We start from the raw sequence: 72,089 nt of genomic DNA, 5'->3' as shown, positions 1-72,089 counted from the left end.
CATCTCGGTCCAAAAAAGTTAAAGGAGTTTAGCCGAGCTTAATGCCGGAAATGCCCTCTATGGAGCTAGCCGCTAGCGCCCGAGCTTTATGCCGGACTGCTTCCAAGGTGGTGCACCACCCCGACCGCGGGCTGATTTATTGTGAATATTTTTAACTGGTGCAGTTTATTCTCTACCGATGTATATCCAGTAGCCCTCAAGGTGTGTGTCAGTCTAAAACCCGAGATGCACCTGAAGGCAAGCATAAAACCGTTGTTCCTAGTAGCCCCTAAGACTCAGGTCGATGCGCGAAATCGGCCTGAGGATCAACTCCTAGCTCGGCAGCATACATAGGAATAAAAACACAGTGTAATATATTAGAGATAATAGTGATCGGCGAACGGGCCCCTAAGAGAGGGTCGTGAGAAGTCGCCGTGATATATAGCTTGATGCCAGATAGGTCCAGATGGTACTTATTGCTGTCCGAAGACGCGCTTCCCACAGTTTGATCAAACCGAACACTGAGCCCTTTGAATTTTCTGCATTGAATAGGCAATGCAGTAGCCCCCGAAACACTGGTCGGGTGGCAACACCAGAATAGGGGATCGATGTGCCCCTTTAATATTTGTAAATAATGAGTGCAAAGCCCAGTAGCCCCCGAGCCTTAATGTGGGCACGAGTGGCCGAATTAAGGATCAATATCCAGAGTAAAATCACAGATTATGTGTAATGATTCTATGTATCCAAGTACTTTACATCATTATTTTGACTCCATTGTGACCGTTTATCAGTTGAAAGTGGCCCATCATCGTCTTCTACCCCTTGGTAGATACTATGTAGGGTGTTTCCGCAATAACAAAGCAACCCTTAGCCGACGTCTCGGTGCCTGAAGGTAGTTGTGTTAGCGGAAACGAGGCAATCAGATATGCAGGGTTTAAAACTTTCACTTAGTCATAGGAGCTTTAAACTGGGGATGCTAGCTATGAGCCCCCGGTTACTGTTCGGCGACATCTGAGGTCAAGCCGTAAACACTTCTGCCGATGTTATGAATGGCCCGTCATTTAACATAGTCCTTGGATCGCTGACCAGTTTACGCTTACTGTGATAGTCAATTTTCGGCTTTCTCCACTGACGTGCTTGACCCTGCGAGCTGGAAGCACAATCACAGTGGTTCTCCCTTTGCACACCTAGCCGAACAAAGCGAAACGTAGGAGGCAAGCACAGGAGCCGGGCAACCCAACTATTGACCGAAGACACCATTCGAAATCGATGCATATATAGCAATATCCGAGAATGTTTTTGCCGAATCCCTAAAGGTGTTCGGCGTTGCACTGCGAGACTAATGCTGGAAACGCACAAATAGTTTAAAAGTGCCATAGGCTCGAAAAGCCAAAAAACTTATTCAAAAGTTTAATGTTCGAACTAGATCAAGTGTTCGGTGCCAATCCGAAAATTGGACTTGAAAAAAAAAGTGCTTCTGCCGTGCTTTAACATGACACATCCTATCTCAAGACTTCAAGTGGGTCAGCCTACGGCTTCAACCTCCTATCCCGAAGGCAGGGTACTTCTCATTAGGCCAGTTTAGCAAACTAAACTCTAGCGTTTCAAGACAAAAATTAGCCTCCTCAGCTAGTGACCACATACTTGTGTCGAAAAAAGGAATGATAAATAATAACAATAATAATAATAAAAACTTTGCAACGACTAAGAAGAAAAACACTTATTATAAAACGGCTCAAATAAACTTAAGAGCCCCCAAGTGACTTGGGTAAAAGAATGATTGCATGTACCGAAGTACTTATATCATGTCTATGTTCACCCGAACTTTAAATGCGTCTTAACCGACCGTCGGCTTCTCCCTCTTTGGTCAAGGACCGAAAAGTGTTATGTACTCCACCTATCGAGAATATCGACGGTGTTTCCAATAACCAGGCAATCAGGCCATAAGGCCGTAACAGACAAAGCGCGCTCAGGGAACTTATGCTATATTACTTCGAAGTGTAAGAAGCATCTTCGAAGAAAATAGTACCCCCACCGATACCTTTCTTCGGTGCTCATTGTTACTATGAGACTTGTGCAACAGATTTTTTGTACTCATGAGTTCCATTGTGTGTCGACCATCATTGAAAACTATAAGAGCGCTAGCTTTCGGCTTCACCCAGTCTGAGGTCCGGCTCGGATGACCCGATCGTGACAATCACAGAGGTGCTCCCTTTACTCCCTAGCCGAACAATCGGGAACATAGGGGTAAACACAGGAGCGAGGCAACCCAGCTTGCAAATCGCTTAAGTCAATATGGTGCATATTGTGGCGTAATACACGAACAAGGAACGAAGCCGTACAAGTATAATCATATGCAAGAGGAAAGGCTTCATGAAGGAAGCCCCCAAGTGAACTGGGTATTTGAATTTGTGCGTCACAAACAAAGTTTGGACAAGGAAATTTTTTACAAGCAACTTTTTTCCAAAAAGGTATAATGCTTGGTCGAACCGAACACAAGTTAAAAATTTAAAACTTGGAGCATGAAGGCAACTTAGCTGGTTAATGTGTTCGGTATTGACGACGCGGTCCGAGCTTGATGTGGGACAAGGTTCCATCCCCCAAGCCGGTCCCGAGGTGGTGGAGCAAAGAGCTCGGCACTCCGAAGTGGTGACATAGCACGGTCAATGCAAGACGAGGCCATCATCAACAGTGGGACACGTGATGTCGGCGCCAACCCCATCCAGATCAGCGGCTGGACGCCGCAGCCCTGCTCCGGGCTCGGCGGGAGCTCGGGGGCACGTAGCTGTCATCGCTCGTCTCCGAAGACCCCACGAGCTCAAGAGAGTTGCTGGACCACCAGGAGTCGTCGCTGTCGCTGGGGGAGCTACAGGCGAGGCCTGCGGCAGGCCCAGCGCCCGCCGCAGCGTCGTCCTAGTGACCTTCGTCAGGGCAGCACTCCAGGCGGCGGCTTTCCTCGTCGAAGACCTTGAAGAACAGCACGGAGGCGCCGTCGTACTCGAATTGGATCGCGAGGGCGTCCTCCGCGTGGCAGACTCGGGCAATCTCGCCCCAGCCTCGGGTCATGAAGATCTTCCTGGAGGCAACAGCTCCAATCTCCGCTCCAGTCGCTGGGGCGTCGCAGTCAGCGTGTTGCATCCAAAGCTCGCGAAGGCCCCTCGGTGGCATCTCAGCGGCGAAGAACTGCGGGAGGTGAATCCAGGGACTTGTCAAGTCGGGCAGTTGCCGAGGCAGCATGGGGAAGTGGAGACGCCCACGTCCAATCAACGGCCACGCGTTGACCAAGGCCGCAAGCTATTGGGGCCCGCGGTGCTCCGCACTTGACCTTTGGCTTCACCTCGAAGCCAAGCCCGAGCGCGCCTTGGGCCCGGGGGCTACTATCGGTGTTTTGGGAACGGGGGTCCCGAGACTTGCCTGCCCGCGGCCCATGGCGTGGCTTTGCTAGCAGGCCTGTACGACCCATCTTCATCAACAAGGCACTCAAGACCCTCGCGAGGCGGACGACGCAAGACCTCCTCAAGAGCGGCCTCACCAAGCTGGCTCGCGGGGCGGAGAGTTCAAGGCCAGGCAAACCTCGCGAGGTTCTCGTGACGTGAGCCATGACGATCGAGACCAGGCGGGCGCCAGCGCACGCATCGTCCTTGTTTCCTCTTTGGTGCTAAGGGGGCAAGCGCAGGCGTGGGGTACCGAGGCGTCAAGCAAAGGTTTCCATATCAGTGCAACAAGACCAAGACCAGCCAGACGGCAAGACGGAGGTCACCGTGGAGCTCAAGACGGCGTCACCACTAGAGCCTTTGGTAGGCAAAGACCACTTTTGTCAGGATAAGCTGTACTAGTTCTCCCCTTTCAAATTGGCTGTTGTTGGCTCCCTTCCCGCTCAATATTTGGGGAGAGGACCAGGGCCTCTATAAATAGGACTAGCCACCACCATATCGGTAGGGAGGGAGACCGGAAACGAAGCCTCAAAGTGAGATAGAGAGAGACCAGAACACACACAAGTTCGCCAAGCACAAGAACACCTCAACCTCAGGAGGCTGTTCTCCCCCTGTACTATCCATCCTTAGCCCAAGAGGCAATCTGTCACCACCACACTAGAGTAGGGTATTACACCACAACGGTGGCCCGAACCAGTATAAATCTTGTGTCCTTTGTGCTGTGAGTTCGTCGAGTTAGTCCGTAAGATCTTAGCTGAACCAGGACGCGGATCGGTTGGGGGGAGATCTTCGTGCGCACCCCAGTGCTCAAACCTTAAGGGTTTTGCCAGAACCCGTGATCCGACAGGGTCTTCAGTAAGTTGATAAAAAAAATGACTTTACATTAGCCCCCAAGTGCCATGGTGCATGCTGGCAGTGACATGGGACTTGCATATTTGATGTAATCTCAATTTGAATAATGTAGCCCCCAAGTGCCGGGTCGTAAGCCTGCAGCGACTCGGGACTATTCCCTCCATTGTAAAAATAAATCATTTCCATTAATAAAATAATAACCATTGCGCTGAAGTGACTTTGAAGACCTCCATCATAATATTGGATATTGATAACCATAATAAAAATCCAGCCATGTTGGCTATTAAATATTTGAATAATATAATCCGGTTTGGAAAACCGGTTCCTGTGATATTGAATACTGCCGGTTTAGGATACTATGCAGTAAGGGTGATAACCCAATCTTTAGAAGCCAAAACTTCCAAATGTTTATGATTGTCATATATGGCGACTTATCATCCAAAGTCAAGCCGGGTTAATCGAAACCACATATATGCTTCAGATATGAACAAAAAGGTCTCAAGACAAAACCAAAGATTGTTTTCAAAAAACTTAAGCCAAACAGAGAAAATATGAGGCTTTTGATTCGAATACGATCAGTAAACCGGACCAAAAGGGGTTAAGCTAGGATTCGAATACGATCATGAAGCCCCCTAGTGGTTTTGGCGTTGCGCCGATCAAGAGGGTACCGACAGTATGTTCTCTTTGGTCCGAGTACGACCTATGTTTGAACAGGAAGCCCCCAAATGACCTTGAGAGTTTTTTAACGACTCTGATTCGAATACGATCAAAGTCGGACCCAAAAGGGGTTAAGCTATGATTCGAATATGATCAAGAAGCCCCCTAGTGGGTTTGACATTGCGCCGATCAAGAGGGTACCGACAGCTATGTTCTCTTTGGTTCGAATACGACCTATGTTTGAACAGGAAGCCCCCAAATGACCTATTTGTGAGCTGTGCTCACCGGGAACCTATGTTTGAGTTGTGCTATGCATCCAACTCTCTTTGGTCCCTGTAATTTTTCTGAGAACTCGAACTTGTGAGAAATTAATTCTTTTCATCAATATAGCAGTAGTCTCCGGGGCTAGGTTACTTTTCCCTCCAATGACCCGGGCTTCTTGAATTCACTAAGACTGGCCAATTCCGCCGAGTCATGTCATTGTAGCCCCCGAGTCTTAAGACTACTCGAGGAGTTGGCTTGAGACTCTCCGTACTTGACCATGATTATGACCAGTAGATTGCTGGAATATTTTGAATCTCAGCGGGTTATAATTGACCCTGTCCATTGACCCGTCCAGTGTAGGCAAGGGCCATAGCTTGATGGCCTCTTTTGTAATGATAAATTTTTCTGCATAAGAAATTGCACAAACGAGAGTAATTGTTCTCAAAGAAAAATAATATGTACTAATAAAATAGACTTAGATGGATATCACCTGATTTGTCCGGACGACAGATGATCCATATGTAACGTCCGTAAACAACCTTTCAACATTGTTACTGAATTCCCTTTGATCCATATAAATCAAGAGTAGTTTTACTCGTTGACCCCCTCGAGGATCTTGCCAAATATTGCCACAGCTTCTCTTTACCCACCGGGTCAACTCCTCCTCCTCCTTTATTTTCCTTGTCCACACAAGATGAGCAGCACAGAGCATAGAGCAGAGCAGTGTGGGCAGAACCGGCGACGGGGAGGCAGCTGAGCAGGCGAATAGTAAAGCAACTTGGCGGCTCGGGACCACAGGCATGGCGACTTGGTAGTGGCAAGGCGACTTAACGGGGCATCGGGCGGCTCAGAAGGGACCTTCCGGGTCGTGTTGACCATTGGATTTTTTTGGCAGCCTGACTCTTTCTTTATTCCCCCGGGTTAAAGCTTCCCCTCATTGGGTGCGTCAGCGAGTCAGGTGATGGAGACGGCGGCTTGAAGCCACTAGGCGCGACGGCTTAGAGGCAAGGCCGAGCGGGGTACACCGGAGCCGACCGGAGAGCGACTTTGTCCGGGCATGTGGACGGCGGGTCGAGGCAAGCGCCTCAGAGACGACCAAGCGAATCATGGCGCATTCGCCAGGGTGAGAGATGCCGGGGAGCAGGTGCTCAGGAAGGCCACTGGCTCCGGCGGAGAGGCTGCTCGGCCAGTTAACATCGCAGCTCAACGACGGTGGCCGGTGGCTTGGCTAGGTGCATCCCGAGGCCGAAGAAGCTCAGAGTGGAGACGAGTCAGCGAGGCGACTTGGGCCGTGCTGTCTGGCGCGCCGGCATGTGAGGGGAGTACTCAACGGCTGGAGAGCTCGGTGACTCAGCGGAGGCCTGCCGTGAAACGGAGCAAAGCGCGCCGACCGTGGTAGAAGCGGCGGCTCGACACCTGCTCCAGCAAGGGCGGCTCACGCAAAGGCGACTTGAAGGTCGGGGCGGTGGCTCGGACAGCGGAGGCTGAGGTAGGCCGACGTGCGTGGACAGCAGCAGTTGACAGCAGTGGTGAGCCGACGCGCGGGGCACAGAAACCCGACGGTAGACCGCAGGTGAAGGAAAACCGCGGTCGCGACGGAGGGCCCGCCACGCGAGGCGGCGACTTGAGGGTCCGTGGAAGCGAAGATAGCTGGTGATGTGGCGGCTCAGACTCAAGCGCCGCGGAGGCGGCGTTTGACGAAGCGGGGTCCGGCGAAAACCGAGTTTATCTCTGAATCACGGGCTAGGTACGGCCGTACAAGGCCGACTCGAGGAAGCGTGTTGCAGCGGGAGCAGAGACGACGACTCACGGTGTCGGCGACTTAGGAACGAGGGCGGCTTGATGCAGGGGAGTAAATCAACAGCGGCCAACGTGGCTCGAGGACGGCGTGAGGCCGTGGTGGCTCCGTGCGGCCGTAGGTGAGGCGGCCCATAGGCGCCTCATGACTCGCAGCGGCGCAACATATCATGGTGGCTTGCTGTGGTGCTCGGCAGTGGCGGGTCAATGCCACAACAGCGGCTCAACCAAGCTCGAGCACGAGGCCACGGACGCGGGCTGTAGTCGCGGATGAAAAACATGGCGGCGGGTTAGCGGCCAGTGGCTCGCAGCGGCTGCCGAAACTGCTCCCTCGATACCTAATGGCGGAGCGATATGCTGGCAGCTTGGCCATGGCAGAAATCAGCAGAAGGAGATGGCGCACACTCGGATGGGTGGCGGCTTGGAGTCGAGACCGGGGTGATTTGGCAACAAGGACGACAATGACTCATGTCGGATCTGAGGCGGAGCCGCCCGGCAAGACGGGTGCGCGGCCGGCGAGTCCCAGTCTGGCTCAAATTGAAGTCTGATATGGTGTTTCGTAAGATCCCTTTTCTTGTCATGATAGCCTTGGAAAAAAGAAAACAGATCCGCCCCTTGGTGTTTTTCAATAGCCAGCGAAAGTGGCTCGTGGAGGCAAAGGCAGCTTGAGGTTATCGTGGCGCCCCATCGGTGAACTTCTGTTTGGAGTTAACCCAGAGCGAAGGTGGCTTTGACCAAAAAACCACAGTAGCGAATCCTAGTCATAATAGTGGCTTGATTTATAATCTGCCGTGTAACCCTAACTCCTCTCAAACTTTAAATCTCACCGATCTTAAATCTGGACTAATGGACTTGACGCTTATGAAAATCCTTTCACACCGGCTCTTCTTAAACCGGAAAATTGCAAACTTCTCGATCCCTGGGAGAAATCCCTCCAAGAACTCAACACCACCGTGCACCAGCTCCATGGTGGGCGCCAACTGTCGTGGAATTGTCACGACAGATGTCCTAGTGTGAGGACTTAGTCATGAGGCCAACGCATCTATGTGGTAGTTTGAGAGGGGTTGATCGGGACGAGAGACGCAACACATAAGACAAGGATTTAGACAGCTTCGGGCCCCGGGAAACATCATTCGGTAATAGCCCTACATGCTGTTTGTGGCTAGGTCTCATTATGCTCATGAGGGAGACGCCGTCAATACGGCTCTCATCTCTTTGTGTCTAGCCTTAATGATTCTTTTCTTGCCCCCTCTCTTGGGGTGCCCCGCCCCTCCTTATATAAGATGAAGGGGCGGGTTACATGTAGAGTCAAACCCGGATTAGGACTTAACCTATTTTGACGTCTTACCATAGGCTTCTCACCATGGGCTTCTTAACATCTTGGGCTTCTTAACGTAAGCCGGTTTACAATCCGGCTTACAATCTGGCTTAACTGTCTGGTTTAACTGTCTGGCTTAACTGTCTGAGTTACATGACTGTGTCTGTCGGCTTACAATGCTTGACTGTGTCTGCCGACTTACATGACTGGGTCTGACGGCTTACATGACTGTGTCTGCCGGCTTACAATGCTTAACTATGTTCGCCGGCTTAACCTGCTTAACTGTTCCCGCCGGCTTAACCTGCTTAACTGTTCCCGCCGGCTTATAGTCTGCCGGATCACCAATGAAACATCAAGTCCCAGCCGGGTTATATCTCCGGTCGGGTCACACCGCGGGGTATATCCCCGAGAGATCCAAATCAGCCCCTTACGGAATAGCGCATAAACTAGGGTTTAAGCTTCTGTCACTCTAGCAACCCATCATCTAATAACTACTCCACAATGCATTCACTTAGGCCCAAAGATGGTGAAGTGTCATGTAGTCGACGTTCACATAACACCGCTAGGTGAATCACAACGTACACATCATCAACATAACAAACGAATACCAAATTCACATGATTACTTATGACAAGATTTCTCCCATGTCCTCAAGGACAAAAGCAACTACTCACAAATCATATCCATGTTCAAGATCAGAGGGGTATTAAATAGCATAATGGATCTGAACATATAATCTTTCACCAAATAAACCAACTAGCATCAACTACAAGATGTAATCAACACTACTAGTCATCAATAGGTACCAATCTGAGGTTTTGATACAAAGATTGAACACAAGAGATGAACTAGGGTTTGAGATGAGATGGTGCTCGTGAAGATGATGATGAAGATTGATCCTCCCAAGATGAGAGGGTTGTTTGTTATGACGATGGCTTCAATTTCCCCCTCTCGGAGGGAAGTTTCCCCGGCGGAATCGCTCCACCGGAGAGCAAAAATGCTCCTACCCAAGTTCTGCCTTGAGACGGCGGCGCTCCGTCCCGAAAGTCCTCTCCTTATTTTTCTAGGGAAAATGGTCTTATATACCAGAAGATGGGCACTGGAGGCTGGCCAGGGGCCCCACTACCATCAGGGCACGCCTAGGGGGGTGGGTGCACCCTGGGCACTCGGATGGCCCCCTCTGGTACTTCTTTTCTCGAATAATTTTATTTATTCCAAAATAAATCTCCGTGAAATCTCAACTCATTTAGAGATTTGCAGAATAGGTATCTCTGACGTAGGTTTTTCAGGTCGAGAATTCCAGCTGTCGGCAATCTCCCTCTTCATGTAAATCTTGCATATTAAGAGAGAAAAGGCATTAGATTTGCTCCACAAAGTGTTATAGTGATTAAAAACACTATAAATATTAGTAGGGAAACATGATGTAAAATGGATGTATCAACTCCCCCAAGCTTAGACCTTGCTTGTCCTCAAGCGAAAGCTGATATCGATAATCATGTCGAGATGTTTAGAGAGAGAGGTGTCGATACAAACAAGAACCGAACATAGTAGCATCATGACCATTATTATAACAACAATGAACTTCATGATAAAACTTCTCATGAGCAAGTAAGAATTCATCACAACATCAAAGTACAGGGAATAAACTTCCTTGAAAACTAACAAACTATGTTCTGAGTCAACAATGCAATTGCAATTCATCATCTTTTCAGGAAGAGTCTCATGTCGGAGCTTTGTTTAGCAAGTCCACACACTCAACCATCATTTAGTCTTCTATGATTTCTAACATTCACAACATATATACAGAGCAAAAAGATTTAGCCAGGCACATAGAAAGATAGGGGTTATAATTTTGCCTCCCAACTCATATCCAACTGGATATATGTGCCTAGATCTTTCCCCACCACATGATGCTTGCAAAATAGAAAAATAAAAAAAGGAATAGAGGATAACACTATTGACTCTTGCATAAAAAGTAAATGCATAAAAGTAAAGGATAGGCCCTTCACAGAGGGAAGTAGAGCTTGTCATGCGATTTTTATTTTTGGATGCACAAGCTCTTAATGCAAAGGAATATCATGTTATATTGCCCCTTGTGATAGCAACATTTATTATGCAGTATGTCGCTTTTATTTCTTTGTCATCACAAGTTCGTGCAACACTTATTTCCCCTTACAATAAAAGATCATACATATTTAGAAGCATTTTTTATTGCCTTATGCACCGATGACATCTTACTTGAAGGATCTTATTCAATCCATAGGCAGGTATAGTGGACTCTTGTAACATGAAACTGGGTTTAAGGTTTTGGATGCACAAGTAGTATCTCTACTTGGTGCGAATTTTTGGCTAGCAAAGATATTGGGCAAGCACCACATGTTAGAGGATCTATGACAATATAACTTCTATGTGAACTAGATGATACCCCATGCGTTGCTGCGGGAATTGCTTGCACTATATCTTAGTAAGATTTTATTATATGAATATGAATATTTGGAATAATAATATAGAACTAAAATTGAAAAGCGTATAATTATAAAAATATGTGTTGAATATAAGTAGCATAATATATTAAAATGTTCGATCCTTTTGCATGCATGTTGAAAGTTGAGATGAGCATTGTTCAAGGCATGATTGCATAATGATGTAAAATATTATTGCAATAACATCGTGCACTTGCAATAACATCATGCACTTGCAATAACATCGTGCATTGTTGCAGGGATTTTTTAGAGGACAATTTTATGCAATGATAAAAAAATTAAAATAACTAAACAGTTTTTTACTGGAACCAATGTATAGAAAAAACAACCAAACGAAGTGCATCCTTTTTTTGTAGTTGGTTTTTTCATCAAGAAGAATGACCATCACATGGCTCATGCACCACCAAATATATTCAGTGGTTTACTGATGTTTGCTTGAACTACGTCGATATTTCCCCAAAGAGGAAGGGATGATGCAACACAACAATGGTAGGTATTTCCCTCAGTGATGAGACAAAGGTTATCGAACCAGTAGGAGAACCACGCAACACCACATAAACAGCTCCTACACAAAAAGAACAAATACTTGCAACCCGACGTAAGAGAGTGGCTGTCAATCCCTCACGGGTAAAAAGATGGATAAAATTGTAGTAGATTGGATAAATAGATCTCAGGGGAATGTGAGATAAAATAAATAAATAAAAATTGCGGCAAGGTATTTTTGTATTTTTGGTTTAATAGATCTGAAAATAAAAGCAAATAAAAATGGATCGCGAAGGCAAATATAATAAAGAAGAGACCCGGGGGCCGTAGATTTCACTAGTGGCTTCTCTCAAGAAAAATAGCAAACGGTGGGTGAACAAATTACGGTTGGGCAATTGATAGAACTTCAAATAATCACGACGATATCTAGGCAATGATCATTACATAGGTGTAAGTGCATCTAGTGCCACCCCTAGTTAGTTTTGGAGTATTGATGACAAACTTGATTGAGGGACTAATGTGTTTGTGAGAATTGTAGGATAACACATGTAGTAGTCCCTTATTGATTCAGTTTACCTACCAGAGACGACCCCTAAAAATGTGTGAAGACAATGAAGAGAATGGTGATCTGTGAAGATATTCACTGTGAAGACTATGACATGAGAAGACATTCACGTGAAGACTATGGAGTAAAAAGACATAGTTGTTTCGTAGTTTCATTTTCTTCTTTGTTGAGTCATAGGAACCATCGTACTGTTAAGTGGGGTCCAAGTAAACAAAGTCAGAGTGACTGATGTGATGCTCAACCAAATCCTATGTCTTCGAGCGAAGACAATGAGAGCAAATCTTATCCGGATCTGAATGAGTCAGCTTTACTTGTAGCCCAAGTCAAGCTGCCACGTGTGTTTGAAATCTGACCGTTGGACACGTGTCAGTTCCTTAGTGACCCAGGGTCATTTTGGACAAATCAGGTCGGGTTGCCTCCTAGCTATAACTAGCCCACCCCCTACACCATAAATTGGTGGCTGCTCAGAGTTAGTACATGGCTTTTGTTGTTTGAGAGCAACGCACCTCTGAAGCATTTGAGAGAGAGAGATCCTTGCGAGGACAAAGCCCTAAACACCCAGAGCCAAAGAGTGTTAGGCATCATTGAAGTCTTTCTGTCTACGTGACCTGAAGACTTGTTACACTTGAGGTTTGTGAATCCTCCAGCCGGTTAGGCGTCGCGTTCTGAGCATCCAAGAGTCATTGTGGATCGCCGGTGAACGAAGTATGTGAAGGTTTGGAAGTCTACCTTGAAGACTTACCAGAGTGATTGGGCGAGGACTGGGTGTCCTTAGCTCAAGGGGAATAAGGTGAAGATGCGGTCTTCTGAGTTAAATCTCAGCCTCCCTAACCAGACGTACAGTTGTCACAGCAACTAGAACTGGTCTACCAAAATCCTTGTCTTCACCAAGCAACTGGTTCTATCCTTCCCTTCCCTTTACTTACAGTTTGTCTTCGTGAAGTCATTGCCTGCTTGCATGATCTGAGTGTCTTCACTGCTTGAAGACTGCTTACTATTTGGCTTCATACTATCTTCCATTCTGATCCATACTACCTAGCTGCTGATAGTCTTCGTGCTTTCACTTCATTGCTTACTTGACTATGGCTTGTCTAGTGTAGTATACCTTCCGCTGCATATCAATAGGTTCATTTCTTCTTGAAAGTGCGTTATATCAACTAGAGGGGGGGGGTAATAGGCGATTTTTATGAAAGTCTTCAAAATGTGGAAGTTTCGAAGACAAAAGATAGAAATAAACCTATTACCATGCAGCGGAAGGTAGACTACACTAGGCAAACCATAGTCAAGTATTCAATGAAGTGAAAGCACAATGACTAATAGCAGCTAGGTAGTAAGGATCAGGTAGGAAGATATTATGAAGCCAAACAGAACACGCGGTCACTCAGTGAAGACAAAAGATAGTGCAATCATACAATGACTTCACAAGGACCAACAGTAAGTAAAGGGAAGGGAAGGATGAAACCAGTGACTCGTTGAAGACAATGATTTGTTGGACCAGTTCCAGTTGCTGTGACAACTGTACGTCTGGTTAGGGCGGCTAGGTATTTAAACCTGAGGACACACAGTCCTAAACACGCAGCTCAGGACACCCAGTCATCACCGTATTCCCCTTGAGCTAAGGTCACACAGACCTCGCCCAATCACTCTAGTAAGTCTTCAAGGTAGACTCCCAAACCTTCACAGACTTTGTTCACCGGCGATCCACAATGTCTCTTGGATGCTCAGAACGCGACGCCTAACCGGCTGGAGGATTCACAGTCCTCAAGTGTAATAAGTCTTCAGATCACACAGACAAGAAGACTTAAGTGATGCCTAACACTCTTTGGCTCTGGGTGGTTTGGGCTTTATCCTCGCAAGGAATTCTCTCTCAAAGGCTTTGAGGTGGGTTGCTCTCAAACGACAAAAGCTGTACTCTAACTCTGAGCAGCCAACCGTTTATGGTTGTAGGGGGTGGGCTATTTATAGCCACTAGGCAACCCGACCTGATTTGTCCGAAATGACCCTGGGTCACTAAGGAACTGACATGTGTTCCAACAGTCAGATTTCAAACACACATGGCAACTTTACTTGGGCTACAAGCAAAGCTGACTTGTCCGACTCTGGACAAGATTCGCTCTCATAGTCTTCACTCGAAGACATAGGTTTTGGTTAAGCATCACTTCAGTCATTTTGACTGGTTCTCTTGGACTCCACTTAACAGTACGGTGGTTCCTATGACTCAACAAAGAAGAAAAAGAACTACGAAAGATCTAAGTCTTCGAACTCCATAGGCTTCATGTGATGTCTTCTCTTGTCATAGTCTTCAATGTGAATATCTTCATATACCAACTTTGACATCAATGTCTTCATACATTTTTAGGGGTCATCTCTGGTAGGAAAACCGAATCAATGAGGGACTTCTACCTGTGTTATCCTGTAATTCTCACAAACACATTAGTCCCTCAACTAGGTTTGTCGTCAATACTCCAAAACCAACTAGGGGTGGCACTAGATGCACTTACAATCTCCCCCTTTTTGGTGATTGATGACAAACTAGTTGAAGTTTTCAACGGGGAATATAATATGTGAAATTGTAAGAGGATAGTGAATTGTCTTCATAAGCTGTGAGGGCTCCCCCTGAAGATGTGCATATAAGTAATTTGCTTTTGGAATGCAAATGCACATGGCAGGTTGTGCTTGTGGAGATCCTCTTCAACTTATGATGACAAACCACTATGCATGTGAAGGTATGTGAAGATAATGACATGCATAATGGAAAATGGACGTCTGCAAAATGATCTAAGTGCGGAATTTATCATCGCACATGCGGAATTTATCATCGCATCACAAAGTGGCAAATAAGTAGCAGACAACCATCGAGTTTAAGTGTTACAACTCAAAGAACCAAATGTATCAAAACGAGAGTTGTAAACATGAAGCAAAATATAAAGCAACCGCCCATATGGACCCGCTTGAAGACTATCAAACTCATACGCTTCTCCCCCTTTTGTTAGTAAGGACCAAAAAGGTTTGAAGACATAGAGCATCTACTCGTTCCCACGAAGAGTAGGTGAAGCAGTAGGGTCGTCGGTGGTGTTCGGCGGTGCAGAAGAACTTGGAGCAGTGTCAAAGCGTGCTGAAGGAGGTGGTGGTGAAGTAGCATCGTCTTCATCTTCGATCACTCTGGCATTCACAGTTGCAGCAGAGGAAGAGAACTCAGAGTCTTCAAGAGATGGAGTTCGTCGCAGCACTGCCCTTCGAGGAGGTGTGGAGTCAAACTTGAAGCGTTCAGAGAAGCCATCCTCTTGAAGATCATCTTCAGAGCACATAAGAGTCAGCCCTTTCCATGTGCGTCGAGAGGTTTCATGTGCAACAAAGGTATTCTTGGTGGCAAGATTGCGAATACGGTTGACATCCACCAAGAGACTTTGCATTTGGCGCTTCAGCCAGTCATGATGCCTATCCTGTTTCTGATGAAGAGCCACCAGAAGCTCTCGGTCATTGAGAACATGAGTGCGCTTCTTGGGTCGTTGGGCAATTGTGCTATCAGTGGCTTCAGTAAGGGCAGGATGTGGTGCACGGGTAGTTCCAGCCAAAGGATACACATGAGCGACTGCTTCAACTCCTTCAATGTTCTGAGAAAAACTTTGATGCTCCGCATTCTGAAGACTTAGAGGTTTCTTGGCAGGCTCAGGATAAATGGCTTCAATAGACATATCCACATCAGGCAGAAAGATCCGATGATTGCGAGCAGATGGCTGATATGAGATAGCGGAGTGGAGTTTAATCAGCCGCATTATCCATGGAGCGTAGAACTTCAAGCCAAAAAGATCAGAGCCTGATGCAGCAAGTTGGCGGGTGAAGAAGTCCTGTGCATTGAAGCATTTGCCATGAAGAATATAGAAGACCAAAGTCTTCATTGCACCTTCCAGCTTGACATGTGGAGAATGTCCTTTGATGGGCCAGAGAGTTCGCCTTATGATATGATAAATAGTCCTTTGGCAGATACTCAAAGTCTTCAACAAAGAACTCCTTGGGATATGCAACATCTTGGGGCAATGGCTTCATCATACTGAGCATCTGACTCATGTTTGGTTCAGGCTTCTGAAAGATGCTCTCCATAGCTTCACTGTGAAGCTGACAGCCAGGTTCGTAGAGATCGCCAGGAGTGGGCAGACCAGTGAGCTCAATGATATAAAGGCTTTGGCTTCGTGATGAACATTATCTGTCATCCACTCCAGGACCCAAGTCTTCGGATCTCTGTTGTATCCACGAATGTGAAGTGTGGCATAGAATTGGAGCAGCAACTCTTCATTCTAGTGCTCTTGGTCGGTGACAAACGGCAGCAATCCAATCTCTTTGAAGCAATCCAGAGCTTCTTCCAGATAGGGCAAACCAGCTATTGCTTCAATGTCAAGACGCTTATGTGGGAAGATGCGACCTTGATTGTATAGAATGCAGGAGTAATAGCTTCGCTGCGGATAGCTCCAGAACCAATCAGAAGATATTCTTTCCCTTGAGTAGGGGTTCCTGGAGCTATTGAAGAAGGTGTTGTCTGCTTTGAAGCCATTGACATTGAAGGATCCAGGTGCTGATGCAGGACCTGGAAACCTGGGCAATCTTGGGATTGGCTTCTGTACCCGAGGCCTGTGCTCAACATGATAGTCAAACTGAGGACTAGCAGCAGGCGCAGGAATAGAAGCAGTAGCATCAGTGGCTTCGCTGACTTCTGGTGCTTGGGTTGGTGAAGGCTCCACACTGGCTTCATCCATGACAGCGTCAGTGGCGTCGGTGGCAGCCTCAAGATTCTCAACCTCCACTTGACGAGCTGGAGGGTCGGTCATAGTCACGTTCTCCTCGAGAATAGCTTCTTGGTGGGACGGGGGAGTAGCAGCTTTTGGGGTTTCTTCTTCATCGGCTGATGCAGCCGGAATGTCTTCAGCAGTATTAGCTTCAGACTCAGAGACTGGAGGCCTTGGTCCTTTGCAAAGCCTGCGTAACGCTGGCGACGCCTGTGGAGTTGGAGTTGGCTGGGCCTCAAAGTCTTCTTCTTCTTGTGCTTGTGGGTGATCAGCCCATGATGCATCCTGAGCAATTGGCGTCAGAGGACGACCAATGCTGATGAGCTCGCTGTGCGTTAGCACGGGCGATGATACCTGTTGGTGCTCGAGCTGAGGAAGAACTGCATCATCTTCAACATGGTCATGGTGACCAATGTCTTCAGCAGCGATGGGATCAGCTATTGGAAAGTCTTCAGCTTCATGAGCCTCTGTGAAAGCAATCTCATGGACAGTTAGTTGGCACTCCTGAGGTTCAACGTCAGGGCGAACCATGGAGATGGGTTCAACAATCAAGGGCTCTGTGGGAGTAGCCCGTTCCTTCTTGGTCTTCCGCTTCTTCTTGGAGGGAGCAGTAGCAGAGGCTTCAGGATGTTTCCTCTTTCTGGCTTCGGCCTCAGCAGTCCTCGTCTTCTTCAATTCTGAAGCGGTTGACCTGGCCTTTAGCTTCGAGCCAGTCATGCTAATTGGGAAAACAATGGGATCTGCTTCCTGCCTTGGTGTGTCGGGTTCAGCCATAGCGGGCTTCTTCTTCTTCTTTGCAGCCATCCTGGGGTCGATGCTAGGACGCCCAAGGGCCTTGCGCTTCTCAGCCTCATTGTAGGCTTGCACACACTTGTCAGCCAGGCTCTTCATGCGCTCACGAGAACCTTGAGCTTCTTCACACTTCTTGAGAAAGGCTTCTTTAAGCTCGTGCAACATGATCTTGAAGTTCTTGACCTCTTGCACGCTGAGCTTGGCCATATGCTTCTTGAACCGAGCTTTCTCAAAGTCAATCTTCTGCTTCAGTTCGACGATGCGCTGAGCTAGTGCTAGCTCTGAAGCAATGGCGCCATGGAAGGCGACACTGAGACCAATGGGAAGTTGCAGGTCTTTGAAGTTGAGGTTGGGAGTTTCAAACCACTCATCAATGAAGTCGTGGATGATTGCCACGTCAAAGAGAGGCAAATTGTTGAAGATTTCTGCTTCTTCTTTGCTCTTGATCAGTTGCTCAAGAGCGTCATCTGCAAGATCTTCATCACTGGACAGATCAATGGCATCGTTGCGCAGAATAGCAGCAGCAGTCAGTTCTTGGTCGGTGTGTGGCAGAGGCATCTTGACCTTCTGGGGCTTGGAGATGCGTGAAAAATCTTCAGACTGCACACTGTCTTCAGAAGGTGCAGTGGCCAGTGGCTTCGCCCGTGAGATTTTTGGTGCAGAGGCAGGCTTTGAAGCTTTTGGCTGCTTCAGTTTCTTTGGCTTCGGCGCTGCAGGCGCTTCATCTGATTCAGCGTCATCTGCAGGCTCATTCACGACAGTCCCTTGAACCACGATATGGGTGATGAGACCTTCAAGGTTGTAGAAAGGACCGATGACATTGGGTTCTGCATCGCGTGTGCCGTCAGCCCGGGGAGCAGAAGGACCAGGGTTGAAGCCTAGTCCCAGTGACTTCTTGTTTTCCTTGGCCGATGCCTTTTCGTGCTGGAAGTTGCGCTTGAAGAGATTATCGTCACGACACCATAGCAATGATGATGGGTCGGCATCTTCAGGCTGAGGTCCATGGACCATACATGGATAGAAACCCTGAGCAATAGCTTCAGCTTTGTTCTTGGGTGGAAGGCCTCGGAAGAGAATATCACCCCAAGGACTTTTGATAGCACTCTTCTCAGCATATTCCTTGGTCACGAATCTGTATTTGTACCACTGTTCTGCCCAATATCTTCGAATCCACTGGATTCGGGTCTTGCGCTGATTATAATCCTCTTCAGGATCTGTCTTGTAAAGCTCTAAGAGGTCATCAGGCAAATCTCTTGATGTTCCCCCACGACGCCGTCTGCCTCCCTTCCTTGCAGATTTCTCTGAAGCCATGAACTTTAAACTGAAAGGCTTCAATACGTTCAAAGGCTTCAAAGGCTTTCGCTTGCTGGACAAACATGAACTGGCTTCGGAAGAATTTATATGATGCTGTAAGAATTCTGCAAATGAATGCAGACTATGAGAACCAAGGGATTCTCCCACGGACATGTACCTGTGACAACATTAAGGTGCGAGGGAAGGGGAAGAGGTCATATGCATTCTCAGAAGATTTTGAAGATAAATCGGTTTAGAAGACATTGACCTCATCGTGCGAAGACATTCATTCATAGATAAGGGGTTGGTTCTAGATTTGTACGAATCCATGGATCAGTACAAGTGAGGAATCTAACTACTTTGTGAAGTACAAGTGAATATACTAGGCATATTATGAGATGCAGTATGAAAGAGATCCAACTTGTGTGAACAGAAACTGCTTGTGGTAGGAAGTGACGAAGCTATAGGATCAAAGGGGCCGTAAAAAGGAAGTTTTATTTACCACACGAAGAACTGCTAGACGGAGTGGAAGAGGAGGCCGAGCAGTTCGATCGTCCGTGCCCTAACTTGGCGACGGAGGACACCTACGGCGACGGCGGAGAAGACGATGTCCGCGGTCGGCGTGAAGACGGTGTCGGAGAGGTTGCGGCAGCGAAGCGCTTCGTTGTCGGCGTCGTCGAGGGCTAGCGGTGGCGCTAGGGTTCGTGCGAGAGTGGAAGAAGAGATAATGACTGCGGTGAGGCGTGTATTTATAGGTACAGGGGCGGCTCAGTGTTATTACACAGGTGCCCCTGGCGATTCACATCTGAGGAACACGTGGCCATCATGCAGCATGTCGGAGGTTGTTCCACGTCCCATGCACGCCTGGATTGTCGGGTGGTCGTTCCCACTTCTTCGGGTTTCAGGTGAAGGAATGAGCATTGAAAACAGACTTAATGTTTGTCTCTGTATCTTCTGCTGACAAGGACGCAGAGAAGACATTCGACAGTTTCAATAGAATGCATATGATTTGGAGAGGTAGAGTTTGAGATAGAAAGCATAGAGAGGTTAGGGTCCGATCATATTCACTTAGTTCAAAAGATTCAACAAAAATACATAGCTATAAGTGAATGCTGTAGAGGACAGGACACTAGTATATATATATAATCAATATAGTGAAGATAATCATGAAGACATGTTGAGATTGAAGCCAAACCAAATGTGAAGACATAGCAAATGTAACACCATGAGTGAAACACTTCAAACAGAACCTTGGGTGGTGACGTTACCCACCGTATAGGAAGTATTAGACTCAGACACGGCGCATAATTATCGTGGCGCTCCGAAGTCAAATTCCACATTAATGTATTCACACTTAGAATGTATGTCTTCATTGATTGAAGATATACTTTACTTCGTGTGTTGCACATCTAAGTCATCAATATGCATAAGTGTTAGGATGTGTGCCTGATCACAGGACATTCGAGGATTCCAAGATATTTAGCTCACACCGTAACTTGCAAAATCTCTTCTCATCCAAGGGCTTGGTGAAGATATCTGCCAATTGCTCTTCAGTGTTGACGTGTATGATATCAATGTCTTCCTTCACAACATGATCTCTGAGAAAGTAATGACGAATTTCAATGTGCTTTGTCTTCGAGTGCTGAACTAGGTTGTTGGCAATCTTGATGGCGCTTTCGTTGTCGCAGTAGAGTGGCACTTGCTTCAGATGAATGCCATAGTCTTTGAGTGTTTGCTTCATCCATAGAAGCTGAGCGCAGCAAGATCCAGCAGCAATGTATTCAGATTCAGCAGTGGAGAGAGATACACAGTTCTGCTTCTTTGAAGACCAACATACAAGTGATCGTCCCAGAAAATGATATGTGCCTGATGTAGACTTGCGATCCACCTTGTCACCAGCATAATCAGCATCCGAGAATCCAACCAGATCAAACTCTCATGTGGAGCATCCTATGATCATCCCCATGTACACTATGACTTCTCCCCAAGCCCCTAGTGCCCACATGTTGAGACCTCAAGTATACACCATTGGACACAAGGTGAACTCGCTCCTTTCCGAATCTTCCCTTTCCGCATGTAAGACATGGATGCTACCTCAAGCGCGGACCTTATGCATACTCAGGTCCATCCGAGGAGACCATGGAGAGCCTAAGGACCAAGGCCAAGTGTGTGCGGGAGCAAGGGAAGGAGAGCCAGCTGCTACAGCCCGAGCGGTACTACCACCCACACCAAGCGGTACTACCGCTGAAGGCCCACAAGCGGTGCAACCGCTCGACCACCGCCCAACAACCGGCCAAGCTTCTGTGATCGAGCGGTGCAAGGCCGGTGCAGCACCGGTTTATCCCCGTAACAGCCACCTGACTGGTACAACCGCCCCAAGCACCGGTACAACTGCTGAGCACATCCGGAAGCACCTCCAGGAACCCGTACCTGAGCATCCAGCGGTACAACCGCCCCCATGACCGGTACTACCGCCCTGCCTGTGCGCAGTGGAAGGGGTTTCACCCCATGTATCCCCCAACTTACCCCTTGGACTATATATACTTGTCCCTTAGCTCCGTACTAGGGTTAGCATTGGTTTAGCTCATTTGAGAGATAGAGCATTGCTCATCCATATCGGATCTCCTCCGTGCGAGAGACCGCGGCCTCTTCGGAGAAGATCCCTTTGGATTCAAGCCCCCTTTCTAAGGGAAGATCCCCCCGTGGATTCAAGACCTCCTCACGAAGAAGACCGGCTACCCTTGTATCGTCCTTAGTTGTCCGTGGATCATGTATCTTCTCTTATGTATTCGAGGATCTAGCACATGTGTGACTATCTTGTTGGTTTGAGTGTTCCTCTTTGTGCCCCTTTGTGATTTCCCCTCATGTTTCCTCCTCGTGTTCTTCGTGTTCTTCGCGGGATTCCGCTCCTTTCGTGAAAGATCGGGCCACTAGGGTTCTACCCTACATCATCTTGGTATCAGAGCCACGTTGATCACGATTTCGGAGCCTCCCCTCGTTGTTTTCTAGCCTAATTTTGTTGTGTTCTTTCCCAATTTCGAAAATCCCCACCAAAAATAGCCCCAATTTTTTTTTGTGATTTGTTGGTTTGATGATGTTTTGTTGATTTTGATCCATGGATTTGCTTGGTTTCAAGTGGATCTAGCATCTCCCCAAGCTTCCCCACCTTCCATCCATGAAATCCATCAAATTTTGCCCCCGAGATCATCCATTTCCGCCCCAAGTTCATCCCGATCCAGATCTGAGAATTTTTTCCGACACCAGCGGTACAACTGGCCCCCGAGGCGGTACAACCGCTCCCCCATAACCTGATACTTCTGCCAGCTAAAACTGGAACCCCAGGATGCTCCAGGAGCGGTACAACCGCCCACCCAAGCGGTACAACCGCCCCTCCCAGCTTCAGCCTCGGCTGATTGACAATTTTGACCATAACTTTCACATCCGGAGTCCAATTTTCACGTTCTTTAGCTCGTTGAGTAGCTATTGACATCCCCCATCCATATACATAGGTTTCAACACCATTTGACTCCATCAAATTTTTGGAACTTTGGCATCTTTTCCTAGGGCTTCCACCACATCATCCGCTACACCACCATAACCTTCCGCAACCTAACCAATTTTGTTCCCCATCGCATTAGTGGTTGCTTGAGGAGTGATTTGAGTCTCCTAAGGTGTCTAGGCTACTTAGGGATGGTCGCTTCTTCATCAACCACCACCACCACTTCCGCATAGGCTTGACCACTATACACTCCGACCACCCAACTTAACCCAATTTTGCTTGTGTTGTGAGTTGTGTCTCCTAAGGTGTTTCGGCTACTTAGGGACCGTGCTTCCAACTCCGACACCGTGTATAGTCCACCACCTTACCCTCGACTTCCGCATTGCGTACTCCACAACCCATCATTGCCATTCCGCAATTCCATTGAGCTTCCACAATATCACCACCGCATTCCCGCTACCACCATTTGACATTTGATATTTTGAGTTCGCGGTTTTTCCGTTTCCTAAGGTGTTTCGGCTACTTAGGGACGAGTCTCCATCATCTTGGTATCGTCATCAAGATCACCGCCACTCATCATCACCGCGGATGGTAACCTCCATATCATCTTGGTATCGTGGTACCCCTCCATTGTATATTCCCTTGCCATTGCATTGATAACCCCTAGCCCATTTTGCGTCACTTGCCTATCGAGACTAGCCTTTGAGTATTGCCGGCAACGTTACTTGTGCACATTAGTGGTCTACACCTTCCATTACATACATACCATACCATATCGGTATCATCTTGGTAACATATCATCCTTTGTGCCACAAGTTTGTTCCCGCATATATACACAATAGCTATCTTGGTTTGTGCATTTCGCAAAGTGGCCATACATATCAAAAAAAAGAGAATAAGCTTTTAAGCAAAAGAGTGAACAAAGAGCTTGTAAGCAAGTGCCATAGCATCATACCACATTGTCATATAAGATCATCTTGGATCATAACACCGGGATCCATACATATATAGCATACTTGGGATAGAAGTTCATACATTTTGCATCTTATAGGTTGTGCACAAGTGTCGTATCCGTCTATTGAGCAATCGTGCTAGCGTCTCTCTTGAGTTGTGCAACATGAGCGTTTTCTGTGGATTCCATATTTTGTGCTCATCCTTGGTTGCACGACCCCATTTATCTATCCGTGTGTGTGTTTTCCTGAGCCACCCATATTGCTATTGGTCTACTTGTTACACTTGTAAATTTGTGAATCTCTTTCAACATTATTGACTCTTGCTAACATTTTACATCAAATTTTTGTGCCACTATCCTCACCGAGCTCCACCATAAGCCTTATTTGTGTAGGTGTGAGAAACCGACAAGAATTGGTACCAATTGTGCTATTTCCTTGTCCACATTGGAGTGATCATTGATCCACTTTCAACTTCGGTCAAGGTACATTTGGTATTCGTTCTTCTCTTTCTCCACTCATATTGGCTCGAATCTTGTGATGGATAGGCAAGGCATTTCATCTCCGGTATTCCGCAACAACGACGGCGTGTACAACTACATCAACAACAAGCTTTCCGCACAAAAGGAGGAGCAAGATGCAAGGATGGAGGAGATTCGGACCTTGCTGATCAACCGTTCTTCCCCTTCATCATCCTCAAGGCGGCGACGTTCAAGTCACAAGTCTTCGGAGCGCAAAAATGATGCAAGCGCAAGGCGTCCACGTCCACATCTCCATGACGACCACCATCATGTTCGTGATCCACATAGTCATGAAGGACAAGTCACCTCCAAGCAACATGTGCACGACGACAACGAACGACATCTACATCGAGCTCAAGCACAACAACGACAACATCATCATGAAGATGCTCGAGATGCGCCTACCTACAAGTCGCAACAAGCCCTACTTCACGCCAAGTCCAAACTTCATGACCACAAGAGAAGACCGCGAGACAAGCACCACCAAGACGGAGCTACGGCTACACCAACCACTTTGGCATCTTCACCAAGCGACTTCAAGGCCTGTTCGCCTTCGGATATATGGCATCTTCGCCAACAAGCACCTCAAGACTACGCTCAAGAGAAGCTCGCCAAGCTCAAGTCCGCGACTTCCACGAGATACTATGACCTCGACATCGACCACACGATTCATTTCTATGGGACTCAAGAACCCGAGGAATATCTCGAGTGGGAGCGTTTGATGGACGACTACCTCAAGCTACATCAAGTCCCTCCCAAAGATCAAGTGAAGTGCGCCACAAGGAACTTCCACGACTACGCGTCCACATGGTGGCTTCACACACCTTTGGAGAGCTACGACATGAGTTGGCCCAAGACGAAGAGAGCTTTGTGACGAGAGTTTGTGCCTCCAACCTACACGGAACAACTTCAACGCCAATTGGAGAACACCATCCAAGGATACAAGTCCATCGACGAGTACTTCAAGGAGATAAAGATTGCCTTGCGACGAGCCGGCATGGACGACCCCATTTCGATGAAGTTTCACTTCATGAAGGGATTGCACAACGACATCTCCAAGACGATCTTCCTCGAGAACTACAAGTCCCTCGACGACAACTACATTGGTGCTCTCAAGGCGGAACAAGAACTCATGAGGGCCAAAGTTTCTCTACCCCAAGCTCACTTCACGACGACCAAGCTCCATGAGAACGAGCATGAGGCTAGTACCACCACGATGTCCAAGCCCGACGAGCTCCAAGATGATACTCCCAAGTTCGACTCCATCCCTCTTTGTGGCATTGACGATGCCGAGTCCTCCATGACTCTTTTTCAAGACGGCGCAACGACGAGTACGACTACGGAGACCCTCAAGGACCAAGCTTTGAAGGTGAGCGACAAGGTGGCGAGCAAGGATGATGCTTCCATCTTAGGAGGCGAGAGTGATGATGTGCCATCTTCGGCCTTCATACACGGTGACGACAACGAGATGGTTGAACATGGGATTTTCCCTTCGACCACGGTGACGTATGATGACTTGAGTGACTTGTGCCACCATATTGAGAGTGAGAGTGACTTCACCACTAGCCCCATATATGTGTTGCCACGATTCCCATGTGAGGAGAGCCACAACCCCCACCACTTGAGTGAGATGAGTGACTCCACCATATGTGAGTTTGAGTGCACCTATTCGGAGGGAGTGAGTGAACCACCACATAGAGAGAGTGAGTTAGTTGATAGGTCATGTGAGGCCACTTTCAACACTAACGACTTGACCTCTACCTCTATTGTGTCTTCTCATTTGGTGCTAGGTCCCATCTATGATGACGCGCCGATTCACGACGACTACGTCCTACCTTTGGACAAGACGATGACCATGGTGGAATATGATGCACCCCCCACATGGTTCCATCAAGATGAAGATGACCACCATTTGGTCTTTCCCACCTCACCTACACCATTTGAGTGGAATGAAAACGGTAACATATGTGACGGTGGTGCTCCAGTCCCTCTAGTGGACATTCTTGACATTGATTGCTTTCATGATGTTGATCCCCCTATTGACATGCTTCATGCTAGTATGATTTCCCCATCCGATGATTTACCCATTTATGATGAGTATGATGATTGCCATGTGGAGTCTCTTAGTTGTGATGCCATGTTACATAGGATTTCGTGTGCCAATTCTCTCGGTCACATCATGTTTGCCAATCCGCTTGATTTGTCATATGCTATGCATGAGATCAATCACATGTCATATTTGCAATCTCTTCATAGTGACTATGCATATGCCATTAACATAAACCCAATTTGCACATATGGCATAGATGACAAGCCCATGGTTATCGGCATTTGTTTTTCTTGTGATGATATTGATATGCTCCCTTTGCATCCTTTATCTCATATGCCATACCATGATCACCTAGCTTCGGATATGCATTGTTTTGGATGTTGTCCATTTTCTCCATATGGTGTTTCCGATATTGCTCATGAGGAGACCCCCATAGTTTCCTCATACATTTTAGGAGATTTTGATAACTCCCATCCATTGCATGATCCTTATACTTGTATGCTCAATTTGCATCCCCATCGTGTTATACACAATAACTATTCTTTCATGATGGATGACATGTTCTTATACCATGCATCAAATTTCTTTGAGCGATGCTTATCTTGTGCTAACTCTCACGCGCACATACACATCATGATGGATGATGTGTACATTTACCACACACACAATTTCTTTGGTTTGTGTTTCTTTTGTGTAGGTACCCATGAATACTTGTCAACCTCGCAATCCCACGAGTTGACAAAACAAGCTCTAGAGAGCAACGATGACTTGGGATCCCATGGATTGTCTTTCCCATCGCTCTCTTCACGCAAAGACTTCGCGCAATTCTTCTACATGACCCTCACTTGGCTATGGGTTATTGTCCACTACATACTCTATGCCCATCTTGCCATGTTCACCTTGCATGATATGCTCATTACTATGCTTTTGCCATACATTTGTGACCCATGCTTTGCATTACACATGATGATTGATTCTCATACTTGTATGTGTATTTGCAAGCTTGGTGGAGATATTGCTTGCTATTGCTATGTTTGCTTTGTACCCCATGCCTATGATGATAATTTCATCTTGCTTTGTGTTCGTGCTTGCGATATGTCATGTGCATTGCCTATGCCTATTATTTGCTCTCATGACATGATTGCCATGATTTACTCTAGTATGTTGCATCTTCGCACTACTAGCTTTCACGACTTGATTACTATGCTTGACTTGATTGCCTCACACATGATGAACAATTGCTCTTTCTATTGTGTTGAGTGCCACACTATATTCACTACACCCCATGCACATTATGCTTGGATTGTCTTGCACTTGACCCATGTGTTTAGACACTTCATTTTATTTGGTGTTGTGAATGATTCCTATGCCTACCATAGACCTTTCATTGAGCACTTTGTGAATGCTTACTATGAATTTGAGGTAGATGCTTCTTCTCTTGTCACACATATTTGCATCACTACCTCACATTCACATGCTTGTCCCCATGATTTCTTTGCTTGTTCTAGATTGATATGCTTACATGCCACGTCACAATCCTTTATCACACCATATGCTTTGCATGATGACTACACTTGTCTGGTGAATCACCTCTTGAATGCTTGGTTTTGCACTAACGCTAACCACATTTATTTTTCCAAGTGTTTGTTGTCCTTGCTCATTTTGAAGGAATCACTAGACGGTGCGACGTTGGAGAGTGCCCACTCCAAGCTTGAAGATGATGACTACTTGGTGAACATCCGCTTCTACACGACGAAGCCATCTCTTTCCCATGGTGATTTGGTTTTCGATCCGAGGTCGGATCTTTCCCAAGGGAGAGGGGATGATGTGGAGCATCCTATGATCATCCCCATGTACACTATGACTTCTCCCCAAGCCCCTAGTGCCCACATGTTGAGACCTCAAGTATACACCATTGGACACAAGGTGAACTCGCTCCTTTCCGAATCTTCCCTTTCCGCATGTAAGACATGGATGCTACCTCAAGCGTGGACCTTATGCATACTCAGGTCCACCCGAGGAGACCATGGAGAGCATAAGGACCAAGGCCAAGTGTGCGCGGGAGCAAGGGAAGGAGAGCCAGCTGCTACAGCCCGAGCGGTACTACCGCCCACACCAAGCGGTACTACCGCTGAAGGCCCACAAGCGGTGCAACCGCTCGACCACCGCCCAACAACCGGCCAAGCTTCTGTGATCGAGCGGTGCAAGGCCGGTGCAGCACCGGTTTATCCCCGTAACAGCCACCTGACCGGTACAACCGCCCCAAGCACCGGTACAACCGCTGAGCACATCCGGAAGCACCTCCAGGAACCCGTACCTGAGCATCCAGCGGTACAACCACCCCCATGACCAGTAGTACCGCCCTGCCTGTGCGCAATGAAAGGGGTTTCACCCCATGTATCCCCCAACTTACCCCTTGGACTATATATACTTGTCCCTTAGCTCCGTACTAGGGTTAGCATTGGTTTAGCTCATTTGAGAGATAGAGCATTGCTCATCCATATCGGATCTCCTCCGTGCGAGAGGCCGCGGCCTCTTCGGAGGAGATCCCTTTGGATTCAAGCCCCCTTTCTAAGGGAAGATCCCCCCCGTGGATTCAAGACCTCCTCACGGAGAAGACTGGCTACCCTTGTATCATCCTTAGTTGTCTGTGGATCATGTATCTTCTCTTATGTATTCGAGGATCTAGCACATGTGTGACTATCTTGTTGGTTTGAGTGTTCCTCTTTGTGCCCCTTTGTGATTTCCCCTCGTGTTTCCTCCTCGTGTTCTTCGTGTTCTTCACGGGATTTCGCTCCTTTCGTGAAAGATCGGGCCACTAGGGTTCTACCCTACATCAAACTCTGAGCCCTTTGGATACCATAATCCTAGAGTTGGGGTGTGAGCCAAATATCGAAGAATTCGCTTCACAGCTAAGTGATGCGACTCCTTTGGTGCCGCTTGGAATCGAGCACACATGCAAACACTAAGCATGATATCTGGCCTAGATGCACATAGATAAAGTAAAGAACCAATCATGGAGCGGTATACCTTTTGATCGAACTCTTTAGCATTGTCGTCGGGATCCATATGATGTTTGGCTGGCATTGGCGAAGCCATTGAAATCTTGCATACAGAACTTCTTCAGGCAATCTTTGAGATACTTCTCTTGAGATATGAAGATGCCGTTGCGTTGCTGTCGTATTTGAAGACCGAGGAAGAGAGTGGGGTCGAGGGAACCAGGTATGAAGCCTTTGCTCTTCAGGAAGTCTTTGAGTGTGTCATACCAAGCCCGAGGGGCTCGTTTGAGGCCATACAGTGCCTTGTTGAGCTTGTATACCATGTCAGGATGTTTTGGATCTTCAAAGCCAGGCGGTTATGCAACATACACTTCTTCTTCAATCTTGCCATTGAGAAAAGCGCTCTTCATATCCATTTGATATAGAAGTATGTTATGATGATTTGCATAGGCCAGCAGTATGCGTATGGCTTCAAGTCGAGCCACGGGAGCAAATGTTTCATCAAAGTCAATCCCTTCCACTTGAGTATATCCTTGAGCAACGAGACAAACTTTATTTCTGACAACTTGACCATGCTCATCTTGCTTGTTGCGGTATATCCATTTGGTGCCTATTATATTGTGCTTCCGAGGGCCAGGACGCTTAACCAGTTCCCATACATTATTCAGCTCAAACTGTTGAAGCTCTTCTTGCATAGCTTGAATCCATTCAGGTTCCATGAAGGCTTCGTCAACTTTCTTGGGTTCTATTATTGAGACGAATGCGAAGTGCCCACAGAAATTTGCTAGCTGAGTTGCCCTTGAACGAGTGAGCGGACCAGGTGCATTGATGCTATCAATTATTCTCTCAATCTGAACTTCATTGGCAACACGAGGATGTACAGGGCGAAGATTTTGCTCTTGCTGATCATTGTCATTGTTAGAAGGATTGTCTTCAGGCTGAGCATTGTCTTCAGGTTGATCAGGTGCGGATATGATAAGTTCCTCTTCATGTTGAGCTTCAGAGGGTATGATTTCTCCAGTTCCCATTAGTTTGATTGATTCACTGGATGGAACTTCATCTAGCACATTTGGCAGGTGCTCTCTTTGTGAACCGTTAGTCTCATCGAACCGCACATCCACTGTTTCAACCACTTTATAATGAAAGAGATTGAAGACTCTGTAGGAGTGCGAATCCTTTCCATATCCAAGCATAAAACCCTCATGTGCTTTTGGTGCAAATTTTGAAGTGTGATGTGGATCCTTGATCCAGGACCTGGCTCCAAATACTCTGAAGTAACTGACATTTGGCTTCTTGCCAGTAAGGAGCTCATAAGATGTCTTGTTCAGAAGCTTGTGAAGATAAACACGATTGATTGTATGGCATGTAGTATCAATGGCTTCAGGCCAGAATTTTCTTGGAGTCTTGTATTCGTCAAGCATCGTTCGGGCCATCTCAATGAGTGTTCTGTTCTTTTGTTCGACGACGCCATTCTGCTGTGGCATGTACGGGGCTGAGAATTCATGTGTGATGCCCAAAGTATCAAGATATGTATCAAGGCCAGTGTTCTTGAATTCAGTGCCATTGTCACTTCTGATGTGCTTTATCTTGGCGCCATAGTTGTTCATTGCTCGATTGGCGAAGCGTTTGAAGACATCCTGCACTTCAGTCTTGTAGAGGATTATGTGCACCCAAGTATATCTAGAATAATCATCAACAATGACAAAGCCATAGAGACAAGCAGTAGTAGTAAGAGTTGAGTAATGAGTGGGACCGAAAATATCCATGTGGAGCAGTTCGAAGGGTCGAGTAGTTGTCATGATTGTTTTCGAGGGATGTTTGGCCCTCATCATCTTTCCTGCTTCACAGGCACCGCATAAGTGATCTTTCTTGAACTTGACGCCCTCGATGCCTATGACATGCTTCTTCTTTGCAAGGGTGTGGAGGTTCCTCATGCCAGCATGCCCTAGCCTCCGATGCCAGAGCCAGCATTCTGAAGCTTTTGCTAGAAGACATACGGCAAGCTGTGGTCCTGCTGAGAAATCTACCACGTACAAATCATCTTTCCGATACCTTTCAAACACTAGAGACTTGTCAGATTCCATTAGAACAAGGCAACAATATTTTCCAAACATTACGATCATGTTCAAATCGCAAAGCATTGAGACAGACATTAAGTTGAAGCCAAGGGATTCAACAAGCATGACTTTATCCATGTGTTGATCCTTTGAGATTGCAACTCTACCTAGACCCAATACCTTACTTTTACCAGTGTCAGCAAATGTGATGTGACTCTTGTCGGATGGACGTAAGGTTGAGTCCATAAGAAGGCTTCTTTTGCCAGTCATGTGATTGGTACACCCACTATCAATAATCCATTCTGAAGACGCTGGTGTCGTACCCTACAATGCAGTTAGGGGGATAGGCTTCACGAAGAGAATTGTGAAGCAAAAACATTTGACGAACCAATGGGTTATGAAAGCTTAGATCCAGATTAGGACTGATAGGGAGAGTAGCAAGTGATTCAGGAACGAAGTACATAGTAAGAACATTCGGGCATTTGATCTTGCGCCCTACAAGATGTTTAAGGTCCCCAGCAGTAGTGTCAGACGATTTTGGTTTTCTACTGGAGACCTTTCCCTGCAAAAGAGAGTTTAAGCTTTCTTAGCCACCCACATCTTCAAGGGTGGCTTAGAAGCAATAAGTCTAAGTGCAGCGTCTGAGAACTTTGGCTTTGGAGCCCTAGCAAAAAGTCTTGCAGGCGGACAATAGTACTCATAAGAATAAGCAGAATAGTTCTTGGTCTTATGAACATGGCGGTTCGATGAACCGGGCTCATATTCATAGGCCTGAGTATGGTTTCCCTGCAAAACATTTGCGTTAGTGCGACTCAGGTGAGTCCTCTGTCTGTATGAAGCCTTTGGACCGTATGAAGCCTGTGGTCTGGGGTTTGTCTTCTTCACCTGTGGTGTCCTGACGACATTCACAGGAAGATTTTCCAAACACCTTTTTGGCACCTAGATCTTCTTCATAGGCGGTCCATTCCTGCAGTTAGTACCAATATACCTGGCAAACACTTCACCATTCTGATTCTTAAACAGTTTATAGTTTGCATCAAAGGATTCATCAATGACAATGGGGTTAGCACAAGTGAAGCCAGATAGATTGGATGGATCTGCTGAAGGTTCCTTTGCAGCAACCCATGTGGTTTTGGGGTACTGCTCAGGTTTCCAGTAAGAGCCATCAGCATTCATTTTCCTTACGAACCCAACACCCTCTTTCCTCGGGTTTCGGTTCAGAATCTGCCTTTTGAGGACATCACATAGTGTCTGATGCCCTTTAAGACTTTTGTACATCCCTGTTTCAAGCAATGTCTTCAACCTAGCATTCTCACCAGCAATATCAGAGGTATCCTCAGCAGAGGGGTTAGTTCCCAAATCAACAATTGAAGATATTGCAACAGTAGCAGCAGTAGAACATTCAGCAACAGAAGTAGCATTATCACGCTCAATGCATTTAAGACATGGTGGTTCAAATCCTTCCTGAGCGGAACTGATCTGTTCGGCGCGAAGTGACTCGTTTTCCTTTTGAAGATCTTCATGAGCCGCTCTCAATTTCTCAAGATCTTGCTTCCTTTGAAGATAATCATAGGAAAGCTTTTCATGAGTTGTTGAGAGCGTTTCATGATGACTTTCAAGTTCCTCATACTTAACGTGAAGATTTTTTATGTCTTCAATTAAGGACTCAGATCGAGTCATTTCAGCGTCTAACAGATCATCGCTTTTGTCTAACAGTTTTTGAATATGTTCCATAGCTTTCTGTTATTCAGTTGCAATTTTAGCAAGTGTTTTGTAGCTGGGTTTTGAACCACAATCAGAGTCATCTTCACTAGATGTTTGATAGTGAGTAGTGCGTGTGTTTACCTTGGCACCGCGTGCCATGAAGCAGTAGGTAGGAGCGGAGCAGTCCTTGTCATGTGCATCAGTGTCGGTGATGAAGTCATTGTCTTCAGTGTTGAAGATGGACTTGGCAACGTATGCTGTAGCCAGACTTGCAACGCCAGAGTCGGACTCCTCCTCAGACTCCACCTCTGCCTCCTCAGAAGCGGACTCCTCCTCTGAATCCATTTCCTTGCCAACAAATGCACGTGCCTTGCCAGATGAGATCTTCTTATGTGATGAAGACTTTGAGGAAGACTTGGAAGAAGACTTTGAGTATTTCTTCTTCTTCTTGTCGTCAGAGTCATATTCCTTGCTCTTCTTCTTCTTTTTGTTCTCATTGTCCCACTGCGGACACTCAGAGATGAAGTGGCCAGGTTTCTTGCACTTGTGGCATGTTTTCTTCTTGTAGTCATGAGCAGAAGCTTCATCATTCCTTGAGCTTGATCGTGAGGACTTTCTGAAACCTTTCTTCTTGGTGAATTTTTGGAACTTCTTCACAAGCATAGCAAGTTCCTTTCCAATGTCTTCAGGATCATCAGAACTGCTGTCAGATTCTTCTTCAGATGAGGAGACAGTTTTTGCCTTCAAGGCACGAGTTCGCCCATAGTTTGGACCGTAGATATCTCTTTTCTCAAAAAGCTGAAACTCATGTGTGTTGAGCCTCTCAAGTATGTCAGACGGATCGAGTGTCTTGAAATCAGGACGTTCTTGAATTATCAGGGCTAGGGTGTCAAACGAATTGTCAAGTGATCTCAGTAGTGTCTTGACGACTTCATGCTTGGTGATCTCAGTAGCACCGAGGGCTTGAAGCTCATTCGTGATGTCAGTGAGTCGATCAAACATGAGCTGGACATTCTCATTGTCATTTCGCTTGAAGCGGTTGAAGAGGTTGCGCAGGACACTGATTCTCTGATCTCTCTGGGTTGAGACGCCTTCGTTGACCTTGGAGAGACAGTCCCAGACTAGCTTAGATGTTTCCAAAGCACTCACGCGGCCATACTGTCCTTTGGTCAGATGACCACAGATGATATTCTTGGCAGTAGAGTCCAGTTGAATGAACTTCTTGACATCAGCAGTAGTGACACCTTCTCCGGCCTTGGGAACGCCGTTCTTGACGACATACCATAGGTCGACGTCAATGGCTTCAAGATGCATGCGCATCTTATTCTTCCAGTAGGGATATTCAGTTCCATCGAAGACGGGGCACGCAGTGGAGACTTTAATTATCCTTGCAGTCGACATAGCTAAAACTCCAGGTGGTTAAACCGAATCACACAGAACAAGGGAGTACATTGCTCTGATACCAATTGAAAGTGCGTTATATCGACTAGAGGGGGGGGGGGTGAATAGGTGATTTTTATGAAAATCTTCAAAACGTGGAAGTTTCAAAGACAAACGATAGAAATAAACCTATTACCATGCGGTGGAAGGTAGACTACACTAGGCAAACCATAGTCAAGTATTCAATGAAGTGAAAGCACAATGACTAATAGCAGCTAGGTAGTAAGGATCGGGTAGGAAGATATTATGAAGCCAAACAGAACACGCAGTCACTCAGTGAAGACAAAAGATAGTGCAATCATACAATGACTTCACAAGGACCAACAGTAAGTAAAGGGAAGGGAAGGATGAAACCAGTGACTCATTGAAGACAATGATTTGTTGGACCAGTTCCAATTGCTGTGACAACTGTACGTCTGGTTAGGGCGGCTAGGTATTTAAACCTGAGGACACACAGTCCTGAACACCCAGTCCTGAACATGCAGCTCAGGACACCCAGTCCTCACCGTATCCCCTTGAGCTAAGGTCACACAGACCTCGCCCAATCACTCTGGTAAGTCTTCAAGGTAGACTCCCAAACCTTCACAGACTTTGTTCACCGGCGATCCACAATGTCTCTTGGATGCTCAGAACGCGACGCCTAACCGGCTGGAGGATTCATAGTCCTCAAGTGTAATAAGTCTTCAGATCACACAGACAAGAAGACTTAAGTGATGCCTAACACTCTTTGGCTCTGGGTGGTTAGGGCTTTATCCTCGCGAGGAATTCTCTCTCAAAGGCTTTGAGGTGGGTTGCTCTCAAACGACAAAAGCCGTACTCTAACTCTGAGCAGCCAACCGTTTATGGTTGTAGGGGGTGGGCTATTTATAGCCACTAGGCAACCCGACCTGATTTATCTGAAATGACCCTGGGTCACTAAGGAACTGACACGTGTTCCAACGGTCAGATTTCAAACACACATGGCAACTTTACTTGGGCTACAAGCAAAGCTGACTTGTCCGACTCTGGACAAGATTTGCTCTCATAGTCTTCACTCGAAGACATAGGTTTTGGTTAAGCATCACTTCAGTCATTCTGACTGGTTCTCTTGGACTCCACTTAACAGTACGGTGGTTCCTATGACTCAACAAAGAAGAAAAAGAACTACGAAAGATCTAAGTCTTCGAGCTCCATAGGCTTCATGCGATGTCTTCTCTTGTCATAGTCTTCAATGTGAATATCTTCATATACCACCTTTGACATCAATGTCTTCATACATTTTTAGGGGTCATCTCTAGTAGGAAAACCGAATCAATGAGGGACTTCTACCTGTGTTATCCTGCAATTCTCACAAACACATTAGTCCCTCAACTAGGTTTGTCGTCAATACTCCAAAACCAACTAGGGGTGGCACTAGATGCACTTACACTTCTGGTTGTCTTCAAAGCCCCCGTGTTTTGAAGACTTCCATAAAAATCGCCTATTCACCCCCCTCTAGTCGATAACTAGCACTTTCAATAGGCATTAAGTCCAACATTAGTAGACCGACTCCTGCCTGCATCTACTACTATTACTCCACACATCGACCGCTATCCAGCATGCATCTAGTGTATTAAGTTCGTGGAGAAATGGAATAATGCAATAAGAACGATGACATGATGTAGACAAGATCTATTTATGTATAAATAGACCCCATCTTGTTATCCTTAATAGCAACGATACATATGTGTCAGTTCCCGTTTTGTCACTGGGATCAAGCACCGTAAGATCGAACCCATCACAAAGCATCTCTCCCCATTGCAAGATAAATAGATCAAGTTGGCCAAACAAAACACAAATATCGAAGAAGAAATACAAGGCTATAAGCAATCATGCATATAAGCAATCAAAGAAGACTCAAATAACTTTCATGGATAAAAAGATAGATCTGATTATAAACTCAAAGTTCATCGGATCCCAACAAACACACCGCAAAAAGAGTTACATCATATGGATCTCCAAGAGACCATTGTATGATAATCAAAAGAGAGAGAGGAAGCCATCTAGCTACTAACTACAGACCCATAGGTCTACAAAGAACTACTTACGCATCATTGGAGAGGCACCAATGGACACGATGAACCCCTTCGTGATGGTGTCTAGATTGGATCTGGTGGTTCTGGAACTTGTGGCGGCTGGAATTGATTTTCGTCGACACCCCTAGGGTTTCTGGAATATTGGGGTATTTATAGAGCAAATAGGCAGTGTAGGAGGCCACCGAGGTGGGCAAAACCCACCAGGGCGATACAACTCCACGCACGCTTAACATACGCTTTACCTAAAACAAGTATGAAACTAAAAGTACTTCGTAGGTGTTGTTGGATAGGTTTGCAAGAATATAAAGAGCATGTAAATAAAAACTAGGGGCTATTTTAGGTAAAGAAGCAATAAAGTTAGTATAGCGAGTGTGGAAAAGTGGTGGTAGGAGTTGCGAAATTGTCCCTAAGCAATTGACTACTTTACTAGACCGATAGCAAGTTTTATGTGGGAGAGACCACTTCTAGCATGTCATCCCTGACTTGGAATTCTATGCACTTATGATTGGAACTATTAGCAAGCATCCACAACTACTAACGTTCATTAAGGTAAAACCCAACCATAGCATTAAGATATATTGGTCCCCCTTCAATCCCGTATGCATCAATTTCTATGCTAGGTTGAAGCTTCTGTCACTCTTGCCCTCCAATACATAGTCCTATCAACATACAACTAACCCTATGGTGTGATCCATGCGCACGCTCATATGATGGGCACCAAAGGACAGCAACATAACTACAAGAAAATTAAACCAATCATAGCAATTCACCAATTAATGATAGGACAACGAAAATCTACTCAGACATCATAGGATGGCAACACATCATTGGATAATAATATGAAGCATAAAGCACCATGTTCAAGTAGAGGGTACATCGGGTTGCGGGAGAGTGGACCACTGTAGATAGATGGGGGAAGGTGATGAAGACGTTATTGAAGATGACGGAGGTGTTGGTGTAAATCATTGTCGCGATGATGGCCCCGGCGGCGTTCCGGCGCCACCGGGAGAGAGGAGGAGAGAGCCCCCTTTCTTATTCTTCTTCTTCCTTGACCTTCTCCCTAGATGGGAGAAGGGTTTCCCCTCTAGTCCATGGCCTCCATGGCATGGGAGGGCCGAGAGCCCCTCCGAGATTGGATCTTTCTCTCTGTCTCTCTCTGTTTCTGCGTTCCAGATTCTGGCCTTTCACCGTTTCTTATATTCCCGGAGATCCGTAACTCCGATTGGGCTGAAATTTTAACGCGATTTGTATCCGGATATTGGCTTTCTTGTGGCGAAAGAAGGGCACCAACCTCCTTACGGGGTGTCCACAAGGGTCAGGGGCGTGCCCACCCCCCTGGGGCGCGCCCCCTGCCTCGTGGCCCCCTCGGGTATCGTCTCGCGTTGATTCTTTCTTCCCAAAATTCACATATATTCCAAAAAAAATCTACGTAAGTTTTTATCCCGTTTGGACTCCGTTTGATATGGATTTTCTACGAAATAAAAAACATGCAACAAATAGGAACTGGCACTGGGCACTGGATCAATATGTTAGTCCCAAAAATACTATGAAAAGTTACCAAAATTATATGAAAGTTTTATAATATTGGCATGGAACAATAAAAAATTATAGATACGACAGAGACGTATCAGCATCCCCAAGATTAATTCCTGCTTGTCCTCGAGTAGGTAAATGATAAAAAAAGATAATTTTTGATGTGAAATGCTACCTATCATAATATTGATCATGTAATCTAATCATGGCATGAATATTAAGACACAAGTGATTCAAAGCAATAGTCTATCATTTGACATTAAGACAATAACACTTCACGCATACTAATAAAGCAATCATGTCTTTTCAAAATAACATGGCCAAGGAAAGTTATCCCTACAAAATCATATGGTCTGGCTATGCTCCATCTTCACCACACAAAATATTCAAATCATGCACAACCCTGACGACAAGCCAAGCAATTGTTTCATACTTTTGACATTCTCAAACCTTTTCAACTTTCACGCAATACATGAGTGTGAGCGATGGACATAGCACTATAGATGGAATAGAATATGATGGTGGAGGTTGTGTGGAGAAGACAAAAAGGAGAAAGTCTCACATCGACGCGGCTAATCAATGGGCTATGGAGATGCCCATCAATTGATGCAAATGCGAGGAGTAGGGATTGTCATGCAACGGATGCACTAAGAGCTATAAGTGTATGAAAGCTCAAACTGAAACTAAGTGAGTGTGCATCCAACTTGCTTGCTCATGAAGACCTAGGGCACTTGAGGAAGCCCATCGTTGGAATATACAAGCCAAGTTCTATAATGAAAATTCCCACAAGTATATGAAAGTGATAACTCAAGAGACTCTCTATATGAAGAACATGGTGCTATGATGACCCACAAGTATAGGGGGTCTATTGTAGTCCTTTCGATAAGTAAGAGTGTCGAACCCGACGAGGAGCAGAAAGAAATGATAAGCGGTTTTCAACAAGGTATTCTCTGCAAGCACTGAAATTATAGGTAATAAATAATTTTGTGATAAGATAATTTGTAACGAGCAACAAGTAACAAAAGTAAATAAAGTGCAGCAAGGTGGCCCAATCCTTTTTGTAGCAAAGGACAAGCCTGGACAAACTCTTATATGATGTAAAGCGCTCCCGAGGACACATGGGAATATCGTCAAGCTATTTTTCATCACGTTCATATGATTCGCGTTCGGTACTTTGATAATTTGGTATGTGGGGGGACCGGTGCTTGGGTACTGTCCTTACTTGGGCAAGCATCCCACTTATGATTAACCTCTATTGCAAGCATCCCCAACTACAACAAAAGTATTAAGCTAAACCTAACCATAGCATGAAACATATGGATCCAAATCAGCCCCTTACGAAGCAAGGCATAAACTAGGGTTTAAGCTTCCGTCACTCTAGCAACCCATCATCTACTTATTACTTCCCAATGCCTTCCTCTAGGACCAAATAATGGTGAAGTGTCATGTAGTCGACATTCACATAACACCACTAGAGGAGAGACAACATACATTTCATCAAAATATCGAACGAATACCAAATTCACATGACTACTAATAGCAAGACTTCTCCCATGTCCTCAGGAACAAACGTAACTACTCACACAGCATATTCATGTTCATAATCAGAGGGGTATTAATGTGCATATAGGATCTGAACATATGATCTTCCACCAAATAAACCAACTAGCATCAACTACAAGGAGTAATTAACACTACTAGCAACCCACAGGTACCAATCCCGGACTTGGAGACAAGAATTGGATACAAGAGATGAACTAGGGTTTTGAGAGGAGATGGTGCTGGTTAAGATGTTGATGAAGATTGCCCTCTCCCGATGAGAGGAGCGTTGGTGATGACGATGGCGATGATTTCCCCCTCTCGGAGGGAAGTGTCCCTGGCCGAACAGCTCCGCCAGAGCCCTAGATTGGTTCCGCCAAGGTTCCGCCTCGTGGCGGCGGAGTCTCACCCCGAAAGCTTACTTACATTTTTTCCTCAACGAAAGACTCCATATAGCAGAAGATGGGCACTGGAGGGCCATCAGGGGGGCCACGAGGCAGGGGGCGCGCCCAGGGGGTAGGGCGCGCTAATACGTCTCCAATGTATCTATAATTTTTGATTGCTCCATGCTATATTATCTACTGTTTTGGACTATATTGGGCTTTATTTTCCACTTTTATATTATTTTTGGGACTAACCTATTAACCGGAGGCCCAGCCCAGAATTGCTGTTTTTTTGCCTATTTCAGTGTTTCGGATAAACGGGATATCAAATGGAGTCCAAACAGAATAAAATCTTCAGGAACGTGATTTTCTCACCGAACGTGATCCAGGAGACTTGGACCCTTCTCCAAGGAACAAAAGAGGCGGTCACGAGGGTGGGGGCGCCCCCCTAGGGCGTGCCCCCTGCCTCGTGGGCCCCTCGTTGCTCCTCCGGCGTACTTCTTCCTCCTATATATACACACGTACCCCCAAACGATCAGAACAGGAGCCAAAAACCTAATTCCACCGCCGCAACTTTCTGTATCCACGAGATCCCATCTTAGGGCCTGTTCCGGAGCTCCGTCGGAAGAGGGTCGTCATCATGGAGGGCTTCTACATCATCATAGCCTCTCCGATGAAGTGTGAGTAGTTTACCTTAGACCTTCGGTTCCATAGTTAGTAGCTAGATGGCTTCTTCTCTCTCTTTGAATCTCAATACAAAGTTCTCCCCCTCTCTTGTGGAGATCTATTCGATGTAATCTTCTTTTTGCGGTGTGTTTGTTGAGACCGATGAATTGTGGGTTTATGATCAAGTCTATCTATGAATAATATTTGAATCTTCTTTGAATTCTTTTATGCATGATTGGTTATTTTTGCAAGTCTCTTCGAATTATCCGTTTGGTTTGGCCAACTAGATTGGTAGTTCTTGCCATGGGAGAAGTGCTTAGCTTTGGGTTCGATCTTGCGGTGTCCTTACCCAGTGACAGAAGGGGCAGCCAGGCACGTATTGTATCGTTGCCATCGAGGATAACAAGATGGGGTTTATTTCATATTGCATGAATTTATCTCTCTACATTATGTCATCTTGCTTAAGGCGTTACTCTGTTTTTAACTTAATACTCTAGATGCATGCTGGATAGCGGTCGATGAGTGGAGTAATAGTAGTAGATGCAGAATCGTTTTGATCTACTTGTCACAGACGTGATGCCTATATGCATGATCATACCTAGATATTCTCATAACTATGCTCAATTCTGTCAATTGCTCAACAGTAATTTGTTCACCCATCGTAGAATACTTATGCTCTTGAGAGAAGCCACTAGTGAAACCTATGGCCCCCGGGTCTATTCTCATCATATCAATCTCTATTACTTTAATCTTGCTTTGATTTTTTACTTTGCCTTTACTTTTTACTTTGCATCTTTATACCAAAAATACCAAAAATATTATATCTATCAGATCTCACTCTCGTAAGTGACCGTGAAGGGCTTGACAACCCCTAATCGCGTTGGTTGCGAGTAGCTATCGCTTTGTGCAGGTACGAGGGACTTGAGCGTGGGCTCCTACTGGATTGATACCTTGGTTCTCAAAAACTGAGGGAAATACTTACGCTACTCTGCTGCATCATCCCTTCCTCTTCGGGGAAAACCAACGCAAGCTCAAGACGTAGCAAGAAGGATTTCTGGCGCCGTTGCCGGGGAGTCTACGCAAAAAGTCAACATACCAAGTACCCATCACAATCCCTATCTCTCGCATTACATTATTTTCCATTTGCCTCTCGTTTTCCTCTCCCCCCAATTCAGCCTTGCCGTTTTATTTGCCCTCTCTCTCTCTATCCTCCCTCTCTATTTGCCTCTTTTTGCCTATTTTCTTTTTGTTTGCTCGTGTGTTAGATTGCTTGTTTGTCGCAATGGCTCAAGATACTACTAAATTGTGTGACTTCACCAATACCAATAATAATGATTTCCTTAGCACTCTGATTGCTCCTCTTACCGATGCTGAATCTTGTGAAATTAATACTGCTTGTTGAATCTTGTTATGAAAGATCAATTCGCTGGCCTTCCTAGTGAAGATGCCGCTACTCATCTGAATAGCTTCGTTCATTTATGTGATATGCAAAAGAAAAAAGATGTCAATAATGATGTCGTTAAATTGAAGCTATTTCCTTTTTCGCTTAGAGATCGTGCTAAAGCTTGGTTTTCATCTTTGCCTAAGAATAGTATTGATTCATGGAACAAGTGCAAAGATGCTTTTATCTCTAAGTATTTTCCTCCCGCTAAGATCATCTCTCTTAGAAACGATATTATGAACTTTAAACAACTTGATCATGAACATGTTGCACAAGCTTGGGAGAGAATGAAATTAATGATACGTAATTTCCCTACTCATGGTTTGAATTTGTGGATGATTATACAATTTTTTTATGCCGGATTGAATTTTGCTTCTAGAAATCTTTTAGATTCGGCCGCGGGAGGCACTTTTATGGAAATCACTTTAGGAGATGCTACTAAACTCCTAGATAATATTATGGTTAATTATTCTCAATGACATACTGAAAGATCTTCTAATAAAAAATGCATACGATAGAAGAAATTAATGTGTTGAGTGGAAAGAAGGATGAACTTATGAAATTATTTGCTACTAAGAGTGTTTCTTCTGATCCTAATGATATGCCTTTGTCTACTTTGATTGAGAATAACAATGATTCTATGGATGTGAATTTTGTTGGTAGGAATAATTTTGGTAACAACGCTTATAGAGGGAATTTTAATCCTAGGCCATATCCTAGTAATACTTCTGATAATTATGGGAATTCCTACAATAACTCTTATGGAAATTATAATAAGATACCCTCTGATTTTGAATCTAATATTAAAGAATTTATTTCTTCGCAAAAGAATTTTAATGCTATGATTGAAGAAAAATTGCTTAAGATTGATGATTTGGCTAGGAACGTTGATAGAATTGCTCTTGATGTTGATTCTTTGAAACTTAGATCTATTCCACCTAAGCATGATATCAATGAGTCTCTAAAAGCCATGAGAATTTCAATTGATGAGTGTAAGGAAAGAACCGCTAGGATGCGTGCTTCCAAAGATGCCTTTATTAAAGCGTGTTCTTTCAATACCTATGAAAATCAAGATGAAGATCTAAAAGTTATTGATGTGTCTCCTATTAAATCTTTATTTTGCAATATGAATCTTGATGAAACTGAATATGATCTTCCTTTACCTAGAAGGCATTCTAAAAATTCGGAGTTTTTAGATCTTAATGATGAAATTGATGAAAGTGGGATTGAAAGAAATAAAAATCTAGATGTTGCTAAACCCACTATATTGGATTTCAAGGAATTTAATTATGAAAGTTGCTCTTTACTTGATTGTATTTCCTTGTTGCAATCCGTGCTAAATTCTTCACATGCTTATAGTCAAAATAAAGCCTTCACCGAACATATTGTTGATGCCTTGATGCAATCTTATGAAGAAAAACTTGAGTTGAAAGTTTCCATCCCTAGAAAACTCTATGATGAGTGGGAACCAACTATTAAAATTAAAATTAAAGATCATGAGTTTTATGCTTTGTGTGATTTGGGTGCTAGTGTCTCTACTATTCCCAAGACTTTGTGTGATTTACTAGATTTCCGTAACTTTGATGATTGCTCTCTAAACTTGCATCTTGCGGATTCCACTATTAAGAAACCTATGGGAAGGATTAATGATGTTCTTATTGTTGCAAATAGGAATTATGTGCCCGTAGATTTTATTGTTCTTGACATAGATTGCAATCCTTCTTGCCCTATTATTCTTGGTAGACCTTTCCTTAGAATGGTTGGTGCGATTATTGATATGAAGGAAGGGAATATTAGATTTCAATTTCCATTAAAAAAGGGCATGGAACACTTTATAAGAAAGAAAATAAAATTACCATATGAAACTATCATGACAGCCACTTATGGATTGCCTACCAAAGATGGCAATACCAAGATCTATCCTCGCTTTTATGCCTAGCTAGGGGCGTTAAACGATAGCGCTTGTTGGGAGGCAACCCAATTTTATTTTTGTTCCTTGCCTTTTGCTCCTGTTTAGTAATAAATAAATTATTTAGCCTCTGTTTTGGTTGTGTTTTTTGTGTTTAATTAGTGTTTGTGCCAAGTAGAACCGTTGGGAAGACTTGGGGAAAGTCTTGTTGAACTTGCTGTAAAAAACAGAAACTTTAGCGCTCACGAGAACTGCTGTCATTTTTATTTGAAGAGTGCTATTTAGTTAATTCTTTTTTCAGATGATTAATAGATAAATTCCTCACGTCCATAAATTTATTTTAGAATTTTTGGGGTTGCAGATCTTGCGCTAGCTACAGATTACTACAGACTGTTCTGTTTTTGCAGATTCCGTTTTTCGTGTGTTGTTTGCTTATTTTGATGAATCCATGGCTAGTAAAATAGTTTATAATCCATAGAGAAGTTGGAATACAGTAGGTTTAACACCAATATAAATAAAGAATGAGTTCATTACAGTACCTTGAAGTGGTCTTTTGTTTTCTTTCGCTAACGGAGCTCACGAGTTTTCTATTTTGAGTTTTGTGTTGTGAAATTTTCAAGTTTTGGGTGAATTCTTTTGATGGATAATGGAACAAGGAGTGGCAAGAGCCTAAGCTTGGGGATGCCCATGGCACCCCCAAGATAATCCAAGGACACCAACAAGTCAAAGCTTGGGGATGCCCCGGAAGGCATCCCCTCTTTCGTCCACTTCCATCGGTAATTTACTTGGAACTATATTTTTATTCACCAACATGATATGTGTTTTGCTTGGAGCGTCTTGTATTATTTGTGTCTTTGTGTCTTAGTATGCCACAATCATCCTTGCTGTACACACCTTTTGAGAGAGCCATACATGAATTAAAATTTGATAGAATACTCTATGTGCTTCACTTATATCTTTTGAGCTAAGTAGTTTTGCTCTATGTGCTTCACTTATATCTTTTGAGCATTATAATTTTGCTCTGTGTGCTTCACTTAGATCTTTTAGAGCACGGTGGTGGATTCGTTTTAAAGAAACTATTGATCTCACATGCTTCACTTAAATTATTTTGAGAGTCTCTTAATAGCATGGTAATTTGCTTAATAATAATATGCTTGGTATTCAAGATTTGTGAAACTTTCTTTTGAGTGTGTTGAATACTAAGAAAAGATTGAAACATGATAATTGCTTTGAGATATGGAGGTGATAATATTAAAGTCATGCTAGTTGAGTAGTTGTGAATTTAAAGAATACTTGTGTTAAGGTTTGTGATTCCCGTAGCATGCATGTATGATGAACCGTTATGTGATGAAGTTGGAGCATGATTTATTTATTGATTGTCTTCCTTATGAGTGGCAGTCGGGGACGAGCGATGGTCTTTTCCTACCAATCTATCCCCCTAGGAGCATGCGCGTAATACTTTGCTTTGATAACTTCTAGATTTTCGCAATAAGTATATGAGTTCTTTATGACTAATGTTGAGTCAATGGATTATACGCACTCTCACCCTTCCACCTTTGCTAGCCTCTCTAATACCGCGCACCTTTCACCGGTATCATACACCTACCATATACCTTCCTCAAAACAGCCACCATACCTGTGACGCCCCCGATTCAATCGTACACTAATCATACACGCAAACGTGTACGATCAAGATCAGGGACTCATGGGAAGATATCACAACACAACTCTACAAATAAAATAAGTCATACAAGCATCATATTACAAGCCAGGGGCCTCGAGGGATCGAATACAAGAGCTCGATCATAGACGAGTCAGCGGAAGCAACAATATCTGAGTACAGACATAAGTTAAACAAGTTCGCCTTAAGAAGGCTAGCACAAACTGGGATACAGATCGAAAGAGGCGCAAGCCTCCTACCTGGGATCCTCCTAAACTACTCCTGGTCATCGTCAGCGGGCTGCACGTAGTAGTAGGCACCTCCCGAGTAGTAGTAGTCGTCGACGATGGCGCCTGGCTCCTGGGCTCCAACGTCTGGTCGCAGCAATCAGGTACAAAAAGGGGGGAAAGAGGGAGCAAAGCAACCGTGAGTACTCATCCAAAGTACTCACAAGCAAGGAGCTTCACTACATATGTATGCATTGGTATCAAATGGAATAAGGATATCATATGTGGACTGAACTGCAGAATGCCGAAATAAGAGGGGGATAGCTAGTCCTATCGAAGACTACGCTTCTGGTAACCTCCATCTTGCAGCAGGAGAAGAGAGTAGATGGTAAGTTCACCAAGTATCATCGCATAGCATAATCCTACCCGGCGATCCTCCCCTCGTCGCCCTGTGAGAGAGCGATCACCGGTTGTATCTGGCACTTGGAAGGCTGTGTTTTATTAAGTATCCGGTTCTAGTTGTCATAAGGTCAAGGTACAACTCCGGGTCATCCTTTTACCGAGGGACACGGCTATTCGAATAGATCAACTTCCCTGCAGGGGTGCACCACATTTCCCAACACGCTCGATCCCATTTGGCCAGGCACACTTCCCTAGGTCATGCCCGGCCTCGGAAGATCAACACGTCGCAGCCCTACCTAGGCACAACAGAGAGGTCAGCATGCCGGTCTAAATCCTATGGCGCAGGGGTCTGGGCCCATCGCCCATTGCACACCTGCACGTTGCGTACGCGGCCGGTGAGCAGACCTAGCCTCCCTTATACAAGAGTAGGCGTTCCAGTCCAACCCGGCGCGCGCCGCTCAGTCGCTGATGTCACGAAGGCTTCGGCTGATACCACGACGTCGAGTGCCCATAACTATCCCCCCGCGTAGATGGTTAGTGCGTATAGGCCAGTAGCCAGACTCAGATCAAATACTAAGATCTCGTTAAATGTGTTAAGTATCCGCGAACGCCGACCAGGGCCAGGCCCACCTCTCTCCTAGGTGGTCTCAACCTACCCTGTCGCTCCGCCTCAAAGTAACAGTCGGGGGCCGTCGGGAACTCAGGCCCACCACTACCTGGATGGAGCCACCTGCCCCTTCAGCCCCCATCTCCGAACAGTATCACCGGTAATGTAACAGTGTAAAGTATATAGTATATGCCCGTGATCACCTCCCAAAGTGATCACGTCCCAGTAGTATAGCATGGCAGACGGACAAGAGTGTAGGGCCACTAATGGAACACTAGCATCCTATACTAAGCAATAGGATAGCAGGTAAAGGACACAACAGTAGTAGCAAGGACAGGCTATGCAGCAGTATAGGATTAACTGGAAGCAGTAACATGCTACACTAATCTAATGCAAGAAGTAGAGAGAAGAGTAGGCGATATCTGGTGATCAAGGGGAGGGCTTGCCTGGTTGCTCTGGCAAGAAAGTGGGGTCGTCAACAGCGTAGTCGATCGGGGCACCAGCAGCGGCGTCAGTCTCGTAGTCTACGAGAGAGAAAAGGGGGAAGAAACAATGAATATAATGCAAACAGATGCATAATGATGCATGACATGTCAAGTAGCGGTGCTAGGGGTGCCCTAACGCGGTATGAGGTGATACCGGTGAAGGGGAAACATCCGGGAAAATATTCCCGGTGTTTTGCGTTTTCAGACAGATGAATCGAAGGGAGAAAGTTGCGTATTCGCTATGCTAGGGATGTGTGGCGGACGAACGGGCTGCGTATTCGGATTCGTCTCGTCGTTCTGAGCAACTTTCATGTACAAAGTTTTTTTCATCCGAACTACGAATTATTTTTTACGATTTTTCAAAGATTTAAACAATATTCTGGAAATCCCTGAAATTTTGCTAAGTCTGAGAATTCGACAGTTTTTTTAAACATCACTTGGCTGTTTTCAAAAGACTACAACTATTGTTCTGTACATCCTATGAGTTAGTACCTTATATCAATTTTGAGTACTTCTCTGTGATCTACATGTTAGTACCAATTACATCCATATTAGAGTTCATTTGCTTGACTATCAAGAGCACTAAAGTAGCTATGAAAATAAAACTGTTTTTTGGTTTTTCTGTTAACAGGACATCAAACTTTGTGATTTTCGTAGGAATTAATCCATGCATCAAAAGTATTTGGTCCAGTGGGATAAAATGGAGTTTGTCATGTATGCATTCTACTCATATTATTTTCACTCATGTTAACAACTATTTAACCGCAGTTTATGGGCTGTCTAGGGGGTTACTCATTGTAGAAACTAGATGATGCCCCGCGCGTTGCTGCGAGAATTTGGTAGCATGTATTGTTAAGAAAATAAGTGTAAAACTATACGGTTGAATAATAGTGATGTTAGATGTTTTATATAAAATAATAATTGCTAATTTACATAATCATATCACTTGATATCATGTTCACAAAGTATAAACACATTGTGGAACAGATAGCTTGTATTACCCGAAGGATGTACAAAATAAAATAGATCAAGGCAAGACAATGAATAAGTGCTGGTATAGATCCTGACGATTAGGATTTAGTCGCCCCCTTGGTGATAAGTGACATAACCTTATTGCAGCTCGCTAGCGTTAGCTATTCTGAACTGTACATGGCATTTGAAATGTTCACTCCAGAACCTTAGCGTATAACGTAAATTATTTTTTCCAAGGCCCTGGTACTTATTCATTAGACTACGTGTGTGTATACAAAGCATGACTGCATGAGATGGCCGAAGTTAATCTACATTTGAGTGTGTACTGTTCAGTGTCACCTTGTCCTGTTCAAAACGTGGAATTGTGGCATTAACATAGTACTAAATCAGTTACTACTCTTGTAATTGCAACATGGTGGCAAATCAAGACATGTTTTGCATCTGTTGCACATATTAGGCAGCTCAAACATGGCATTGATCTCCCCTCATGGATCCCTACAAAAAGGTGCAGAAAATTATAGTAAGATAACCAAGTCCATACGTGCGTATGCTAATTTTGCCTAATGGAAAAAAGAAATTGTAAAGAAATATCAGTAGATATGGTATTCAAATGTGGATGCCAACTACTCTGCCACGAGTGATAGAGGAAACACTTTGACACATTAACACTGGAATATTGGAAGAAGAAATTCAGCCTACAGTCCAACGTGGATACCATAAAACTTGAAAGAAAATAACGCTAAATCTCTAGTAAAATCACTATATAGATTCATGAAAGGAAATAAATTAACTGACCTGCCATTATCTCCTTCAGAGCCTCTCCCGAGTGAAATGTAAGCCTTCACATCATACTGAATCATACTCGATGGCCTAATGTGTAAAGGAATTAGTGAGTCATGGTGATTTACCATAGCAATATCAAGTGTGCAGCATAAAAATGAGTACTGTACGGGATCCATCGTCCTATTAATCCTAGAAATTATTCTTGCCATCGTTGTTGCTTCCTCTCCACATCCTCTGAAACAATCAATGAAGAGATCACACACCCAAATCATGTTAATAAGATAATCGGATGTGCAGGTCATTGTTATATTGACACAAGCAACGAAGCAAGCACAATTACCAGAATTTCCAAATCAATAGCCGCACGACGGAATTTTTGAACGCACAACCTCTTCACAATAACTGACATGATCTCTCACCTTATCAAATGCCAGTTGCTCGCCATTACACAACTCTCAAATTTCAGATCAAATCTTGCAATGACAGAAAACAAAACATTAGGGCAAACAATAGGAATAAAAGAAGAAATTCGTTTTGCGAATGAAATAGATAATACTTTCTCTATCCTGCTGAAGAAATTGTAGCGAGAATGAGTTCACAGGGGAATCATGCCTATTGATTAGAAAAGCATAAACTCCGGGATAGGAAAATGGGAGCCGATGAACATAGAGAGCGTCTAGATAGTAGGATGCAAGCAGCATGTGCGTGGTTGACCACGTCTTTTAAAAGAGATGAAGGTGCGGCCACTCAGATTTGCAAGGTAATGAGGGGTGATTAATATTACCGCCGTTTCATGGCGATGAATCGAAAGAGTGCCGGTTGTAGTGGCAGCGAGCGGAATAGAGAGCGGCCGCGATTAAGGGGAAGATGATGAAGCGTGAGAGACCTAATGCATTACATGGGCTAGCATAATGACCAATTAAGTTGCAGCGTGCGTTAGCATGAACGACCAAGCGAGTTGTAGCCTGCGTTAGTTCATTGTGGCCTAGCATATATAATGACCAATTCTTTGTTCTATTAATCCTGGCTGCGTACCAACTATTGGGCGAGCCCAGTTGAAAAATTGTATGGCTTAAATCCAATGGAAAGAAATGCATGGAATACAATGTGCGTTCTTCTGTTTTCCTGCTACGCGCGTACGTGGTGGCTGGCGAGTGAACCATGCAGCCGCGGGTGGTGGAATGTGAACGAAGAGCCCGTAGAGAAGCAAGCAAGGATGCATGCAGAAGAGGCGCTATGAAAGGAAACGGTTCGATGGAAAAAAGTGAGGCCAACACGCATGAGGTATGAGAGAATTGCTGACATGGCAACATGCTGATGTGGATAGCTTGCATGTTAAGATAAATACTATAGTGAGGGTGAATTTCTTAAGTATACTAGATGACACCCCGCGCGTTGCTGCGGGAATTCATAGTAGTAATGTACAGGATCAATGTTTATGCAGTGAATAATAATAGTTAGAATCATAATGTGGTAGTTCAACCGTAACATGTGAATATTTTAACTACATAAAGTTTATTATGTTTCTATGAATAACTCATGGTTCAATTGTAAAAATAGTAACATGTAGGAGAACTATGCATTGTATTTGTGGATTGTGCCTCTTCTGCAAAATGTCTAGAGATGCATCATTCTATTTATTATGCAATCTATTACAACCGGGTGAGCATATGGTTGGGGTTCTTTCATAGTATTCTCAACTTTGCAATTTCACTTAGCGAACAACTTTTAGTAGAGGTATCACGTGCTTATGACTTCATTGTTAATTCTTTGATCAGGTGCAAAAACTTGCTTGGAAGTCAAAGAGTGTACATCATATGAGAATCCTGGACAAAGAGACTACTTGCAGTCATATATGTAAAGCATATTTCAGATCTGAAATGTAGTAAGTAGCAATAGCTAACTTAATATTCTAGGAACAGAAGGGAGTAAAATCGTCGCGTTCTGAAATTATGTCAGAGAGTTGAGACATTTCTTCAGTACTTGATAGGAACTCAAGCAGACCTTAATAAATGGCGTTCAGATAAATTTGTATACAACATAATAGGCCATTGCTAACTTATCAAAACTCAAAGCATGGAGGTCGGTAGTATAAGCATCAATCGTCGATGGCCTTGCCTGATTTGCATAATTACGTGGGGTACACATATGAAATAATTGGAGTAAAGAAAACTCACATATAAAAAAGACATCTGCCCTGCACCCAGATTGATGCGAGTGATTTCAAGTAAGGCCAGTAAGTAGTGTACATGCTTACATCAACTGTGATTCAGTAAAGTAGTGTGGGCACTTGAGAGTGTCAGTCCATAGAGGTGTCTTCTTGAGGGTGAGCCTGCCTCTTCACACGCAACAGCAGCAGCCACTGAGGGCTGGGGCGTACTGTGTCAACGCCAATTGAGGCAAAAACAACACCATATCCTCCACCTTCATCCACATTAGCTTGAACGCTGAACTGCAAGTTTGCGGATTAAAATTTGGGAAAGTTCCCAGACAGGTCGTTCTCTTCCCTGCCGAAAATTTTGTGAGTATTCACAGGCAAGTCGTTCTCTTCCCTACCAAAAAGAGGTCCAGCTTGGGAATCTTGGAGGAACTAACCTTCCCAGGTGCGCCGGAACGGAGACAGTAGAGGGGAGGACGAAATTCAAGTCAACGCCATAGGCGACGACGACCGAGCCGGAGGAGCCCATCGGCAATGGGACCGCAGGCCAAGAGAATCCAGGGGAGCCCCCGGAGGCGAGGCCGACAGGCAGTCGTGCTCGTGCCGAAGCCTGACAGTCGTCGGAGGTGAGGCGGATCAGTGGTCGTGCTGGAGCTAGGAGTCAGAGCGAGGCGGACTTGCGTTCCTGCCCGAGCAGAAGAGTCACCGGATGCAGGTAGTAGGATATTCAAAGCGAGGGGAGCGCCCTCCTGCAGAGATCTCCGCCACAACCTCATGAAAAGGATTGGTTTTCATTTTTCTGAATGGAGAGAGGGCTCGATGGGATACTTGGGAGAGACGGTCGAGATCACGTCAGTTATATGGAGCACAGGGCCCAGGTGAGAGACGAAGGGGCCTATGGATAGTGGATGGACGATGGAATGTGGAAAGGCCCTATGTTCGTCTTTGACTTACAGTTCGTGCCATGCAGCATGGTTGAAATTACTAATGGAAGGTTACAGAGAGGAGGAAAACATTTGTACATGTAGGACCTATTGGATGACGTGGATAGGCTGCATGTTTAGATAAATAGGTTAGTGAGGATGAATCTCTTAGGTATATAGGATAGGATACAAAAGCTAGCTAGTAGCTACAGTAACTACAGTAAGCAGCGGCAGTGGTTGTACTTAGGGATCTATTTAGACTGTTAATTACATGGGACCCGTATGTCATCAACTGGGTTATCCCAGTCAGCAGTTTGACTGGTCAATGGGACCAGTGGGCCCTAGGCGTCTTCACACATATTTTAGCATTTCTTTTTAAGTGGATATTTAGAGGAGAGGTGTCCACCTGCCATAGGTTAGTAGCTAATCTAACTAGTAATTAAAACAAGGCCGGCTTGCTGGGCACTGGACATAGCCCATCCGGCTTCACCGTGGCAGTGCACGCATGAACAGGCACACGGCGGCTACGGCCAGCCACAACCATGAGCCCGCACGGGAGCGACCATGGGCACGAGCAGGCTGGCACGCGCGGGTGTGCAGTTGAGCGCATGGGGTGCAGTCGCGGCCTACGGCGAGCAGCAGGCAACAGCAGCAAGAGCGACCGCGGCCGCGGCAAGCAGTGCGGCATCAACAGCGCCAGCGGCAAGAAGCGGCAGTGGCAGCGGCATCAGCCAACGGCGGCGGCACAGTAGAGCAGTAGGAGGCAGCGGCATAGGAGAAGCACCAACAGCAGCTACGCGGTAGCAGTACGCGCACACACACAAGAGCTCGAGCTCCCGTCCATGGCCGCCGAAATGAGGGGAGGCTAAACGGCGACGGATCGAGGGGGCGAGCAGGGGAAGCGGGCAGAGGAGCTCACAGTGAACTCAGAGACGTGGTCGGGGTGGTCGGGGACGAACCGGAGTAGCGGCAAACGACGGCGGACGGCGAAGATGTACGCGGAGATGACGGTGTCGATGGCGAATGTACGAGACGTCCCAGCTCCACTTGTTGCTCGGGGAAGACGAAGTCGAGGGTGGCGGTCCTCCTGGACGGATCCACGGGCGCCAGAGAGCACGTTGTCCGCGGCAACGGCGACGAGGTGTACAGTCACCACGCGAGGTTCCGGGCTCGATTCCGAGCCAAGGAGGAGGCGATTCGATTGGGAAAGTGAGGGGATCGGTCGAGAGCTAGCTAGGGTTTCCAGGGGACGCTCTTATAGGCCGAGGGGAGTCGACGTGGTGGCCATCCGGCCATGGCGCCGTGGGATGGCCGCCACGCCATGGCCTCTGCCTCCCTGACCTAGGGGAAAGTCCAGGGTGGGCTGGGCTACATGCTCTGTACTCTGTAGCCACTTATGGCCCAGTAGCATAGTAGGCCCGTATATTTTTTCCATAAACTAAATAGCTACTGTTTTGCATTTATTTGAGTGAGCAAACGATTTTTGTTAAAGATGAAACCTGGCACACAAATAGTAGGCAGTGTTTTGAGCTAGCCCATCAAGATGCAATTTATTTTGAAATGTATAAATATTTGAGTAATTTGAAGCGGCTCAATTTTAATTATGTTGGCTCTGTTTTAAATAGGTTAGGGGCATTTTAACAACTCAAATAGTGTTGGTTTCTACATGAAAATTATATAGTGATTATTTGTCACCATACAAACATTTTTTTGTTAGTTTGAAGAAATAAAATATGACTTGCATTCTGAATTTGAATTTGAGTTTGATTTTTATTAAGTGGCCAATTGCATAGTAATCATGATGACATGGCCACCATTAGGGGGATTACTGTAGCAGGATTCTCGGGGTGTTACAAATCTCCTCTACTACAAGAAATCTCATCCTGAGATTTTAAGAGGTGGAGTAAGGGGGAAAGTTCTGGTTACGAAATTCTAACGGGTCTTCTCATTCCTGGTTGCTCTTCTCGAAGAAGTTGATCATCGTTGATGTCTTCATTTCTTTGTTTCGGTTTTGTCATAATGAAGTCGTCATCCTTTCTTTGGGAACTCCATCATACTTACGAATAGGAGGCAAGTCGGCAACAATAGAATGCTATAAGGGTACTCATCTAGGGGTTAACCCAAGAATGAACATATAAGTATCTCTCGAGTTGGAATTCAGGGAATACATGGAGAGAAATAAAAGTAGGCATGAAAATTTTCAAGCGGGTAGGAAAACGTTTGATGCCTGAAACGGAGTGTGAGAGGGGTTTCGAGCAACGGGTATAAGTATTGTGTCTGGCACCAGGATATATCCCTAGGGAGGTGGCTCGTGAATCTCATATGAATCCAAGCGTGAGGAATAACCTTAGAAACAGGGGTGTACAGAAGAGTCTGGTTTCGATCCTGTGAAACTGTGGGTTATGGGCTCACCATGTGGGTTGAGAGTAGGAAGGGCGCTGACCTCTTGCACGGTCATGATAGCAAGGCATGTCAGAGAATTGCCTGTCAGTTATGTCGGCAACAACATCGGTACCAAGGGCGAGGGACGAAGATAACCATTCTCCTGCTCATTGAAACGAGGTGGACCAATAGGCAAATTTCTCGTCCATCGGTGGTTACCAGAATGTCATCAACAATAGTAACAGGGTCTTACTGACAAACTTGTACACCGAGAGGTTTACATAAGCAGGGAATTAATACTGTTTAGACCATAATGATCACCAGAAAGGTTAAACCAAATAATGGAAAGGAAAATATGATTATCAGATATTTCGGGGGTATATCCTTCCCAATGATAATCAGAGCATGATATTCATGACAGGATATAATGTAGAAAACCCTTTAGGTAAGGGGAGAAAAATTTCATGACATTACCCATACAACGGTGTTCGGATAATTGAGCAAGAAACATTTAGCATTGGGATTCAAATGTTCTTGTTGAAAACCGGAGTACCACAAACATGCTTCGAGACAGTATTGACATCGTCTTCAAGCAAAGGTCGGGCTTTGGATACAAGGATCTATCGAAAACAACTTATAGAATAAGTCTTACAGTTTCCTCACGGAAGAATGGATAACCTTGTTGAAAAGGAATCTGTAACAATAGGGTCTCCGACCAGGGGTGCTAGGCACGACAGCACCTTATCGGGTCACATAGAGACCATTGTTATAACTCTTGGAAATATGTTCCAACCATCATATCTGACCGAGATTCAGATCTGATTGGTGTCAGGATAACTCAGACTCGGGATGCCTAAGAAGAAAGGTGCAACACACATTGTCGAGATGACATTGTAAGATTCTCGGGAATTGAACTATGGAAGCGAGTTCCGAGACAAGAGCTCATCATTAATTCAAGGAGAGGTGAGGAGGTGGCTGATTGACTCAGCGACAATTCATTGAGATTTCCAAAGGATGGATTTCCACAATTATGTGAACAAGGAGATAACATTTGTCAGATCAAATGATATAATGAGGTAAGCTCAGGAAATCATACTCGCTTAAACATCGGTTGACAGGTGTGCCCAAAATATGGGCATAAGTAGCCTGATCAATTGTTAGAATGGTGATCCAATAACCGATAGGCTAAGAATGAACTGTCGATCATTAACTTCAAAGCAAAAGGGTTGCTAGAAGGGCAGAATCCAAACAGCACCGTTCACCTGTTGGTATCCCGGTTAGAACCAACATGGGGACCAAGAAAAGAATGGTGATGGTGAGAAGTATTACTATACCAAGAATTCTTAAGAGGTGGAGCAATCCTCACAACATTCTTGATAGATAAGACAATAATACTACAAGGTAGATGTAACACCCCGGATGTAATTTACCTTATATGTACTCCAACTCTTGCCGTTTCCGGTGCTAAGTTATTTTATTTCCTCGGGTTCGGGTTTTTGTCACTGTGTGTTGTTGCCGTTGTCATGCATCTCATATCATGTCATCATGTGTATTGCATTTGCATACGTGTTCGTCTCATGCATCCGAGCATTTTCCCCATTGTTCGTTTTGCATTCCAGCGCTCCTATCTCCTCCGGTGGTCCTTTCTACCTCTTTTCGTGTGTGGGGGTTAAACATTTCTGGATTGGACCGAGACTTGCCATGCGGCCTTGGTTTCAAAAGACTACAACTATTGTTCTGTACATCCTATGAGTTAGTACCTTATATCAATTTTGAGTACTTTTCTGTGATCTACATGTTAGTACCAATTACATCCATATTAGAGTTCATTTGCTTGACTATCAAGAGCACTAAAGTAGCTATGAAAATAAAATTGTTTTTCGATTTTTCTGTTAACAGGACATCGAACTTTGTGATTTTCGTAGGAATTAATCCATGCATCAAAAGTATTTGGTCCAGTGGGATAAAATGGAGTTTGTCATGTATGCATTCTACTCATATTATTTTCACTCATGTTAACAACTATTTAACCGCAGTTTATGGGCTGTCTAGGGGGTTACTCATTGTAGAAATACAAAAGCTAGCTAGTAGCTACTATAACTACAAGTACAGTAAGCAGCGGCAGTGGTTGTACTTAGGGAACTATTTAGACTGTTAATTACATGGGACCCGTATGTCATCAACTAGGTTATCCCAGTCAGCAGTTTGACTGGTCAATGGGACCAGTGGGCCCTAGGCGTCATTCACACATATTTTAGCATTTCTTTTTAAGTGGATATTTAGAGGAGAGGTGTCCACCTGCCATAGGTTAGTAGCTAATCTAACTAGTAATTAAAACAAGGCCGGCTTGCTGGGCACTGGACATAGCCCATCCGGCTTCACCATGGCAGTGCACGCATGAACAAGCACACGGCGGCTACTGTTAGGGAACGTAGTAATTTCAAAAAAAATTCCTACGCACACGCAAGATCATGGTGATGCATAGCAACGAGAGGGGAGAGTGTGATCTACGTACCCTTGTAGACCGACAGCGGAAGCATTAGCACAACGCGGTTGATGTAGTCATACGTCTTCACGGCCCGACCGATCAAGCACCGAAACTAAGGCACCTCCGAGTTTTAGCACACGTTCAGCTCGATGACGATCCCCGGACTCCGATCCAGCAAAGTGTCGGGGAAGAGTTCCGTCAACACGACGGCGTGGTGACGATCTTGATGTACTACCGTCGCAGGGCTTCGCCTAAGCACCGCTACAATATTATCGAGGATTATGGTGGAAGGGGGCACCGCACACGGCTAAGATTATGATCACGTGGATCAACTTGTGTGTCTATGGGGTGCCCCTGCCCCCGTATATAAAAGAGTGGAGGAGGGGAGGTCCGACCCTCTCTATGGCGCGCCCTAGGGGAGTCCTACTCCCACCGGGAGTAGGATTCCCCCTTTCCTAGTCCAACTAGGAGTCCTTCCATGTAGTAGGAGTAGGAGACAAGGAAGGGGAAGAGGGAAGAGAAGGAAGGAGGGGGCGCAGCCCCTCCCCCTAGTCCAATTCGGACTAGGCCTGGGGGGGGGGGGGCGCGCGGCCTGCCTCTCCCTCTCCCCTAAAGCCCAATAAGGCCCATATACTTCTTCTCCCGTATTCCCGTAACTCCCCGGTACTCCGAAAAATACCCGAACCATTCGGAACCTTTTCGATGTCCGAATATAGTCGTCCAATATATCGATCTTTACGTCTCGACCATTTCGAGACTCCTCGTCATGTCCCCGAACTCATTCGGGACTCCGAACTCCTTCGGTACATCAAAACTCATAATATAACTGTCATCGAAACGTTAAGCGTGCGGACCCTACGGGTTCGAGAACAATGTAGACATGACCGAGACACGTCTCCGGTCAATAACCAATAGCGGAACCTGGATGCTCATATTGGCTCCTACATATTCTACGAAGATCTTTATCGGTTAGACCGCATAACAACATACGTTGTTCCCTTTGTCATCGGCATGTTACTTGCCCGAGATTCGATCGTCGGTATCTCAATACCTAATTCAATCTCGTTACCGGCAAGTCTCTTTACTCGTTCCGTAATACATCATCTCGCAACTAACTCATTAGTTGCAATGCTTGCAAGGCTTATGCGATGTGCATTACCGAGAGGGCCCAGAGATACCTCTCCGACAATCGGAGTGACAAATCCTAATCTCGAAATACGCCAACCCAACATGTACCTTTGGAGACACCTGTAGAGCTCCTTTATAATCACCCAGTTACGTTGTGATGTTTGGTAGCACACAAAGTGTTCCTCCGGTAAACGGGAGTTGCATAATCTCATAGTCATAGGAACATGTATAAGTCATGAAGAAAGCAATAGCAACATACTAAACGATCGAGTGCTAAGCTAACGGAATGGGTCAAGTCAATCACATCATTCTCCTAATGATGTGATCCCGTTAATCAAATAACAACTCTTTGTCTATGGTTAGGAAACATAACCATCTTTGATTAACGAGCTAGTGTAGTAGAGGCATACTAGTGACACTCTGTTTGTCTATGTATTCACACATGTATTATGTTTCCGGTTAATACAATTCTAGCATGAATAATAAACATTTATCATGAAATAAGGAAATAAATAATAACTTTATTATTGCCTCTAGGGCATATTTCCTTCAGTCTCCCACTTGCACTAGAGTCAATAATCTAGTTCACATCGCCATGTGATCTAACATCAATAGTTCACATCTTTATGTGGTTAACACCCATAGATCACATCGATATGTGACCAACACCCAAAGGGTTTACTAGAGTCAGTAATCTAGTTCACATTGCTATGTGATTAACACCCAAAGAGTACTAAGGTGTGATCATGTTTTGCCTGTGAGAGAAGAGTCAACGGGTCTGCCATATTCAGATCCGTAAGTATTTTGCAATTTTCTATGTCTACAATGCTCTGCATGGAGCTACTTTAGCTAATTGCTCCCACTTTCAATATGTATCCAGATGAAGACTAAGAGTCATCCGGATTAGTGCCAAAACTTGTATCGACGTAACCCTTTTACGACAAACCTTTTGTCACCTCCATAATCGAGAAACATATCCTTATTCCACTAAGGATAATTTTGACCGCTGTCCAGTGATCTACTCCTAGACCACTATTGTACTCCCTTGCCAAAATTAGTGTAGGGTATACAATAGGTCTGGTACACAGCATGGCATACTTTATAGAACCTATGGCCAAGGCATAGGGAATGACTTTCATTCTCATTCTATTCTGCCATGGTCGCGCTTTGAGTCTTACTCAATTTCACACCTTGTAACACAGGCAAGAATTCTTTCTTTGACTGTTCCATTTTGAACTTCTTCAAAATCTTTTCAAGGTATGTACTCATTGAAAAAAAACTTATCAAGCGTCTTGATCTATCTCTATAGATCTTGATGCTCAATATGTAAGCAGCTTCACCGAGGTTTTCTTTGAAAAAATCCTTTCAAACACTCCTTTATGCTTTACAGAATAATTCTACATTATTTCCGATCAACAATATGTCATACACATATACTTATTAGAAATGTTGTAGTGCTCCCACTCACTTTCTTGTAAATACAAGCTTCACCGCAAGTTTGTATAAAACTATATGCTTTGATCAACTTATCAAAGCGTATATTCCAACTCCGAGATGCTTGCACCAGTCCATAGATGGATTGCTGGAGCTTGCATATTTTGTTAGCACCTTTAGGATTGAAAAAACCTTCTGGTTGTATCATACACAACTCTTCTTTAATAAATCTATTAAGGAATGCAATTTTGTTTATCCATTTGCCAGATTTCATAAAATGTGGCTATTGCTAACATGATTCGGACAGACTTAAGCATAGATACGAGTGAGAAACTCTCATTGTAGTCAACACCTTGAACTTGTCGAAAACCTTTTGCGACAATTCTAGGTTTGTAGATAGTAACACTACTATCAGCGTCCGTCTTCCTCTTGAAGATCCATTTATTCTCAATTGCTTGTCGATCAGTGGGCAAGTCAACCAAAGTCCATACTTTGTTCTCATACATGGATCCCATCTCAGATTTCATGGCTTCAAGCCATTTTGCGGAATCTGGGCTCACCATCACTTCTTCGTAGTTCGTAGGTTCATCATGGTCAAGTAGCATGACCTCCAGAACAGGATTACCGTACCACTCTGGTGCGGATCTCACTCTGGTTTACCTACGAGATTCGGTAGTAACTTGATCTGAAGTTACATGATCATCATCATTAGCTTCCTCACTAATTGGTGTAGTAGTCACAGGAACAGATTTCTGTGATGAACTACTTTCCAATAAGGGAGAAGGTACAATTACCTTATCAAGTTCTACTTTCGTCCCACTCACTTCTTTCGAGAGAAACTCCTTCTCTAGAAAGGATCCATTCTTAGCAACGAATGTCTTGCCTTCGGATCTGTGATAGAAGGTGTACCCAACAGTCTCCTTTGGGTATTCTATGAAGACATATTTCTCCGATTTGGGTTTGAGCTTATCAGGATGAAACTTTTTCACATAAGCATTGCAACCCCAAACTTTAAGAAATGACAACTTTGGTTTCTTGCCAAACCACAGTTCATACGGTGTCGTCTCAACAGATTTAGATGGTGCCCTTTTAACGTGAATGCAGCTGTCTCTAATGCATAACCCCAAAACGATAGTGGTAGATCGGTAAGAGACATCATAGATTGCACTATATCCAATAAAGTACGGTTATGACGATCGGACACACCATTATGATGTGGTGTTCCAGGTGGCATGAGTTTGTGAAACTATTCCACAATGTTTTAATTGAAGACCAAACTTGTAACTCAAATATTTGTCTCCGCGATCAGATCGTACAAACTTTATTTTCTTATCACGATGATTTTCCACTTCACTCTGAAATTCTTTGAACTTTTCAAATGTTTCAGACTTATGTCTCATCAAGTAGATATACCCATATCTGCTCAAATCATCTGTGAAGTTCAGAAATAACGATACTTGCCGTGAGCTTTAACACTCATCGGACCGCATACATCAGTATGTATTATTTCCAATAAGTCAGTTGCTCGCTCCGGAGAACGGGTCTTAGTCATCTTGCCCATGAGGCATGGTTTGCAAGCATCAAGTGATTCATAATCAAGTGATTCCGAAATCCCATCAGCATGGAGTTTCTTCATGCGCTTTACACCAATATGACCTAAACGGCAGTGCTACAAATAAGTTGCACTATCATTATTAACTTTGCATCTTTTGGCTTCAATATTATGAATATGTGTAACACTACGATCGAGATCCAATGAACTATTTTCATTGTGTTTATGACCATCGAAGGTTTTATTCATGTAAACAGAACAACAATTATTCTCTGACTTTAATGAATAACCATATTGCAATAAACATGATCAAATTATATTCATGCTCAACGCAAACACCAAATAACACTTATTTAGGTTCAACACTAATCTCGAAAGTATAGGGAGTCTGCGATGATGATCATATCAATCTTGGAACCACTTCCAACACACATCATAACTTCACCCTTAAGTAGTCTCTGTTTATTCCGCAACTCCCGTTTCGAGTTACTAATCTTAGCAACTGAACCAGTATCAAATGCCGAGGGGTTGCTATAAACACTAGTAAAGTACACATCAATAACACGTATATCCAATATACCTTTGTTTACCTTGCCATCCTTCTTATCCGCCAAATACTTGGGGCAGTTCCACTTCCAGTGACCAGTCCCTTTGCAGTAGAAGCACTTAGTCTCAGGCTTAGGATCAGACTTGGGCTTCTTCACTTGAGCAGCAACTTGCTTGCCGTTCTTCTTGAAGTTCTCCTTCTTCCCTTTGCCCTTCTCTTGAAACTAGTGGTCTTGTCAACCATCAACACTTGATGTTTTTCTTGATTTCTACCTTCGTTGATTTCAGCATCATGAAGAGCTTGGGAGTTGTTTCCGTTATCCCTTGCATATTATAGTTCATCACGAAGTTCTACTAACTTGGTGATGGTGACTAGAGAATTCTGTCAATCACTATCTTATCTGGAAGATTAACTCCCACTTGATTCAAGCGATTGTAGTACCCAGACAATCTGAGCACATGCTCACTAGTTGAGCGATTCTCCTCCATCTTTTAGCTATAGAACTTGTTGGAGACTTCATATCTCTCAACTCAGGTATTTGCTTGAAATATTAACTTCAACTCCTGGAACATCTCATATGGTCCATGACGTTCAAAACGTCTTTGAAGTCCCGATTCTAAGCCATTAAGCATGGTGCACTAAACTATCAAGTAGTCATCATATTGAGCTAGCCAAACGTTCATAACGTCTGCATCTGCTCCTGCAATAGGTCCGTCACCTAGCGGTGCATCAAGGACATAATTCTTCTGTGCAGCAATGAGGATAAACCTCAGATCACGGATCCAATCCGCATCATTGCTACTAACATCTTTCAACACAATTTTCTCTAGGAACATATCAAAATAAACACAGGGAAGCAACAACGCGAGCTATTGATCTACAACATAATTTGCAAAATACTACCAGGACTAAGTCCATGATAAATTTAAGTTCAATTAATCATATTACTTAAGAACTCCCACTTAGATAGACATCCCTCTAATCCTCTAAGTGATTACATGATCCAAATCAACTAAACCATGTCCGATCATCACGTGAGATGGAGTAGTTTCATTGGTGAACATCACTATGTTGATCATATCTACTATATGATTCACGCTCGACCTTTCGGTCTTCGTGTTCCGAGGCCATATCTGTATATGCTTGACTCGTCAAGTATAACCTGAGTATTCCGCGTGTGCAACTGTTTTGCACCCGTTGTATTTGAACGTAGAGCCTATCACACCCGATCATCACGTGGTGTCTCAGCACGAAGAACTTTCACAATGGTGCATACTCAGGGAGAACACTTCTTGATAATTAGTGAGAGATCATCTTAAAATGCTACCGTCAAACTAAGCAAAATAAGATGTATAAAAGATAAACATCATATGCAATCAAAATATGTGACATGATATGGCCATCATCATCTTGCGCCTTTGATTTCCATCTCCAAAGTACTGTCATGATCTCTATCGTCACCGACATGACACCATGATCTCCATTATCTTGATCTGTATCAATGTGTCGTCATGTGGTCGTCTCGTCAACAATTGCTCTTGCAACTATTGCTATCGCATAGCGATAAAGTAAAGCAATTATTGGACGCTTGCATCTTATGCAATAGAGAGACAACCATAAGGATTTTGCCAGTTGCCGATAACTTCAACAAAACATGATCATATCATACAACAACTTATATCTCATCACGTCTTGACCATATCACATCACAACATGCCCTGCAAAAACAAGTTAGACGTCCTCTACTTTGTTGTTGCAAGTTTTACGTGGCTGCTACGGGCATAGCAAGAACCGTTCTTACCTACGCATCAAAAACCACAACGATAGTTTGTCAAGTTGGTGCTGTTTTAACCTTCGCAAGGACCGGATGTAGCCACACTCGGTTCAACTAAAGTTGGAGAAACTGACACCCGCCAGCCACCTATGTGCAAAGCACGCCGGTAGAACCAGTCTCGTGTAAGCGTACGCATAATGTCGGTCCAGGCCGCTTCATCCAACAATACCGCCGAACCAAAGTATGACATGCTGGTAAGCAGTATGACTTATATCGCCCACAACTCACTTGTGTTCTACTCGTGCATATAACATCAACACATAAAACCTAGGCTGGGATGCCACTGTTGGGGAACGTAGTAATTTCAAAAAAAATTCCTACGCACACGCAAGATCATGGTGATGCATAGCAACGAGAGGGGAGAGTGTGATCTACGTACCCTTGTAGACCGACAGCGGAAGCGTTAGCACAACGCGGTTGATGTAGTCGTACGTCTTCACGGCCCGACCGATCAAGCACCGAAACTACGGAACCTCCGAGTTTTAGCACACGTTCAGCTCGATGACGATCCCCGGACTCCGATCCAGCAAAGTGTCGGGGAAGAGTTCCGTCAGCACGACGGCGTGATGACGATCTTGATGTACTACCGTCGCAGGGCTTCGCCTAAGCACCGCTACAATATTATCGAGGATTATGGTGGAAGGGGGCACCACACATGGCTAAGATTATGATCACGTGGATCAACTTGTGTGTCTATGGGGTGCCCCCTGCCCCCGTATATAAAGGAGTGGAGGAGGGGAGGGCCGACTGTAACATCCCAAAATTCTAAATTTTGGAATGTTATAAACAAATAGATAGATTTGATTAATTGCTTGATTGATTGACTGAAAGTGAGTGAATTCAAAACCTTTTGAAAGCTAAATGAGAGGGAATAAAAGGACTTTCCCAAACTTTCATATTGGTTTTCTGATCTTCGTGAATTCAAATTCTTTTCATCACAAAACCCCGGAGAGAAGATGACATGACTTCTTCCATTTATTTAAATGACAAGGGGTGTTGAGAATATTTGAATTTCATTTGGAAATATCCCAATTCTGAAACTTTATGCGACTCAATGATTTTCACGAGAGAAGATAAAATGACTTCTTCAAATTATATGAAATATGAGTTGGGAGTTTCAAAGAATTAAATTCAAAGCCCCTTTGAATTTATTTTCAATTTGGAATAGATCATCATGCATATTTTATTTTCTTGCATTTTGGTCGATCCTAGAAATTTCACGCAACTCAAGGACCATTGGAGAGAGTTGGAGATTTCGTTATTTTCATATTTGAGAGTTTTCTCGAATTGAAAAGAGGATCATTTGATTTATTTATTTCATCTTCAATTATTTTCTGTTATCAAAAATATAAGAGAGGGAATAATATGACTTTCCCAAATTTAGGAAAATGAAGATTTAATAAATAGATCAAATTTTGTTTGCCGGAGTTTTATTTGCATTTTATTCGGATAGGGAAAATGCGCGTTTTTGAAAATTTTATTTTAGGTCCGGAGAAAAGTTCATTTTGTTCGGCTCATTTTTAGGAGTCGGGGAAAATTTACTTTATTAAATTTTGGAGTTCGTTTAGATTTTCTTTTATTTATTTTTCTGCGCGCGAGACCGTTTAAAAAAAAATCCGCAGCGCCTTGGGCCAAAGGCCCAAGCCACTAGCCGCCGGCCGGCCAAGAGGCCATAGCGCGCGTGCACCAGGGAGCCGCCGCTTCTTGCTTTCCTAGTCTTAGTAGGACTCTTGTCCTATGTTCGTTTATTCCGTATCTATTTCTAGATCTTTTCCTTTTGTTTCCTAATCCTAGTCTATTTCTTGTCCCCTACCCCAAGCAAAACCCTCCCCTCCCCAATATAAATACCCAAGCACCCCCCCTCTAAACACATCAAACCAACACCTCTCCTCTCCTCTCCGCCGCCCCACGCCGCGCCGCCACACCCACGCCGCGCCGCCGCACCACCCAAGCCGCGCCTCACCCCGCGCCTCTCACCCGCGCCGCCGCCCTTGTGCATCGCCGCCGCGTCAACGCCGCCCAACCCCGCGCCCTAGTGCCGCCACCGCCACCATGCGTCACCGCGCCGCCGCCGCCCTGCGTCAACGCCGCCGTCGCCGCCGTTCGCCGGAGGTACCGCGCCGCGTCTCTTTTTTCCCTCGGTTCGGTTTTTCTTATAAACCGTTCCGATTCTTTTCTTCTCTACCGATTCATTTTCTTTCCGATTTTTCGCTAAACCGTTCCGGTGTTCTAGATCGGTTTTTCGTTTCGATCTCTTTTCCGAAAACCCTAGATTGGTTTTCGTTCTTCTTTCGGACCGTTCGTCTCAACGAACGTGATCACCGATTATTTCCCGGTTAACGACGTCTGTCGTATAACCGTTCTTCTTTTTCTTCTCGTCGGATTTATTCCGCGATCGCGATCTCAGATCCGATCTTCGTTCTAGTTTATCTTCTCGCTCGTTTATCGGAATCAGGTGATTCAAGCGCCTGGAGTTTCATCTCGAAACCGCCGTTTCGTCTAATCAACTTGAACAAGCTTTTGCTACAGTAAAATTTTGACCTAGATTCAACTTGCTAGAACCGAGTTGTTTTCTTCCGCCGTTTGTTTTTCGTCGTTTGTTCGGCTCGTTCTTTCTTTGCAACCGGAGTCCTTAAGTTGAACTTTCTGGTTCGTTCTCTTGTTCGATTTTTCCCTGTGCATTAGATGAGTACTTATTGTGTGGTTACTATTGTTTGCTTACGATAGATCGACCGGAGTGTGACGAGTAGATCTATCACGAGTTTTGAGTGCGAATCATCTTCATCAACATTGCAGGCAAGTAACACTTGATCATATCTTTTCTACTACCCATGTTTTATTGCATTAGATCAAACCCTCAAACACTTGCATTGTTAGGATCTAATTAAATTGTAGGATGGGAAGTAGAAGAGGTAGTACCTATTACCTGTTACTTATGAAACCTTGGGAGTTACTTCTACGTTTGCTTATTATGCTATGCTATGCTAGTAGACGTGGATTGGGTGAGTGATATCCATGACAGATGTGAGATTGATAATTTTAATGGTTTATCTAAGGTGGCAACTTAAACACACATCTGGGTGGATTGAGGCACCTGATGTCTATCAGGACTTGCCTGTTTTTATTTTGGACCGCCACCCAGGCTCAAAGGGATCATAAGATTTTTCATGCTAGAAACTTCCGTGTGCAGCCACATGCTACTATGGGCTCTAGCATAGTTGACTAAGTTGTGCGAACTCTTACGGGGTGGACTAGCAGATGTAGGGGATGTAGGTGTACCGGTCTACCCCACATGTAAGGTGCTAGTGCTTCTGAAAGACTATGTCTCGGTCATCCGTTTCTCAAACACCATGTAGTGCGAGAAAACAAACGGAGGCGATCGAGTCATGTGGGGAAAAGTGCGCAAACCTCTGCAGAGTAACAAACTAATCATGATTAGCCGTGTCCCCGGTTATGGACGTTTTGAGTATCTAGTTCTTGGATTATCCTGTTGATCTCAACACGTTACTTATTATAATTTGTTTGGGTTTAATGAGTACTTTTAATTGGGATTGAGGATGCTGTCAACCATTCGCAATGTTTAACAACCACCATGATAGTTAAATAAATTTTATTCCTTTGAAGTAGGGAAAAATTGGCTTTTCGCAAAAAAACTGTAATCATAGAGCTTTCCACCAGCCATATATGCATGTAGTATAGCCTATTCTTTCATTACTCTCTATGTGTTACATTGCCAGCATATTCCATGTGCTGACCCGTTTTCGGGCTGCAACTTTTCATGTTGCAGACTTTTCAGACGACGAGTAAGTGGTACGTTAGGGTTACGATTTCCTATACTCAACTTTGCCGTTGGTGTTGATGGGAATCCACAACCTTGTTGCTTCCGCTATATTTTGGATTGAGGTAATAGTTTTTACGTTACTTTATACATGTGATTTACCTCTGTTATAAATCCTTCGAGTACTGTGTGTGTCAGCATACCGATCCAGGGATGACACGAAAGCACAGAGACTTGATCCATTCGGGTCGGGTCGCTACAAGATGGTATCAGAGCACATGTTGACTGTAGGACGTGACCCTAGAAACTGGCAAGCCAATAGCAAAGATTTTTCTCTACAACTTTCCCTTCCAAAAGATCTTTTTACCTCTCTTCTCTTCTGAGCTTATTCAAAATTCTTTTTAGTGAGACCATACCCCTTTTCCCTTTTGACCACTCGAAGATTTGACTGATAAGACCACTCCAAGGAGACAAGATATCGGACAACTAAGACCATTTGGAATGAAGAGGATTTTACCGTGTAAATGGAAACTACAACTGTTGAAGACTCCGAAGACTTGGAGAATTTGGAGGCTCTGAAGAATCCCTAGATTTGTATGACCTAGGAAGGCTACCCTTATGGAACTTGGCAGATTATGGAAGTTGTCAATACCCGAGATCAAGGTGTATCGAAGAAAGACTGAAACAAGGAGTACGAGAACTCGAAGAAAATCCTAAGGCAGGGGATATCAACTATGGAAGATAGCTCATGGCAATGACAAGAGCAAAAAAAAAAAAACACGGCTATCCATGATGTTATCGCCCGCCTATGCTATTGTCACCATGCGGAGTTAAAGCATGCAGATGCATGGAAGGATTGGATGGTAGAAAGCTGATGGAGCATCTATCTGCAAACGTGGAGTGTTAACCTTAGCTGGTGTATTCACCAGGATCTGGAGTGTTACATCAGGAAGTTAAGATGGACCTACAAGAAGCAATATTTGACAATAAGGCAATTGGTGAAGAACTCAGGACCCAGAAGCTGAAAGTAGACAAGATGAAGGAGCAAAACATCGAGATACCGGAGATTTGACAATAACTGAAGGACAGTAGGATCATGGATCATGTCAAGGATGTTGAAACCGGCAGTTGGAACGTAACTCCAGAAATATTGAAGGACGTCGCGAGAGACTTCGCGTCAACAGAGATGATCTGGCAAAAGAACTTGAGCAGGACAAGCACGATTGGAAGAAGCCATCGGAGACATGAACATGACTTGAAGAGTTTGGAGACGTTGAAGATTCATCGACCTCTAGAAGACCAAACCCCTATTATATACCTACGTTAGATGTGACGTTTGTGAGCTGTCATTTGTTTGATGTTTTTTCGACAGCCACAACAAAATCTGTCTTTTCAAAACTTTTGCTTGTATTGTGTGCATTCCTCTCTCTTGATCTCTCTTATCTCACCCCAAACCCTTGAACCCAATAGAGGATGAATGGCGATGAGCTTGTATTTTCTGGACCGATGAGTCAATTGGAGACAGACCGATGGATTCAGAACATGGAGGATCATATGGAGAACAACCCTATAGTCGAAAAGGATATGGCCTAGCATGCTCTTCAATGCTTTGAAAGAGGTGCTGCTACTTGGTGGAGGATGTACCAAACCATCAATGGATGGCAAGGAGTAACCACTTGGAAAGAATTTAAGTTGACTTTGCTAAAGTCACAGTTTGTGTCCCAGAAGTTGAAGCCTTATGGAAAGGATATGAGGAAACCATGTGCATGCAAGATTTGTGGAGAAATCGGACACACCCATAAAGAACACGAGGATGAATGCCGTAATTGTGAAGGAAGTCACCCAGTTGAAGAATGCCCAGCTAGGCAGATCACTTGTTTCTTGTGTGAAGGGACTACCCACTACCCTGCTCAGTGTCACATTTACCCCTTGGTACAAAGAACCATCCAGCTGAAGGAAGAAGCAATGAAAGGAGATCTCATGGAAGGTTTAGAAGAACCTGTGATGAAGAAAGAGGTGGAGGACACACCCAAAGAAGAGCCAATTAGACCCTGCACTAAGTCATGCTATTCATGTGGAGAAGAAGGACACATCTCCCAGAATTGTATGAACGGGAATCTAGTAGAATTCCCGACAGAGGAAGTAGAATATGACCCACGGGAAATAGAAGCCATGATTGGAATGGAAAGGTCCAGGAAGAGAAGTAGGTTGGATTCGAGGAACAACCCAATTTCCACAAAGAAAGACCTGAGTCATATCACATGTTTCAGGTGCAAAAATTCAGGGCACTATTTCAATGATTGCCCAAGAGGGAAGAAAAGGACCCAAGGAGGCTATGTGATCATGAGGAAACCTCGAAACCTGTCAGAAGTAATGTGTTTCCGTTGTAATGGAGCAGGGCACTTTGCCAGAGGTTGTCCGAAGGAGAAGGAGACTTGTGATAAATAGTTGAGTTTGTAACAGAAGTAATATAGTAGTGGTAGTGAGAACATTTTCTTTTATATAGAGGTATTGAATTGAGGCATGTAATGGAAAAACAGGAGATTATAATGATTTGAGAATTAATAAAGTTAGCCTCGTTGGTACTGATATGGATTTTATGAGTTGCTACTCTATGAAGGAGGATTTTGACCATTTTTGAGGATAAGAGAAATATGGTCTATGGAAGATTTGTGTATTTTAAGGGTGGTAGTACCCTGTAAGAACCTTTGACCCCAGAAAGGATAAAGATACTCCACTGCATGGATTTTGGGCAAAATGAAATACGAGTTTTGTCTCGATATGTGTGATGCCCCAAGAGTATGTGGGATGAAGTCGGGGACCGACAGTTGTTTGGACCAAATGTGATCAAGGAGTCAGAAGAGAATGTTAAGTTGATTCGAGATAGACTGAAGGTAGCTCAGTCCAGGTAGAAGAGTTATGTAGACTCACAAACTCAAGGAGGTAGTCTATGAAATTGGAGATAGAGCATGTCTTCGTGTGACCCCTCTGCGAGGAGTTAAACGGATGGGAGTTAAGGGACAGTTAGCCCCGAGATTTGTAGGACCATACCGAGTTTTGGAGTGTATGAGGGAAGTGGCCTACAAGTTGAGTTACCCGAAGGACTGTTAGGAGTTCAAGACGTGTTTCACGGTTCCCAGTTGAAGAAGTGCCATGCAGAGATGGCCAATATTCCCTTGTAAGGACGCTTGACCGCAGAAAGGATAATGATGTTCTACGAAGTGAATATGGACTTCATAAGTATAAGTTTTTATCTTGGTATGTGGGAAAATCCCACGAGGATGAAGAGATAAATTACTATTGGATATAACGGAGGTATGATGTTGGTAATATGGAGCAATGGAAACTCCATGATGAGTCTGAGTAATCATGTCCTAGTTTGGTGCCAATAGAAGGAAGGAAGACAGTACAATTGGATGGATTTAAGAATACTAGGAAGTTGGAAGTTGGAATAATGAACAGTTGCCCGATGATAAGTTCAAGGACTACAAGTGATGAGATGGGCCATAACCCACAGGCCCCGGACCTGCGAAGAAGCAAGCACATTCTTGCTGAAGGAAAAACCCTGGAAGAAGTTACGACTTGTATCAACCGACGATTCTATAGGAGTTTACGCAAAACCTGAAAGTAGTGAAGGAACGATAGATGGTTGTTTGGCTTGCAGAATCTATGGATTTTCCGAACTTGGTTCATCGACAAGAGAAATTCTGCAATGCTTGTGAGGTTGACCGAGTGTTAGTATGCGAGATTCGCTAAACTGCATACATGGAAATGATTTGGGTGCGGGATGGATTGATCACCATACCGACTTACTCTTATTATTCGCTTTGCTATATGGGATGGTAAATCTGAGTGACTTACCTATAGTGGAGAGACGACGATCAAAACCTTGTTTGAACCTTAGAAAGGTATAGGTATTTTTTTTTTCCTTGTACACGGCAGTTGTTGCCACCCGTAGGTTATACGGTGAGGTTCAACCCAGACCCTTTCCTGCAGGAGAAACCATAAATTGTTGACCACCACGAGATATCGATAGTTGTTTAGCATTGGCGTCAGACCCGTCAGCTATGAAGACCCAGTTTCGGGATAACCTTACCAAGATGAAAGGACAAAGGAATTGAGGAAAAGGTTATGCCACTACCGGAAGAGCCAGAGAAGGGATTATCCTTAATATCTGAGAAGACTGACACTGTCAACGATAAGGATGGAGTATATGAGTTTTGATGGAACCGTAACAATGTTTCTAAGGGTGGTAGCACCCGAGACCTCGGAGATGATCGATGGACTTTGAGAAGACCCCAAACCCTAACCTATTCTTTCTAGCCTCTCCGAATCTCGAGGACGAGATTCATTTTAAGGGTGGTAGTTTGTAACATCCCAAAATTCTAAATTTTGGAATGTTATAAACAAATAGATAGATTTGATTGATTGCTTGATTGATTGACTGAAAGTGAGTGAATTCGAAACTTTTTGAAAGTTAAATGAGAGGGAATAAAAGGACTTTCCCAAACTTTCATATTGGTTTTCTGATCTCCATGAATTCAAATTCTTTTCAAACACAAAACCCTAGAGAGAAGATGACATGACTTCTTCCATTTAAAAATGAAAAGGGTGTTTGAAAAATAATTGAATTTCATTTGGAAATATTTCAATTCTGAAACTTTATGCGACTCAATGATTTTCACGAGAGAAGATAAAATGACTTCTTCAAATTATATGAAATATGAGTTGGGAGTTTCAAAGAATTAAATTCAAAGCCCCTTTGAATTTATTTTCAATTTGGAATAGATCATCATGCATATTTTATTTTCTTGCATTTTGGTCGATCCTAGAAATTTCACGCAACTCAAGGACCCTTGGAGAGAGTTGGAGATTTCGTTATTTTCATATTTGAGAGTTTTCTCGAATTGAAAAAAAGATCATTTGACCTAGATTCAACTTGCTAGAACCGAGTTGTTTTCTTCCGCCGTTTGTTTTTCGTCGTTTGTTCGGCTCGTTCTTTCTTTGCAACCGGAGTTCTTAAGTTGAACTTTCTGGTTCGTTCTCTTGTTCGATTTTTCCCTGTGCATTAGATGAGTACTTATTGTGTGGTTACTATTGCTTGCCTACGATAGATTGACCGGAGTATGACGATTAGATCTATCAAGAGTTTTGAGTGCGAATCATCTTCATCAACATTGCAGGCAAGTAACACTTGATCATATCTTTTCTACAACCCATGTTTTATTGCATTAGATCAATCCTCTCACATTGCATGATTAGGATCCAATTAAATTGTGGGATGGG

General features: G+C 44.4%; 2 long non-coding RNA genes across 2 annotated transcripts; both read right to left on the bottom strand.

Moving 5' to 3' along the window:
- Positions 1-47,948: 47,948 nt before the first annotated feature.
- LOC119288701 lies at positions 47,949-48,801 on the bottom strand. Its single transcript, XR_005141257.1, has 3 exons — positions 48,747-48,801; positions 48,592-48,666; positions 47,949-48,291 (listed from the first exon to the last, which is right to left on the bottom strand). It is a non-coding gene; the product is annotated as an uncharacterized LOC119288701 (long non-coding RNA).
- Positions 48,802-50,733: 1,932 nt separating this feature from the next.
- Positions 50,734-53,009, bottom strand: LOC119285075. Its single transcript, XR_005139348.1, has 2 exons — positions 51,175-53,009; positions 50,734-51,086 (listed from the first exon to the last, which is right to left on the bottom strand). It is a non-coding gene; the product is annotated as an uncharacterized LOC119285075 (long non-coding RNA).
- Between the last annotated feature and the right edge of the window lie 19,080 nt (positions 53,010-72,089).

The sequence above is a fragment of the Triticum dicoccoides genome, chromosome 4A, assembly GCF_002162155.2.
Source record: "Triticum dicoccoides isolate Atlit2015 ecotype Zavitan chromosome 4A, WEW_v2.0, whole genome shotgun sequence".
NCBI lineage: Eukaryota > Viridiplantae > Streptophyta > Magnoliopsida > Poales > Poaceae > Triticum > Triticum dicoccoides.
This window is presented reverse-complemented; position numbering and strand designations above follow the sequence as displayed.